The 72,089-nt window shown below is 37.4% G+C and overlaps 3 protein-coding genes and 1 long non-coding RNA gene across 9 annotated transcripts in view; 2 read left to right on the top strand and 2 right to left on the bottom strand.

Moving 5' to 3' along the window:
* The window catches only part of septin12 (septin 12), a 66,812-nt gene extending 59,419 nt beyond the window's left edge, over positions 1 to 7,393 (top strand). For all 6 annotated transcript variants that reach the window (XM_058770866.1, XM_058770865.1, XM_058770863.1 and 3 more), the window contains 7 exons: positions 188 to 269; positions 877 to 1,014; positions 2,000 to 2,117; positions 3,115 to 3,210; positions 3,985 to 4,081; positions 4,406 to 4,457; positions 6,149 to 7,393. In XM_058770866.1, coding sequence (XP_058626849.1) covers positions 188 to 269; positions 877 to 1,014; positions 2,000 to 2,117; positions 3,115 to 3,210; positions 3,985 to 4,081; positions 4,406 to 4,457; positions 6,149 to 6,308 — 743 coding nt within the window. In that variant the 3' untranslated portion in view covers positions 6,309 to 7,393. The remainder of the gene's footprint in view (positions 1 to 187; positions 270 to 876; positions 1,015 to 1,999; positions 2,118 to 3,114; positions 3,211 to 3,984; positions 4,082 to 4,405; positions 4,458 to 6,148) is intronic.
* A 146-nt stretch (positions 7,394 to 7,539) lies between these two features.
* On the bottom strand, positions 7,540 to 29,070 carry fbxl16 (F-box and leucine-rich repeat protein 16). The gene is made up of 6 exons (XM_058770870.1): positions 28,716 to 29,070; positions 20,515 to 21,178; positions 15,274 to 15,782; positions 15,033 to 15,117; positions 14,809 to 14,872; positions 7,540 to 13,373 (listed from the first exon to the last, which is right to left on the bottom strand). The coding sequence occupies exons 1-6, from the start codon at positions 28,724 to 28,726 to the stop codon at positions 13,225 to 13,227; spliced, it is 1,482 nt and encodes a 493-aa protein (XP_058626853.1). The 5' UTR covers positions 28,727 to 29,070; the 3' UTR covers positions 7,540 to 13,224.
* A 5,673-nt stretch (positions 29,071 to 34,743) lies between these two features.
* On the top strand, positions 34,744 to 49,595 carry LOC131537868 (uncharacterized). Its single transcript, XR_009270416.1, has 3 exons — positions 34,744 to 34,838; positions 35,699 to 35,797; positions 49,071 to 49,595. It is a non-coding gene; the product is annotated as an uncharacterized LOC131537868 (long non-coding RNA).
* Positions 49,596 to 52,410: 2,815 nt separating this feature from the next.
* Positions 52,411 to 69,498, bottom strand: gsg1l (gsg1-like). Its single transcript, XM_058770454.1, has 5 exons — positions 68,953 to 69,498; positions 64,257 to 64,304; positions 60,867 to 61,019; positions 58,650 to 58,761; positions 52,411 to 53,528 (listed from the first exon to the last, which is right to left on the bottom strand). The coding sequence occupies exons 1-5, from the start codon at positions 69,239 to 69,241 to the stop codon at positions 53,216 to 53,218; spliced, it is 915 nt and encodes a 304-aa protein (XP_058626437.1). The 5' UTR covers positions 69,242 to 69,498; the 3' UTR covers positions 52,411 to 53,215.
* Positions 69,499 to 72,089: the final 2,591 nt, after the last annotated feature.

Below are 72,089 nucleotides of genomic sequence, written 5' to 3'. Positions count from 1 at the left end.
TGGAGAATAAATGAAAAGTGTAGGGTCTTCAGTGTGCGATTTTAACTGATAGTCCTTAAGAATTGATGTTTCTGGAAAATGAAAGTTAAATCCTTGTCAACTTAATCTTCATTCAGTCTGCTGTGGATCCATCTTGATTTCCATCCACTCTTTCACTCTCTAACTCTTTTGTCTTGTTATTTTCTAGTCATTGAGGAGAAAGGGGTGAAGATGAAGCTTACGGTAATTGACACCCCTGGATTTGGAGACCAAATCAACAATGAGAACTGGTGAGAGCAACATTATCAGATTAATTCATACTATTTAAAAATACAATAGAGTCTGAAAGTTTAAGAGCAGATTTAAAATATGGTATTCAAAATCTAATTTAAGCTTGAAAATAAACAGTTTTAGAATTATCAATCATTTTAAAATAAAATTTAAAAATTAAGATACTGTACTATTTCTAGGTCACTGTTCAAAACCTAAAAGTATATTTGTGGCTGACATTTGTGACCTTTGTACAGAAGGTCAGATGTTCTGCTGAAGCACAAGATGCTCTTTGGGTCATTATGAAATCATGCTGGAGAACATGATTATCAGGTTTTACACAGAGCCAAATCCAAAAGACATCCTCATGTTAATTCAACTGTATATTGAATTTATTTTGATTAATATAATTTTAACTAGATCAGGCTCAGGCTTTTGGATTCCACTGTAGCTGTTAAGATAGCTCTACAACTGTGTGAGATAAATTCTTTAGTAATTAGAGAGCATTTTGGCATAGGCTTTACACTAAAATCATGCTTCAACTTTGCCTGACTGCTACATTAACTTTAAGTATAAGCATATGTTGTTTATTGTGATGATAATCCTTCCCTGTGTCTTTTTTCTCAGCTGGGAGCCCATTGTAAAGTATGTCAATGAACAGTATGAAAAATACCTGAAGGAGGAGCTGAATGTCAACAGGAAGAGAAGAATCCCTGACACCCGGGTTCATTGCTGTGTCTACTTCCTGCCAGCCACTGGACACTGGTGTGTGTCAACTTCCTGCATGCATCATGTGGTTCACACCTAGCCATATGTGTTAAAATGCTTTTGCGCATCTGTCACATTTAATATGACATGGCTTCATTTCACAATCTTAGTTTGGAGATTTTAACCCACTAACCTAAAGTAGTGAGAGTTTGTGAAAAATCATTCTTTTGGCAGCAAAACATATGCATCTTACTGAAAACAGTCTGACAGCTGTGCGGTAATTGCTGTCTTTTGAATGCAGTGGACCTTAACATACAGACATAATTTGTAAATCATTTAAAAATTTTGATATTTAATGTTTGCAATGCATCTTATCTTGGAAAATATGCACTACTGTTCAAAAGTTTGGGTCGGTAAGATTTTTTGTCAAGTCATCATTATTTGAAGAAGTCTCTGAAGAAGTCTCCGAGGTTGCATTTATTTGATCAAAAAAGTAAAAACAATAATATTATTACAATTTAAAATAACTGTGTTATATTTCAGTGTTTTAAAATGTAATTGATTCCTGTGATGGCAAAGCTGAATTTTCAGCTGTCAGTACATCAGTCTTCAGTGTCACATGATCTTTCAGAAATCATTTTGATATGCTGATTTGCTGGTCAAGAAACATTTATTATTATCAATGTGAAAAAAAAAGTTGTGCTGCTTAATATTTTTAGAGAATGATACATTTTTTCAGGATTATTTGATGGATAGAAAGTTCAAAAGAAATTTTTAGTAACATTCTAAATGTGTTTACAGTAACTTTGTTTTTTTTTAATCAATTTAATGTATCCTCGCTAAAAAAATGTTTTTTTAAATCACTGACTCCATATGATATTTTAGCTTCACTTGATCTAGATTTATTTATTTTCATTTATTCATTTAGAAGATGCTTTTATCAAAATGGTTTGAGCCCCATTGTATTTAGAGAATACATAAGTCAAAAAGGTGTTAAATGTGTAAACTGGCCTTAGCAATGATCCATCCTGCTCTTCTACAGGTTACGCCCTATAGATGTGGAGTTCATGAGAAGACTGGGGAAGATAGTGAGCATCGTCCCTGTGATCGCCAAAGCAGACACGCTTACTCTAGAGGAGCGGCTAGAGTTCAAACAGAGGGTGAGCTGTCCGTCATCAACACCTGCTCGCAGAACTTCACTCACATTTTATGATATGCAGGCACAATCGTATTCACCCCTCTATATTTCCCACCCACACGTAAATATTCAGCCCTTCGCATAATTGAGGTCATGAATATGGATGACCTGCTGCTGTAAATGCTAGAATTTTCAAAATTCACAGTTCAGCTGTGTGGATTAAAAAAAAAAGTGAGATGGATTGAAAAACCTGGGCTGAATGGAGCGAGAGAGAATCATCGCATTCGAATAACCAAAGGTCTATTGGCATGCGGTCGCTCGCTCTGGGTTGGAAAAATGAATAGGCCACGCTAAGGTTATGAGCAGTGTCTGCGACGTCTCCGTCGGGAGACGGTCTCTCCTCTGACTGATGTATAGCTACTACTTGGGCCCGGGCCACTTGCCATCAGTTCTCCCCACGGAGCGCTTTTGGACAGCTCCGACGGCATGGACCGCAGGGCCAGGACGGCCCCCGCACGCAGTGTGTCTCCTATCAATATACACCAAACAACACTCCTAATGATGTACTCTGTCATTTCAGCCCATTATCCAGAGCTGTCTCTCACTGCTCAATAGCCCGAGCAGAGCGCCGTGCGGGGGCGGACGTCACACTGTGCTCAAGATATCAATCGCTGATATCATATCCATGTACAACAGCCACACTCCAAAATCCTCCCCCACACGAACACATGGCAGCAAAGGCATTAATGTCTAATGCTTTGCACCTCGGGCCCGAAATTCTGTCTGTTAAGGGGGGAAAAAACTGAGTTTCCTGGTGAACTTTACTGTGGCCTCTGAGTGCAAGAATGCATGAGGGTTGAGATAGAGACTAGTAAAATACAGTGGGAAGAGCTGGAGGCAGAGAAGCTGCTGTCATATTTCACCCCCGGGGCGAGCGTGTGGTTTTTGTGTATATGTGTGTGTGCGGTAGGTTGTAAAAATCAGTGTAAATCCATCTAACTGGAAGCTTCTCTCTGCAGATAAGACAGGACCTCCAGGACAACGGGATCAGAGTGTATCCACAGAAAGAATTTGATGAGGACGCTGAAGACCGGATACTCAATGATAAGATTAGGGTATGAGGACACTACTTTAAGAATTTATTGCTGTGCTGTGTTGAGGCCTTCCAAGTTTGTCTCTTCATCTGAACAGATTTGGAGAAATTTAGCATTACATCATTTGCTCACCAATGGATCCTCTGCAGCGAATGGGTGCCGCCTTAATGAGAGTCCAAACTGCTGATAAAAACATTACAATAATCCACACAACTCCAGTCCATCAATTAATGTCTTCTGAAGTGAAAAGCTGTTTGGAAGAAACAAATCTATCATTAAGCCTTGAAAAAGTCTATCCTCTGTTGTCCTCTCACATCAAAACTTACATATTTGTTTAAAAAATTTTTTTTTTTTTTTTTTTATCTGTTGTTGCTTGTAAACAGAGATTGATCTATGCGTATTTCACTCCTGATTCAGAAAGAAATATTATTGATAAGAGGACTCTGGAAGCAGTGGTTTTAAGTTAAATATGTCTTGATGGATTTGTTTCTTACAAAAACTAATGTACTAGAGTCATGTGGATTGCTTTTGACGAGTTTATCAGCTGTCTAGACTCTCATTCTGATGGCACCCATTCACTGCAGAGGATCCATTGGTGAGCAAATATTGTAATGCTCAGTATCTCAAAATATGTTTTGATGAAGACACAAAGTAATTCACATCTTGGATGGCCTGAGGGGTGAGTACATTATTAGCAAATTTTCATTTTTATGTGAACAATTTCTTTAGTTGCTTTAAGTGGATTTATACTTTGTACTTAATTAAATTTTGAGGTATGGCGAATGTTTCTTTCAGGAAAACATCCCCTTTGCTGTGGTGGGAACAGATAAGGAACACCAGGTGAATGGGAACAAAGTCTTGGGAAGAAAAACAAAGTGGGGGATCATCGAAGGTGAGAGTCTGAAGACACGGTCTGCTATGAATTGCTGGTCACCAGTAATATTTTGTGTTTTGGATGCTGGTGTCTCCGCCAGGCTTCTTAACTAGAAAGATTGTTGGTTGACCTACATGGAAACCCATGCTGGTCTTTTCAGCAGGGTAACTGTAACAATTGTCAAATTTAAATGTGTAAGGATGGCTGACAGGCTTCAGGAGGCAAAATTGTCTGTGATTTAGGTTATTCAACACTGCCATCAAGTGGTGTGTGTCGAAAGTACAGTAAAGCAAAATCCCTGGATGAATTCTTGAACATGCCTTTGTATTTTGTTTATTTCAGTTGAAAATGTTGCGCATTGCGAGTTTGCACACTTGAGAGATCTTCTTATCAGGTAAGTCACATTTTTTTCCCTTGCAAGTCTTCAAATATCATGACAGAATGACATTAGTTTACGTGATCTTGCTATTTTGATAAATGGGAGCAGCCATTTATAACCCTTACATTATGGTTGATAGGATTAGATCATATACAGTAGAACATACCCCTCTCAAATTTGCTGTTTTTAAATATGGTCCAAACCGCAAGATCAATGGCATCCCACACTAGTTTAGGTGGACACAAACAAGGACATCAAGGACATCAACATCAGAGGTAAAGAAGGCTGACTTCCTCAAGAGTACAAAACTGGTGATATTGCCCAACATGTTAATTTCTGCCCCAACTAATGTTTTTAGACATTCTCATCCCATTAAAAATAAATAAATAAAAAATACCAAAGGAATGCTAACTGAATTTATATCATAATCATATAATATCATCATAACCATATAATGATTTCAAATCATAATTTAGAACCAATCCTACCTGGGGAAAAAAACCCTAATCTTCTATTAAGAGCATACTGGAAAAACTAATTTTATTTAATCATTGTTTTATTTATGGGGTTTTTTTTTTCATTGCATTTTCATTCTAAAATATCCTTTTTATTCATTTATTTTGAATTTATTGCATTTTATTGTATACTGTACAATTTTAGTTGATTTTTACGTTTTTTTTTCAAATTTTATTTGATTATTTTTTGGGTTGGTTCCAAGTTATGAAAGAAATTCCATTAGCATTCCTTTAGAATTTTTCATGCAATTTCATGCAGTTAAAACTAACAGTCCCACTATTAAGTGGCCTCAACTATTATGTACTTACTTAAAAAATAAGTACAATGTACATATTGTGTTCATATTGTATTGCAAAACACTTTTGCTGCTTTGAGGTGAGATATGGGTAAGGTTAGGGACAGGTTTGGTGGTATGGTAGGTTTAAGGGTGGGTTAACGTGTAAGGGATGGTTCAACAGTGTAATTATAAATGTAATTACAGAAATTAATTACAGATGTAATTACATGCAGGTATTTAAAAAAAAAAATATATATATATATATATATATATATAAGTACAATGTAAAAACATGTATGTACACAATACGTGCATTGTACCAAATGATTAATTTAAATGTAAGTACATAATAGTTATCATTTGGGACCAAACTAACTGTTCTGGTGACGCGATATCACTTTTACAAACCTTTGCTTTTTAGATTTAACCAGCTGAAATGGTTATCAGCTTTCTAAAGTGGATATTTGAGTAGTGGGGCCGAACAGCTCTGGAAAGGCAAGAGTACATGCTTTCCTTGAGCTCAGTAAAGGACAGGTTAATTACAGAGTCCGATCGGGTGAGGCCAGGTCACAAAGCCCTCTCGCCGTAACTCTTGGATGGTGGCCCGTTGACAGATGGTATGAGAGTGATTCCCTGCTGAAATGGGAAACAAAGGATGACCGTTATAACTCTCCACACTTTTGAATCGCCTTTCACACTTTTTGATCGGCCTCCTGCTGAAGCCGAGATCAAATTACACCAGGAAAACACCAACCGAATCACACAAAGGGATCATAAAAAGCCGATGTAGTCAGAAAACAATTCAATTCCACATAAGAGAATGACTTTTATTTTACACTGTGCATATTTCCCTCAGGGGATGTTATTGTGGGATCAAAATTGATATTATGCTCTACTGCGCTCTACTTTCAAGGTCCCACCTGCAAGATTTGAAGGACGTCACTCACAACATCCACTATGAGACCTACAGGGTGAAAAGACTTAACGAGAGCAATGCCAATGGACTGGCGCTTTCACCTTTGACCCTGGAGAATGGTACCCTAGAGAAGAGCGAAGCAGAGAGTCACCTTTGAAAGGGATGGAGCGTGTGCCCGTCCTTCACCTCCAGTCAGAATGGGAGAGATGAACATTTCACTTCTAGATTGCCATTGATGGAAAATCGACACGTTTGACTAAAGACATTTCCGCTTAGGCATGTAAACTTCATATATGAGTCTATTTTTGAAATGAATCTATATTGTGGGTAGGGATCTGGGATGAATTATGGGTAGAATTTAACCAGGTTTGGGCTAAGAGAAAGTGTCCCTCTATTTTTTCTCTCTCTTGATGTCTTTGATCCGTTTTTTGCCGAATGAATGGCACAGAGGGTTGGCGTGTTGGAAAATGTGTGTGTGTTCCTACACACCTGACACCTCGCCAGATGAGAAAATCCCATAATCCCTATCCGTGTTACTGCACCTATACATTTACACTGAACCAGCAATGTGACATGCTCCTTTTGATCTTTTATTTTCATAAGTAATTATTTTAGTTTTTTTTTACCACAAAATATGATCTTTCCCTGTACTTTTGTAAAAGAAGAGATTAAAAAAAAAAATTTTAGACAAATATTTTTGTTACCATAGCTGCTTCGAAGCTGAAGGTATTTTCTTAACAGATCCTTAAAGCGTCTCTTACTGCTATCCATAAATGACTGCTGTGATGATAGCCAGTGTGTTGAAATAATGGGAAATATTTCAAATATAACCTTTGACCTTAAAGGTCTGGTGTGAAATTTAATACTATTGATCATTTCTAATGCAGAGATGGATAAAGGAACAAGAGAAAGTCGATTCTTACTTATGTTTGCCGTTCAGTAACAGGTCAAGCTCACGGTTGTATGTAGGGATGTTTTTCTTTCGCTAACCTAGTTAACTTGCTGTTTAAAGGTACACATTGTGCTGTTTACTTCTCTCCACTGGACGTCAGGAGTCCATCTTACCCTATTGCTTATCAAAGCTATTGTACATATCCATAATGTGTTCTTATTTTCTATCACAGCATCACATTTTTTACTCGACATGTGTTAGCGGCATCATTATCATTTCCTTGTTACTAATATTACTATACATGTAAACACCATTGATTTATAATTAAAAAATTGCCACCGTTCAGTATTTATGTGGAGCCACTGATCAATGCTATTAGTTTCATTGGAGATTGCCGTAATATTATACACCGCTGTTCTAAATTTTGGGGTCAGTTATTTTATTTTTTATGAATGATAAGAAGTGTCTTAGGCTCACCAAGGATGCATTCATTTGTACATAAGTAGCCAAAAACTAATTAAAATTTCAAATATCGTTTTAATATATTGTAATTTGTTTCTGTAATGGCAATGCTGAATTTTCAGAAGCCATTACACCGGTCTTTAGTGTCATATTATCCTTCAGAAATCTTTCCAGTATGCTGATTTGGCACTTATGAAACATTTTTATATTATTATTATCATTGTTATTATTTTATTATTAGTTGGAAATGGTTGTGCTGCTTGGTGAAGTCCAGAAGTATCTTTTTACACTTTAGTCTAAAAAAAAAAGTCAAGAAAAATACACCTTTTGACACTGGGTCAATTTAATGAATCCTTACTGAATAAAATTAATTTCTTAAAAAACAAAAACTTACCGACTCCAAACTTCTGAACAGTAGTGTATGTTCATAATATGTTTATGTGATAGTTGTATGTACAATGACTTCAACAGTCGCTTTACCTTTGATCCGGTTTCTTCTTCTGATGTCCTTGTTTGTGTTTTTATTATTTGTGAAAGCTACTGGGTGCCAAGTGAAGACGTTTTCTTTGTGACTTGCTTCGGGAGTGTTAACATCAGGCTAAATTTGCCAAAATAGCTTACTTAACACTCTTATATAACACATGCTTATAAAGCAGAGCCCCAACCGCCTGATTGAAACATCTTTTATCAAGCTCTGTGGGATAGGTTTTTGTTAACCTGCAAAGCTCAAATAAGCTTTTCTTCATTTTTAGAGCCTTCTTCATTAAAAAAAAAAAAAAAAAAGGTCTCTGGGGTCAAAACACTTAATATAAACGGTGTGTCTCAGAATAGGTAGATGTGTTTGTGTGTGTGTTTGTGTGTGCATGCACATTCAGGAAGCAACATACAGTATCAGCTAACAACATGTCTTAAAAGAATAGTTCACCCAAAAATGAAAAATCATTAATTTATTCACCTTATCACCCTTATATGTTGTTCCAAAGAAGCAAGCCGTACAGTTTGATCATTAAATACATTTTGGGGTGAACTACACCTTTAATAATTTAACGTCAGAGAAAATTAATGACGCAAATATGGTGCTTATTTTGTACAACTTTTACTAAAACGGTGCAGACTGGAACCAACCAACTGAAAACAACAACGCTTGTCTGACAAGGCACTGCAGCCATGAGATGGAGTTCATAAAACTTAGTCTTTTTTCTCTTTCATTTTAAATTAACCACTACAACAGTATTTACAGAAAGAAATGTACCCTAAAGAACTGAGAACTGATAAATAAAATACCAAATAAATGAGTGAAACATTTTAGATAATCAGTGTGAGGCAGATATTTAACATTGCTCATTAGGCTGTTGAACCACAGTCACCCAAACCAAGTGTTTGCACCAGAATAAAAGTCGTTGTTACGGACCCTGTATGAATGTCAAAAACATTACTAATATTGGTTTAGTATTACATGTACAAGTACATACAAAGAGCCAACAAAAGAGCTGTTTTCTGTTGTTGCATCATGTCGTTCTCAAATTTTATAAAAGAAACAATCCTGACATATGTTAGTTGGGAAGAGTTAGAGGAACAGATGATTTATTCTATTCGCTTAACAATTAGAAGCGCCAAACATTTAGAGTTAAAAGCAAGCTGGAGGGTGAACAGAAACTGCCAACACACTCTGGATGTGGTAAGCTAGTAAAACCCCTTCAGAGAGCAAGAACAGAGGAGCACTCTTTGTGGAAACCGGCCTTGAAAATGGTTTAAATTTACAGTGTAAATCAGACAGAACCACTCCATATCTGCCAGCCAGATTTGTCTGGTAAGAAAGAGAAATTCACACAGTAGTACCAGTATTTCATTGACTCGGAAAAGTAACCCTGCCTCGATCGTATGAGGAAGGCAGCAGGCGTAATGTCAGTGTAGACACACAATAAACATTTGTTAATGTTCTTGTATGTAGCCCGTATTAACATGTCTTTGATATTAGCTCAATGTACAATGTGAAACAAGCTGAAGTCTTTTATACTATCCATTGCTGATGTTACTTATCGCTAAAAGACATCAACCTTTTTGCATATCTTGCCTCTTTCTCGACCGGGTTTCTCCGTTGGCTCGTTTAAAGCGGTATGGACGTGTGCGCTTAGAGCCAGGCAGCCTCAAAAACAGCTGAAACCTTCTGACAGATGACCTCGAAATATTGATAGATATTTACAGATTACAGTGGGGTTAGTGCATGAGTTATTATATTTATATTTAGGGTTCTATTAGGTGAAAAAGTTCCCACACACATAAACTCTCATTCTATACAAAGAGGGAATAGGCTTGGTTTGGAAGTGAAAACGATAGTATTTATACAAGATTAATACAATATCTCCGACAGTTTCATACAGTTGTCCTCAAATACTATGCAATGCCTTAGCGATATATTAATAATCTCTCTTTATTTCATTCATCTCAAATGGTTGTTTCTATTATGGAGACATACAAAATGAAAAGCGCTTTGATTGGATTTCCTTCAGATCTTTGCTAGTGAATAAAACCTGTTGCATTCTTTGTAAGACTATCAAATGAGTGTAAATACTGCAACATGTCTTCTAATAGTTATCAGGATACCTCAAAGCAACCAAACAGAGCTACAATTTGAGCGCAGGCATATGAACTGGTGCAGAATATTTAACATCCAATCCCGGACACAATGCCGATTCACTATTAGGCTACTAGACTTTATGACAGCGTCTCTCAACTTACATCCATTTTACAACCAAAACCAAAAGAGGTGAACTAAATTAGTCATTAAACAAGAGAAAATGGGCAGCGGTAGGGTTAGAAAAGGTAGGTCAACTCACTGTCAGCCAGGCCTCTGTCAACAAGTTATTGCCCTTCCATTCTTCTGTAAGCTATGTGTCAACAGTCTGCCCGCCAAAAAAAAAACACGTGCCTCGGAGACCGCGGTTATTCTAACCGTCGAAACCATGGTTTTAAAAAAAGGTTCAATTCATCTGAATAAAGCTCAACTCCAATTTCCATAGCAGACCCCATCAAAAAAACACGTTCTACTTCTAAATAAACCTCGTACAATCCTCGGAAATGTAATAAATAAATAAATATGTGCATCGTGTCAATAAATTAACCCACTACCAATGATAAGTAAAAGCAAATAAATATGCAACAACTTCAATGATTCAAAAGATAAAGTCACACAAGGTAGTGAGATTAAAAGTGTCAGGGGATCTCGCCTGGATAAGCAGCAGCCGCTAACCCTGATTAGCTGTGACCCCCCCATTAAACAGGTCACTATATACAAGAAGAGAGATCGACTGTCTGAGGTGAGTGCTAATGTTTATGCTAATGTGTCTTTTAGAAGATATAATCTGTTATCTGTAAAGCCTAGTGAATTTAGAGTGGGATAGTGAAGTGTTAAACTTAAACTTAAAGACTGTGATGTTGGAATTTTTCCATCTGTTTTGTTCTACACTTTTTGGAGTAAGATTAGCTTAATGTTTGAATATAAGAGGTTTGTAATAGCTGGAGAAAGCTAGCAATCAATTAGAATTGTCATTAATCTCAACCGTACACAAAATAAAGGTTCCTTACTGGCATAATCGTTGTTAAAAGAAATGTTCACTGCAAGATTCTTTGGAAAACTGAATATGGTTCTTCAGTGCCATCACTTTAGGAAGCTTTGTTTTTAAAAGATAGTTATTAAGTCAAAATATGTTGCTAATTTTGGATGGCTGCTTTTTGCATCCAGATGATGTAGTTCGGGCATGTACCAGCAGGGGCGCTAACCAGCCGTGCTTTGAATGGGACAGCATGCCTAAAATCTCAGAGATGACTAGTACATTTCTGCACACTTTCCTGAAGAAAAAAGTACCATATTGCATGCACTACTACCATATATGTCCACAGATGATTAGAATATTCAGAGGTAAACATTTCACTAGTTAGAACTTTGGGGTCGCTTTTATATCAATTATTCGCCAATCTAAGATTGTTTACCACGCCATTTTTTCTGCCACTTTGCATCTGTTAGGTTTGAGTAGGTGAACGTTAAGGTCATCAACATCACAGCAAACCCATCTGAGATGATCTGAGCAGCACGTTAATCTCCTGAGAGGACAAATGCAGGGTTCGGGGTGGGGTATGGAGTGGTTTGGGGAAAAAAAACAAATGCATGGCTGGTTTCTGCAAATTCCCATGCGGACCTGTATTCTACATACCCCATGATAAAATGAGGTAGGCACCACAGATGAGCACAATTGTGAGGGCGAAGAACCGGCACCTCTGAAAATCAAAAGAGGCGCTGCTAATCTAAAAGCAGACATGTGGGTATTGCTTAATGGGGAAGCAAAACTGCTAGATGAAGAGAGACTACTGTAATAAGCTTGTGTGGGATGTTTGTGATCACTTTAATTACACTGGCCTGCCTCTGCATTTGATGCAAATCACTGTAAACCGTATTCATCAGATGTATTTAAAAGCACTCGGGCTGAAAGAGACACTGCGCCCGTACTGTAAGAAACTATGGTAGAACTGCCATGCTGTCCGCTGCTGTAATGGTTTGGCCTGGTGACAAGTAAGCAATGACGTGCAGTTTCAGTCTATGAAAGGCTGTCACATGGTCCAGGTGCATTATGGGATCACTCAAAGATCTCATCTCAATTGAATCAGGATTAATATGGAAACCTGCACATAAGCCACTAATATCAATTGACATCAAAATGGAATTAAAATAAACCAGGCAGATGAAAAAGCCAAGCTATCTTTTGTACAAACCACAGTCCCTTTGAACTATATTAAAATGCATGAGCAGTTCTGATCCGCCCCGCTCTCCCCGACTCAAAATATCTGGAAATGTCTTTAAAAGAGCAATCTGCTGGGAAAAATAACCTCCTGACTTCTGATTATGCTGGTTCCTTTCAAAGGACAGTACCTCTTAATACTGTACCTTCACCGTACCTGGATTTCCATCTTATTCAAAGTGTCCGAAACCTCGAACTCATACCATAAATGTTTCACAGTAATCCTTATCATCAAAAATAATACTTAAAAAAATAATATTTAAAAAAAAAAGACAAAAAGAGAACTGCATGACAAAAAGCAAGTAGCGTTGATGTGAAAATCTACGTAGCTGTTCATCTCTAAAGTTCTCGATTTTTTCCCTTGATAAGACACAGAGATGGAGCGGCAGCACCACTGAGGGGAGCGAGAGACCCGGATGGCGCTGGACAAAAGCGAAGAGACCCTGTTGCAGTGGCTCCTTAACCTCGTTCTTTCCCTTAAACGTTTCGGTTCCTCTCTACCTTTCCCTGGATATGAGAGACAGCTCAAACAGGCAGCGCACACCTTTGTCACTTCAAGATAAACAGTTTTGGATGAGACATGGAAGCTAGTCTCACAGTTCAGTGAAGGAACATGTTTCATGTATGTGTGGGGGCTGATTCCTATGTGTCATGTTATTTAATGAAAGATCTAGCCTCTGACCCACTGCGCTTTGTACATTTTCCCTCTCGCTCGTCAGTCCAGGCCCGTTCCGACCTTTTCTTTCAGATTTCCCTTTTTGTCTTCCATGTCAATGATCCTTTATCACCCCTCCAGAAAAAAACTTCCATTCAATTTCTCTCGTTGATTCTTCCTGTGGGTCCAGGATGAAGTTGGGTTTATCATCAGTCTGTAGGAGGAGGTTTTGGTGATGTGGTGGGTGCTGGTGCCCATGAAACTCTTTGCTCTACTCGATGACCATGCAGCGCGGCAGATGCTGGGAGTAGTATTTGAAGAGTTCGGCTGTGGCGCCCGGGCAGTTGGTCAGTTCCAGCTCCTCTAGCTCCTGCAGTTGGATCAGGCCTGATAGGCCAGTAGTGGTCAGCAGAGGGCACCCTGAGACAGAGTAAATGAGAGCTGGTTAAATACAAACGCTAACAGCCACCTCCACTCGGCAGCTCACTTCCTGTTTATAATGCTGTGTGACAACAATGCTGCATCCCAATGTGCCTACTTCTACTACGGACTTAAAGTACGTACTCTTTAGGTGAAGAAAAAGTCCACCTTTTGAGTGTGTAGTAGAAGACTAGGCAAGCTTTGGGATATACTATCACGTCATTGCATCTTTAACGGACCGCTCTGACGCATAGTTACACACACCCTGTCACTGTAAATCTTGTCAAGGTTAACGTCCTCCATATTTCATTTCATTTAACTTCCTACCATATTGGAGAGAAAAGAAGTAGCACATTGATCTGCCAGCTGTGGGTCTTTATGCAGAGAACTCTGTTCATGCATTTAAAAGATAATATCCAAACAGATGTTTATAAAAGTTCACATTGTTGTTGCAGATGAAATAATAATATATTAATTATTTTTTTAACCAGGTTAAATGTTAATAGTTCAAACCCTTTATCTAAACCTCAATCTACTTAACTGTATGTCGCACACATCTGCCATGTTTGTAGTTTTTAATACTTTTTATTAGTGTTTGTAGTTCTGAACCAAATCCTTTACCAAAGCCAATGGATTATAGATTATAAAAGATTATAAGGATACATTTTTCTTAATATTAAGATTTTATATTAAGTAATTAAGAATTATTTATAATTGTTTTTTTAATGAATGGCTTAAAACATTTAGTTACTTTTTAAGGAAATAATTACATGTTTAGTGTACTCTATATACTGTATATATATATATATATAGCTTTTTACAAGAAAGCACTTTACTTGCACACACTTACCCACGTCTCAATGACAACAAACCGCTCTTTCCTGTTTTAATTCCATCAAATGCCTCTAATCAAGCTAAATGCAGTTCAACTAACAGATATGTTTCAGTTTGAGAGGAAGTGTTTTCAACCACAGAAACTTAAAGTTTGTAGTTTAAAAGTGAAGTTTATCATGTTATATGACATTGACTATAATTATGTAAAAGGAACTTGCTTGGTCTGGATGAAGGGGTACTTGAGCCCTTTGTATGAAGCTATGTGGGGGAAACAAAAATCCTTATGCACAGCTACTGTTAGAACAGGCAGATATTTCTAATCTGCAAATGTCATTTTGAATTAGACTTGTATATCACACCATGATTATGTGTTCATTAACTAAAAGGAAAGTTTATCTTTCTGTTCCAAAGCAATATATTTTTACTCTGACAGCATTATCTGTTTTTGAGGGATTAACTGAGCTTTCTTCCATAACATGATTAAGCTCAGGTATTCACAGAAACAATCTACTTCCAAACATACAGTGTCGTTCCATTATTGAACTTTATCAGGGCTTTATCATTGCATGCTGCAGTATCAGCACATCCAGAGTGTTTTTACCTGCCAGAGAGAGAAGACGAAGGCTCCTCATGCCATATAGATGCTGTAACCCAAAGTCTTGCACCTAAAAGTACAGGGAAATGTTTCGGTCATGTGACATGCTATAAATGATTTAATATATAAATTTGAACCTAATTGTGATAATAAAAAAGTTAATGGATAACTTTAATTTCATAATAAGACTATCCCATTAAGCTGACCCAAACAGTTGCACAAACACTTACCTGACAGCACCAGCGCAGGTAGAGACTTCTCAAAGTTGACATGGTAGATAAGTAACCCAGGCCTGTATCTGTGATCCGCACACACCTGAATACAGCCATATAAAGAGAGTCATAAGCACACAATATGATTATAGTAATCATTCTTTCCATGTACCAAATTTACTCCCAATGAGGCTCTGTAAGATGAAATACAAGCAAGATTTATTTTGCACTCCATATACTGCAAACTCAGCACACTCACCGGTCCAGAACCAGCTCCTCCAGCTTGTGTAGGTCACAGGCGATATACTCAAGGGCCATGTCAGTAATACGGGGACACCAGGACAGATCCAGACTCCGGAGCTTCCTCAGATTCTCTGCAACCAATTCCACACCATCGTCAGTGATCTTCGAGCAGCCTGACAGGCTGAGGGAGGTGAGGTTTGGCAGGCTGTGCACCATGTTAACTACGCCATGGTTGGTGATCTCCCAGCAGGAGTTCAGGCGCAGCGTGTGGGTGGTGTAGCCTTGCTTGGCGGTGAAGTAGGCCATGGCCGTGTCGGTCACGTGATAGGCCTGCAGGCTGAGCTCCGATAGGTTGGGAAGGAGCTGAGAAATGGCGGCGATGGCGTCGTCTGCCACGTTGATGCAGTCGCTGACGCTGAGAGAGGTAAGCCGTGCATTCAGGCTGGACCACAGGCCAGCTTCTGTGAAATCATTGCAGCCGGAGAGTTCAAGGTGCATCAGACCCTGCATCTGTTCCAGCATCACCTGAAGAGTTCAGGATGGAGAAGCAATGTTATGTCAAGCATACACACAACTGCAAATGTGCTTCTACTGCAGTGCAAGTTGTCCAAAGCTTAATAAACATTCAGAGCATTATCCTGGAACAGGGGTTTTCAAACAGTCTCCCTTATTAAACAGACCTAGCTCAGATAATATAGTACTATACTAAACAGCTGATGAGTTAATTCAACTGTGTTAAATAAGGGAAACATCTAAAATGCGCAGTGCTCGAGAGGCTTCGGGAAAAGTTTGAAAACCCAGAACGTTCCCATAATGTTGCAGGGATGCCTTTGAACTTATTCACTAATGGCTCTAATGGCTAAACGTTTTCTACTCTAAACATTCTCTAATTGCTTTGTTTTCTCCATAAATTAACTTTCCCAAAAACAATGCAGGACAACCTAATAAAACAAATACAAAACATTTCTCATTGGTTAAATCTGTTCATAGAACATCAAATGAGTAGTTCTGAGTAGTTGCTGTCTTCAGTTAAATCTAGAAAATGTCAACGTGTGTTATAGTTATCAGATGTATGTCATAAATCCAAATTTATCACTGAAAATAATAAACCGTGGTTATGCGTAAAGGGAGAAGAATGGAAATCATAAATCTGAAGGCTTGCTTTTACGTTCTACTATTCTGCACAGAAAGCCGCGCGCTCGCACACATTAAAAATGAACGGTCATTTCACTTTTCCTGCTCACCGACTCACTCATTTATCGATGTCTTTATTAAATAGTTACTTATATGCATATGAGATTAAATATTTATGTTTGTGATTTCAGCAATCATTTCTGCTTAATGCACAGAACATACTGTAGCAGAACGGAACTGTTCTTCTGCATCACGATTCTTTCTTTAACTATTCGGAGTCGAACCAAAGTTCAGAATCGATTCCGAGTGTAATTTTGAAATCGCAGCTGTGCATTGCAGACATCTGACACCTGCTTGTTGCCAGTTGCAGACAAAAAAAAAAAGCAAGTAAACAAACTTTCGCAAAGTTTGGAATAGACAAGGAACATTATGGGATTCAATTTGTGAGATGTGCACCCCAACGCCGTCGTGGGAAATAACCTGATGTGTATGGACACCCAATATTAGGCCTACTGTACAATATCATCAGTGAGTGATCAACAGCACACTTGTTACTGTTAGATGAGCCAAGTCCTTATGTTATGTCACAGAACGAATTTAATTCAAGAGACCCCATATGTTTGGTTAGATGTGTAGTTACTATATTTTGCTTCTTTTTAAATTAATAAGGTACATAATTAAATGTCAAACTTATTTCCTGTGGTAATCAACATTATGCTACAAATGCTGTCAATAGAGCCTTTAACATTCCTTCAGTGCCTCTTTCTTTAATTTTTAAAACAAGACAAAATGGAAATAATAATAATAAAAAAAATAACAATGGTCATGCAGATTGGTATATCTTAAGCACTTCCAATCATTTGTCTTATAGAAACGAAGGATTATTTTACCTATTCTAATACTGGGCTAATTCCTAACCTGGGGTGCGTTTCCCAAAAGCAACTATGGTCGCAAGTTCTGTTGTTACCAGTAGAGTTTAAATGAACTTGCGACCATAGTTGGCTAAAAATGCTTTTGGGAAATGCACCCCTGATTGATGTACATTGAGAAATTAAAGATGGTCCAAAATATATATATCCAGTGTATGGCCCAAATAACGAACACATGAATATTTAAACTAATTCCTGGGATTAACAGCAAATGTCTGCGTTTAGGTGGTCCACAACAGTGGGGATTTCTTTAATAAGACTGCAAGGGAAACTCAGCTTCCCCTATAATGTCAAAAAATTAATGGTCAAATATGTACTCTTGTGTTAAAATTTTATTGACTAAAAATGCGTTAGAACACGTTCATCTCGAAGACGAGTTCGTTCAGAATCAGCTACATATAGCAGGTCGGACTCGATTTCCTTCTCATACATCCCCGTAGCTTCAGTGTATTTCTCTGTTGAAGCCGAGCGTCCATTGACTTCAATGGGGCTGCTTTGAACAGTTTTTTTCAGTGCTTCGAAACTAGACGGTCATTGGATAAATGCTGCGATTATGTCCCGCCCACAGACGCTCAGCGTCTCTGGGGTGAATGGAGGAGTGGGCGTGCCTGGACTCCGGGCTTCTGCGTGTTGATTGGAGGGTCTGTCGAAAGACTGCATCTCAGTTTGATTGACAGCGATTTTGTACTATAAAAAGTCGCTGCCACTGAAGCTATTCGAGCTCAGTCCCATCGCGGCTTTGCACTTGGTTCTTATCAATCATTATATATTTTTTTTTTTTTTCATTTATAATGTTATGTTTTAATATACATGCTGCTAACTCGGAAATTTCAAGATATGCGAGCAAAAATGCTCCTGACACTTTGGCAATACGACACCAGCAAGAGTGCTGTTTTTGTTTAGTTTGTGTTCGAATCCAAATCCGGGTTGTCTTGGGCGAATCACTGATTCACTGAGTCATTCATAAAACAGTCATTTGATTCTCTCCTGAAGGATTCAGCCGTTTTGAAAGAATCATTTGAATGACTCAGTGATTCAATCACGAACTTCTGCCACCTGCTGGCCGTTTTTAAGTTTCCCGTCTAAAAGTAGGCATATTACATTATTTTCCAACATATTTCTATATTCAGAATTTAGTATTTAAAACATTAATCTCATAACATTATTTATGCAATTATAAATACAGTCTAAATGAATAAATGCCACATCTAAATGTCACTTCATGCAGCTTCTGTGCAGTGCTAAGATGTTTAGATCATTTCATGGATAACAATAGCCAGTCATTCATTCACGTTAATTAAGTATTCATAGAATAATATTGTCTATTTTCACTTACATCTATTTATTTATTAAATTTTGATTCATTTTGTAGAACTGAATTATAAATTAAGCTGGTATAGTATCGTAAGACATTTTTATGGTATCGTGACAACCCTATTATACACCACATTCCTTGTTTCAGTTTAACCTAATTCCCACATTTCCTCCGTCGAGTTTAATATCTTTTTTTTTAGATTGTTTGTTCATTCATTCATTCATTCATACAGTAGGCTAGGCTAGCGTCACTGGAAAAGACGCCTAGTTGGTACGACAGGGTCACAGAGCATTTTCTTGAAAAGGAACGTAGGGCAGAATTTACGTATAAATAAATGGACAATTTTTATGATGTAGGCCGAAAATTAGCTTCCCCTCTTTGAAAGACCAGCAGCCGCCACTAGTCCACAACTAATGGATTGTGTGACCCCGCTGACCTAGTTACTGAGCCAAAGAAAAAAGGGAACAATGTGCACATTTCTGTTTTTAATCACTTAAATGTTTCAGGGGCATCTGATTTATAGTGAAGGGACCAATGGCTAAGAAAAATGCAAATGAAAGAGCTAATTTCAGGCAAGAAAAACAACTCTTGAAGGCAGGACTCTGCTCTCTTATTGAGTACTTGGTCATGATCCAAGCCTTGTGCTGTGATATCTGCCCTTCCCTGCCCTATATAATTCACAAACAAGCCTGAGGTTCACAGTCCTCTCTCAGACAGAAGAAGCTCCACAGCCTATATCATTGCACATGCTGGTTTGCATATCTGAGGGGAAAAAAGCTTGGATGCCGTCACGAACAATTTGAGAGTTCACCATGGCAACAAAAGCTCAGTCCTAGAATAGCAACAGCATAGAGACAAGTGTGATGAGTGTGATCATTGCTGCATGTTCTTGCAAAACACAGTTGTTTCTAACCATGTATGTTGGATATTCCGACCGCATTCCGATCCAGCTAATTGTTTAATCATACTTAATAGGGGTGGGCGGTAAATGATGGAGATCTTAAATTTTAAGGATTTATTTTTAGGAGTAATCATGGTTCAACTCATGTTTAAAAGACTGCATGAACTTTTCATAATTACTCAGTAATTTTGAATTAAATACTTAACAAATTGTCCCCTTGCACAGACTGTGTTGACATGACCAGCATAATCAATCTCTTTTTTTTCTTTCTTTTTTTGTAAAACCTTTTAAAAATACTATTGTTGATGTTTTTTTTTTTTTTTTTTTGCTATTGGAGCAAATTGAAACACACAAAAATAAATAAATAATAACAATAATATTTGCTGTAGTTTCCATAAACCACTAGGGCCTATAGACCAATTCAGTGTTTGTTTGTCAACAGTGATGACAGTTTTTGTGGGCGGAGCCTATCTGGTGGCAGAAAATTACAATTTTAAAGAAGCAGTCTATGGAAGCCATGGAATAAAAGAATAAAAAAGGACATCCAAAGGCACAAAAATATATTTTTGTTACCAGTGTTTTTCCGCCACCACAATGTGCACGCAGCTGCAAGTGACGTTAACTGTGACGTCGACTCCATATTGGTCTATAGTATTTTACCAAGTATGAGGACTTCTGAACCCCAGACATGTTAAAAGAGTACATTAAATGTAATTCATTTTATTGAATAAAAAAGCAAAGCAGAATGTTAATTATTCATAAATTAACAAGTTGGCCATTATTTTGTTGGAAGTTGCCGTTTGCAGTGTTCGTGTTTTTTTTGTTTTTTTGCTTTTTTATACTTTTGGTATAAATCTCTACCAGCTGATAGATTTTTACCATTACACATTATACATATAGTTGCTTGCATATGAATGATATCTGAATTTCTTTATAGTCAAATAAAAGACAGCATGGCATCCCGGAATCTATAATTACCTCAAGTCCCGCATCCGTTATAGTCGACCTCTTTAGACTGACAGACTTGACTCCCTTCTTCGACAGCGGATAGTTGTCGATGAACTCACAAATGTCCAAATCCGAGACTCCCACCAGACAGAAGAACTGGAAGCCTCTGAGAGCAAAAGCCTGCAGGCTAACAAACTCTTTCTCCCCATTGGGCAGGATAGTGTAGAGTTCCTTGGCATGTAGAATGGGCGTCACACCTTCCCAGAACTTGGGCTGGTAGAGCACTTTCCGCCACGTCTTGCACACCTGGGCTAGAATGCACTTTTCTGCCGTGGTGAAGTACCATAAGAGCCGGTTCAGCACCTTCTCGTCCAGCACCAGTTGTCTCTCCAGCAGGGGCATGGTAAATTGCCGGAGGGGAGGTTTGATGGCAGTCACGGGGCTCGTGTCCAGGTCGGGGCCCAGCAGTGAGGCCGCTGTGGGCAGAGGCTCCAGGTGATAGGGGAGGCTAGGGGGAGGCAAGATGGTGGGCACGGAGGATGACTGGCACAGGCGATTCTTGGCAGCTGGAGTGCCTTTAGTGATGCTGGCCGAACCGAGGCCGTTGGGCTGGGGGGGCAACTTGACCATGCCGTTTCGGGTCACGCAGGGAGACTTGAGGTCACTGGGAGTGGACATATTCAGCATTGGAACCCTGTGAATAGACCAGAGTTGAATCATTGCTCTTAGATACAATAACATCTTGACAGTGATATTTAAAAATATATTATTATGATTAAAAAATATTTTTTTCACACTATGCATAAATGTGATCACAGCTTTTAAGAAAGTGTTCATTTCTATGGCAGGGCTAAACAATAACAGTTTTTTTTTTTTTTCTCCATGACAGATTTATACTTGCTCTGCCAACCATTTCATAGATAAATATTTTTAGCAATTTTAGTAATATTATTATGTGCTTCTCTCTTTCAGTAGATGTTACATTTTCTTAAGGTTTTTTTATTTATTTTGGGGGCTAAAATTCAAAAGACAACAAAGAAAAGACAAAAACACTGTTAATTTGATAATCTTTTCAGTCCTCAGCTTTTTTACACTTTTGGTAAAAATGAATTTAGCTGCATTTATATGTACATAATTTTTAATGAAAACAACTTTTTTCCACACATTTTGTAAAGGCTTAAGAGGGGTTTTTAGCCCCACTGTAGCCTAATATTTGTAACAGTAGACGTAGATTCAGAGGCTTGGTTAACACTGAACAAATTAGATTTGTGTTTCAAATCCGATCTTTAAGACTGACTGGCTACTCGCTGTTATTTAGCAAGTAATTGGATCTGTTTGTTCAATATCTGATATATCTACATCGATTGCCATAGTAAGAACAATGACATTAGCTGTTTTTATCTGCAGTCACTGATAAATGTCTGGATGGAAAGAATGAACAAAAACCTAGAAATTTGATCTTTTGATGTACCCCTTGATAGTGAACTCAAGAGGTGCATGACATAACATGAGCGTCAGCTGCTTTACTTTATTGCACACATCAATGCAGGTGTTCGCTCACGCACTCTCAGGTTCATTTATTATTCACAATATAGTCAGATAGTTTACCGTATGCATTAAGAGTGAGTGAAAATTTGTAAACTACACTGCAGAATTGCAGAGACATTGCAGCACAAAGAATGAACAAAGAAAAAGATTGAAGATTCAGTGAAATCGAAACAGTGATAAAATAACTAAACAGGACTGAGAATTGTTCTGAGAAAAGAGGTTGACTGAAGAATATACTCTGAAACAGCCGCCTTTTCAACACTCTGGTCCACCTTAAAACCTCCATGCAGGTGTGCGTGCTCTGAGCACTAATGCTTCAAGTGTAAAATGTCAATGAGTGTTGCTTGCTTTCAGACATTTTTCTCAATAAGCCCTGCCGTGACTATCTCCGCAGCTCAAACACTTATACCATAAACACCCTATAGTGATTTTGAATGCAGAATGATTAAAAGCAAATGACATGGATTTACATAAAGAAAAGCAAAAATGTTGATTTTGCATGAGAGTGTTTTGACTGAATGACCACTAAACCTTCACAGGACAAACACAATCTAGGTAAAAACTATGCAAATGCACAACTCATTTCACAGCTTTTGAAAACTAGTGGGGGAAAAGCACATCTAATTTGTTTCCCTAGGAAATCAAACACTAAAGAGCAGACCACAAACCCCATTTCCAGCCACACTCTAGAGGTGGAGCTTTCTAAGATTACATCTGATGAACAGAAAAGAACAGTAGTGCTAGTGCTGGAATCTACAGAAAAAAATCGAAACTATAATTTATTAAAACAGTGATTCCGAACTAGGGGTACTTAGGCAAGATTTTGGCTGGTCCTCACTTTCTGGCACCCCTGTTTGAAGGCTGTTTAGGGACAAGGTTGTAATTAGTTTAAGGTTGGGGTTAGACACTTAGTTGTGATGGTTAAGGTTAGGGTAAGTGGCCAGGGATTGCATTGTGTCAATGAATATCTTCAAAGATAGCTGTACAAATGTTTGTGCGAAAAGAACACAATCAAGCTCAGGTGTCTCATTAAAAAAGAGAGGTGAGATGAGACTTCATGAGTCTGATTTTTAATCATAACATTCATTTGTTTCCATTTTAAAGTGAAATGTTGTAGCCTATTAATAGCCATTTTAGTCAGATTAATAACAATGCTAAAGGTTTTATATTAATGAAGGGGTGTTAGGGCATTATTGATTGGAATGTAGGGGTACACTGTGGAAACACTGTATTAAAACACAAATAAATACATGTTAGAGGAAACAAACTAGCATGAAGACAAAAATAGCACCCAGAATTAAGAGGAACTTTAAGTGTCTCAAATAGCAGATGTCTACGTGACATGTATAAGGAAAAGTGTAGCTAGTGGAAAGGCAGTGAAGGAAACAGAAAGAGAGAGAGAAAAGGACCTGTTAGTGCAACTTCAGCACCAAGGAGAGCAACTGAACTGCCTGATGAAGCACATCAGAATGCCTTCAGCTACACTTCTGCACTGCAGAGGAGCGCTTTGGCCCACCAAGATGTGCCACTTGTGTGGGCAATGCAGTCAAGAGATCTTAATAAAAATCGGAATCATTCAATAAGTTGGCACAGAAAGGGCTAGTGGCCCTCCGCACTGAGGCAAATCAAACTCTCATTGGGCCAGATATGCGATGTCAAACCACGTGCAGCAAACGTTCGAGTGGAGAGGGACAAGTGATATAAAAAAACAGCTAGCTGACATATTTTGGACAGGGCTTGATGGGAACTTTCTGTACCGAGATAGGTGCCAAGAAAGAATCGGTGGCAGCTTGCCAAGGCCCCATCCATATGCTGTCTTTACCCTCCATTTCAGCACAAAATGTATAATTTTAAAGAAAAAGAAGTAACGTACGTTGAGGTTTGGGGTGGGGATCTATGTTATAAAGTATATTTTTTCGTCCCAATACCATAGTGATAAAAATCAATATTTACACTTTGCACAATAATAAGAAAACTGATTCACTTATGCAGGAAGTATATTGTATTAGATCTGTGTTAAAATAACCAGTATGTTGGTCAGCATTTCTCTGACATAGTGACCCCTCGATACGAAGGTCTAACTATAATCTCTGGCTGTGTGTGTGTGTGTGTGGTCTTCTCATATTTCAGTCAATGGGTTTTTATACATCGAAACAATATTACATAAAGGCTGTTAACACCTTATATATCAGCTTATATAGCTGTTTGTCATTTAAAATTCTTAAGAACAATTTAAAATTCAAATAATCATTTAAAATTCAGATGCTGAAGCTATGTGGTTGTTCTCTTCACATCCAGCACTAGAACAAATCAGTTCAGCTGTCGCCCCCATGAAGTATTTGAAAAGGGGAAGTAGCCAGGGAAAACCTCCAGAAACACAGTTAAGCAGCCGTGTATTTGAAAGTGAGACATGGAAAGGGCATGGCTGCTGTCCAGATGGGTTCAAGGGAGTTCATCTGGATATATAGAAGGGAAAAAAAGCACCTCTTAAATAATTAGGTGGGTGTTTTAGAAGCACACGGCTATAAATCGTGTCCGCATGCTGAGCGTCTTTATACTTTTCCAAATAAAAGTGCCACACGTACAGAAGTTCTTTCTGAATCAAGCTGAGAGGATTAGAATAGCTAGAATTAGCTTATAGAAGATAAATTAACTACTTGGTTACAAATAGACCAACTAAATAACTGATTAAACTTGTTTGTTAACTTATTGTCATGCTTTTAGCTCTGGATATTTCATTTGATTTCATCTGAGCCTTTAACTGTTCTTAAATACATTTGCAAAAAAATAATAAAATCTATAATGACGTCAAAATAAAGACTCATATTGGGTCAATCCCAAATTCGGAGAAACGTCTAAGTACTTCCTTCTTTTCTAGGGATAATTATTGTCTGTTCATGGCCAAAACTGGGAAAAAAATAACTTTATTCAAAATAACTTTTACAACTTGTACAACTGGTTGGGTCCACATGCTTCTTTCTACCATTTATTTGTAATTATTTGTGAAATTTACAAGCAATTTATGAGTGAAAATTTTTCACCACCAATTTTTCCAGTTTATATTGTCTTACTTCCAAAGTATAAAGCTGGGACGTCCTTTTTGGAAAATATTGGGTCCCATCAACTTTCATTACAGACAAAAACAGCTGAAGCGTTTCATCTTATTATGAAATTATCTTATTTTATGTTTCACAGATGAAAGAAAGTCATGCAAATTTCTACACTCATGGCGATGTTTGGCCTGAAAGTTTTTTTTCCTTTACAAAGATGCCATTATAAAACATGTCGATTTGCAAATTCGAATACAAGGCAAATTGGTCTGCATCACTCGAGGGGCAAATCACTCAAAACTTTCCAGAGTATTTCCCCAACAGTTGGCAGCGTGTTTGCGTGGAGTAAATCTGTTCTCCCCTCTGCCACTTTGCAAGCCTTTTCAGTTTGCCCACAGGCCCGTCCTCCTTACCCATGTTATTTGGATTTACTGATGAAGCACACAAGCCATATGACAACAAACAAGCAGAGAATGGAGCCCCGGCGCTTCTGCCACGGACAGATGTGCGGTGCTTGGCACACAATGAGAGTGGGGGATGGGACGAGAGGGAACAGGGGAGATGGGATAGTGGAAGCTCCTTGGAGTGGACAGGATTGGCAGTGGTCTCTTTGAGAGGGATTTGCATGTTCAAAGCAACCCCGCAATCTAGTCGTGTTCTCAGCGAGAGGTGGCTTAAGAGCACTTCTGAGACTTCCTCGGTGGAATTCAAATTAAGTTTCGAAAGTTAGATGAAGTTAAACCGAGTCTTTGGAAGTTTGTAAGTGGGACAACAGTATGAAATCTGCACTCTCTGAGGAATGGTTCCACTCTACCATTACAGAGTTTACAAATTATATTAATGTAAAAAGAAAATCGGCACCTGTGTCTGTTTTGTTCCTGGAAGAGCTACTGCTAGCTAATGTAATGGTTCTCGGAGCATGTGTCCGACTGCAGACGAACAAAAATAAATAATGAATGAAGTACAGTCTCTAAAACAGAGAAGGAACCAAAACATCATTATAATTCGGTTAATATGGTGCAAGCAGAAGACTTCATGCAAGCAGGTGTTCCATGTGAGAAGCCAAAACTGTATAGTTTGGAAGACAGTAGACTTTGTAAGAAACTGATGAACTAGCCACCTGCTAAAGGCACATTCACACCAAAGAGCGTTCTGCTTAAGCACTCGATGCATTTATGTAATCTGCCACTTTAAATACTCAAGCTCTTTAAATCTGATGGAGCTTTCAGTGTTTTATCATTCATCAGCTGGAAATTTAAAAAAAATGTCAACAATATTGTTCCTCTGTGTCGTTATCGTTATAGCTGTGCTACTCTAATTCTATTCTCATAGAATTAGAACGATTATCAAAACTTTATAGTTATCGTCCTTGGAGTGAACTGCCTTTACAACTGACCTGAAGAGAGGGGGATGCTCGGTATGAAAGTGAAGATGTGTAATCTACACTCTCTCGGTGAGGATAGTGTACACTACGTTGTCAACATTGAGTGGGCCTCCTCCACACATGCTCAATTTCACCCATGATATTAGTTACAGCTGTAGCTGCTATCGCTGATCTTATTCCTGACAAACCAATAGAAAGACATCTGTCACTGTTAATGTTTCATCCGGACCTTCATTTTAATGCTGCCAGAGCCAATAGCTTGGTGAACAGAGGTTCGACACATGGCGTGGTTTTGCTTTAGGCAACCTGAGTCCTGACTTCTGATACTTTTTGATCCCGCCCCCCTCATGTTGCTTCCTGTTAAGTCTCTACTGTCCTATATGTTAAAAATTTTTAATGTAAGAATACTGAGCAAAGGCCAGATTTAAGTGCCCATATCGGATCTCTCTTTTGCTCTCAAATACAACAGCTATCATATAGAAATTTTCAATATGGAATAACAGCTTACTGCATCCAAAATCACGTGCAGCATAAACTGTATAAAGCCTGCTATTTTCAATGAATGTAATAGAAGTATGATCACATTTAACCTCGTTTATTTTTGTGCAAAATATCTTAACATTAGCAGTACAATTAAGTAAGTCAAGGAAGAAACGCTGATATAGTATTACTGTTATCATGCAATTAACATGGAAAGCCAAGTAAAGCATATTGCATTGTGGGATACAGTATTCTGTGTAGTAAGCTCTGTTATATTCTGCTCATTACTGGCAAATGCAGTAGGTCATCAAGGTATGCATAGAGGAAATATGTACTTAGCGCGCACAATGCTATGTTCAGCGGTAATGGTTAGAGTATTATTATCCTGTGCCTTTCTAAACATAGCCTAACTCTCATTAACTCACTGATGTTTTTAAATTAGAATAGTAGGCCTAATCACTAAGGGTCTTCTAAGCTTCTAAACAGCTTAGGAGAATCAATCCCTGACTAGACTTTTTAAGAAATCCTATAGGCCTAACAGTTGAGCTTGTGTAGTGAGAGGTGTGTCTTCATTTGCGGCCATGAGCATGTGCTTTTGGTAAAGCTTTATCTCTCAGCATCATCTCTGGATGATACACATTAACAGGACGGCTCGCCTGAAAATAAAAATTCTGCCATCATTTAATCACCATTTTGTTGCTCTAAAGTTTAAAGCTTCAATTCACTGAAGAAAAAAAACACACATGATAAGCATATTTTCTGTTTCATGTAATAATAAAGTCATATAGGTTTGGAGAACATCATGACAGAATTTTTCATTTTGGGGTGAACTATCCCTTTAAATTCCCGTCGTCGTAGAACACCGAGCAGAGAGCAACCTTGGCGCCAAGTGTGGAATCATGCAGATGTCTAAATATTAACAAACACTCTACAGGGCCTTGTGGCGTTGTGTAAACGCCGTTGCCGTTCCTCGAACAAAACAATTGCCTGTTACATCACGAAACGGGGAGGATAACGTGTGTATCTCGACCTCAGGAAGACGGACAGGTGACGTCATGTACATGAGGAATATTCAGCATCCCTTCAGCGAGACAAAGACTGTCTCAAATCCTAGCGAGCTGCCTACCTGGGCATCACGAGAAAATGTCTTCAGCAATGAGTAATTTTGTCTCGTTTATAACAATATTAAATGACATTGAAAAGCTTGAATTCAGTTTATTTTCGGACCCCTGCATATTCTAGTTTTGAGCATTATTCAAACAAACTTAAGTGAGGTTTAAGTGAAGCAAACTGCTTGTCGACGGGAAGAAAAATAAATGTAATAGGCCTATTCTTGGGGGTAAAACTCTTATTGGTACATTATCTTGTTTTAAATGCGTTTTAGATGTTTTTATTTAAAAACGAGACAGTGATTCTAAAAATATTTATTGCAGAGTGAAGTCGCGTGCAGCATTTTTAGGCAGCATGCGCCCGATGTACAAAAATGCTGCCTAGGTAGGCAGTACACTATAGGTTTTGAGATACAGCCAAAGACATGCACATTCACCCGAGCGGTAATAATGTTGCATTCTCGTTTCCTTGTCCTTTTTTTCAGATCAGCACTACTGATCCTCTTCCTATCAGTGCTTGTTCCCCGGGCACAATTGTTATTACCAGTCGCTGATATCCTGGTTTTCCTTGAATCCTTTGCGTCAAACGCCATCTAAGCTGGATCAAAACATGCATCACATTAAAGAATAATCGACTGTATTAATAGCCGATTCTCTTACCTTTCTTTCATATGCAGCTCACACGACCATTAATCCATCATAAATCAGATATCGCTGCCTGACTCGATCGCGTTTCCCACAACGTTGCAGGACGCATGAGGGAAAATAAATAAATATACCAGTAGCAGCAGCAGCAGCAGCAGCCCTGCCCGTTATTTCCTTGCGGAGGTGATGATAATTTGATATGTCGATGTTGCCATAGAGATGTAAACCTTTCTCAGTACCAAACCTGTAAAATACCACTTCACATGTGTATGGAAGGAAATATTAAACAAGTGAATTAATGCCCTAGCTTAAAATAACAGCCCGTTCATTCTGTTTCTCCACACAAAGCTTGCCTCCCACTCGCTGTCTCTTTCTCTCTCACATGCACACGCACACAAAACAGGCCAATCCCATTTAAAGAGATAGCAGCAAAAATATCAATAATGCATCGCTTTGGGCTGGTGAGCATTGAATGTTTTGTGAGCGTTGGTTGTAACTCTTCCGTTAGAGAAAGATGAAGGCATTGTTTCATTATGTAACCACATATTTACATGCGTTTTGAAGACGCTGTACATGCATAATACACAACGGAACACAATGTTATTAATCTTCATATGGCAGGTAGTTCTAGTGTTTAAATTAGTTTGGCGTTCCATAAGTGTTGATATTTAGTATAATCATCAGTGTTCAGTGTTGTTGTCCATTTGTCCATGGACAATGAATGTGACAGATGTGCAATAGAACTACAAATTTAGTTTTCATTTGCCCATGGGTATGCATAAAGGTACAATCACATTAGCAATTAGCATGTGCAGCACAGCTCACACAGGAGTTATATTCAAACCAAACAGCTTTCTGTTTGGTCAATATGAAGAATCCATGTGGATATCAACCTCAAAAATTTGCTGAACACTAAATATGACCACACTGTAAAACATCAGAAATTCTCTGAAAATAAAGTTGCATTGAAATCAACACTTATTACATTTCTTTTAATAACATATTTAAGGTCTAACTGCAATGTATGCCTGATCCACAGATTTTTAGTCTGTCCATTGTAACACACCAATGATGATTTGGCTTCTGTTGGAACTATTTTAATGGGCAGGTAAGAAATATATAAACTAATTAGCCGTTTTTGTCTGAAAGGCAAGTTACTTGTTCTTAACTTTGAATTAACTTGGAATTTTGTATGAAAGCAATATCACAATTGCAGTTTTGTTGTTGGCCTGAAATGAGCACGGCCTGTGATGGCCTTGTGCCTAAAGCCGAATCACAGCTGTGCTGATCTTTTAAAATGCATGACCAATTTTGAGGATGATATTACTTGACTAAACAATATGAGTGAATATTTTATGCTCACTGTCTGTACTTTTCTAAAAACAAACAAAAAAGTGATTCTTTTTTTAGGGTGGAGTCAGCAGTCATCTGAATCTACTTTAACTTTTGAACTGATTACAAATGTAATACTTAGTAACTTAATATTTAAACTTTAATATGTTTTGGATCATTTAAGGACACTGATGTGCGCTAGCAGATTGTTTGACTCATGCACACTCCAATCAGTCATTTCAGCATTGCCCAGAGGCATAGGATGTATCCGACGCCCATTTTAGCTGCCATTACATAACATCTTCATACTGGCTTCAGTGCTCAGCCAAGAAGTCTGCATCTCCTGCAGCAGTTTTTTGGATAAAATTTCTGCCGAGCACCAGCTCACAGACCGCTTTACACCTTTAATCAGCAGGTCTGTCAAATGGCTGCCGGTGAGTTGCAGCGTGCGGCTATATGCTCGGCCGCAAGAATTCTTCGGTGCTACCTTTACTCGTTATGCATGCTGAGCGCATCCCGTGTCAGCCTCCACACGGAGTCAGAGAGCTAGAGAGCTATCTATTTATAGCCTGCTCACTTGCTCCCACCCACTCCCAGCCTCCCTCATTGGACAGAGCCTGCACAACAAACGAAGAAATCCTATATGCCTATTAGGATCCTACTCAGTCCTTCAGCATAAATAATGGAGGGATTTTGGTATGGGGAGAAGAAGTGCACCTCCTTAATAATGCATGAGCGTAGGGGCAACTGTGCCTCACTCTTCCGATGGACGAAGGTGGGGTGGATGGGCATGTGACTGTATTGTGTTTAATCGTCTATTTAGGGTATAGGGTCTCTCTAGCCATCTGGCATTCTGAATTTGTTTCTTTAGAGGGCTGCCCTGGGGATTTGCTTAGTTCTTTTAAATTGAGACAGAAGCAGTGTTGTCCTAAATCTAGTTTCCTCACTTTTCCTTTCCTGGGTTTGCATGTTTTTGTGGACCTCTAAATGGTAGGGCCCCTCTCAGGCTCTCCGTGGCTGGCACCAATCTCATCAGTCATGACTTCATGCCATACAAAGGATTCCCTCACAATCAGGCCCCATCCTCGCAGACTCGGCTCACCATTGGTGTGCGTGTCTGTGTACTTTAACTGCAGGTCTAGGGAATCTCATAAAGATGTGCTTACTCTGGATTATTGTACAAAGCAGCTCAGAGAGAGGGAGACGGTTATGGTTTTATGGCATGTCAATAAAAACGAGGTATGTGAGGGACCAAGTTATAGCTGCCAAAACTTGATATTTTCCACTTTCTGCTTCCGTTCTCTTAAACCAACACTTGCGAATTTGTCAGGAAAATTCAGTAATGAGGTCCAGGTTTTCTTCACAGTTGATAATGCAAATAAAAGTAATTCACCATGATTTCACCAGTGGAGGACTAGGAGTGCCATTTTAATAGGAGTTAATCATCCATGTATTATTTCAGTTATAAAAATATAAACAAATCACTTTTAAAATAAAAATGAACTAAAGCAAATGTTGTTAAATGTGACAGCAAATAATAAATTGATAAGAGCAGTTTAATTGTGATCTTGTGAAGAGTTATGGGGCCGGTTGCATAGTCTTAACTAATTTTTTTTTTTTTTCTTTAAGACTGGTCATAACTTCTGAAAGTCAGTTATAAAAATGGAGAATTGTCTAATTTGAATCCAAAAAGTGAGTCTGATTACCTCTTGGCTAGCTACTAGTTGGTCAAACTAGTTCTGAAGACACAGTCTTAACAAAGTGGCTATGTTTATGCAACTGGCCTATGATAAAAAGATTTAATTAAGGCTTTTATTCACATATGCATTTCAGTTATAGGTCTCAGTTTTCATATAAAATATCTTAATTTGTATCTTAAAATTAACCAATGTCTTATAAACATGAAAGTGAGTCAATTATGAGAGAATGTTCATTTTTGGGTGACACGTCCTCTAACACAGGGCATGGCTGCGAGTGAAATGTGTCAAGAGAAGTTGCAATTTTTAAACATGCTTCTCTCAGTACAAATTATGCCTTTACACTGTGTTTGTAATCGAGAGAGAACCTTTTATATGGCACTCCCAGTCCTCCATAAAACTTTAATTAAAAATGGAAACAATGCAAAGTATGTGGCCATTTGTACACCATTTGTTTTTTGATGCAGATCTCTTCTTTTTCGTGAGGTGGTGAATGACAACCGCATTGCCTAATTATGCAAAAATCACAGAATACAGAGAGTGGAAGACACCTGAAAATGCTTCTCTCATTTGCACAGTCAAATCAGTCCACCAACGGTAAACTGTGGTCAGGAGAGTTGTGATAACAGCGTAAACCTGAGAGTGAGTTTGACAATCTGTGTGTGTTAAACTAACAAACATCTGCAGGATATTCGAACCATATGAAAATGATTGCAACCGTTTCCAAAAAGTCATTTTTATGAGTCAGAACAAAGAAATGGGAATTTGAATTGAAAAGGGAATCGTAGCTAGGTTTCTGCAGGGTTTATGTTTAGAGTATTATAAAAAGAAAATTACTAAAATAAAAATGTTTAAAGTATATGTTTTTATTTATTTACCAACAGTTGTTGTGCTGTGGGATGTGTTTCACATACATTTATTTATTTGTGGCGACCCACCATGATATCAAAACTGACCGATTTTCCAAAAGGCTTCGTTGAATAAACATGAGCACGTGACACATGTTTAAAAATCAAAACGAGGCGCAGGTGTTTATATATCACTGTATTTCTGAAGGAACACTGTCTTTAGAAAATGTTCGATGTCATTTTCATTTCATCTGGCATGTTATGCTTTGTGTAACGTACAGCCCAACAGCCGTTTCCGGGGAAACCTCTAGTTCTCCCGCTTTAAAGCGCCCCCTGCTGGCAGAGATAGAATTTGCATTTTTAATAAGTCCGTCCAAGTAGTTATTGCTGCATCTCAGTCCGTCTGATTTACGCAGCAAACATATTTTGCTTGTTATCAAAACATAACCTACTCTAGAGGGACTTAGCTGTTGTTACTGATTGTATTTGGATGTCTACCGGAAGTTAAGTTAGGGCCACAAAAGCGCGCATGCGCAGTAACGTTTCTTTATGTTGTTGCCGTTGAAACCGTCTATATATATATATATATATTAGTGCTGGGCAACGATTAATCGCGATTAATCGCATCCAAAATAAACGTTTTTGTTTATATAATATATCTGTGTGTACTGTGTATATTTATTATGTGTATATAAAGACACACACATACAGTATATATTTTGAAAAGATTTACATGTATTTACATGTATATATTTATTAATATAATTTATATGATATATAAATATATTTAATATATAAACATAACACATTTTTCTTAAATATATACATACATGGGTGTGTATTCATATATACATAATAAATACACACAATACACACACATATATTATGTACACAAAAACTTTTATTTTGGATGCGATTAATCGCGATTAATCGTTGCCCAGCACTAATATATATATATATATATATATCAGTGGCGGCTGCTGGTCTTTCAAAGAGGGGAAGCTCATTTTCGGCCTACATCATAAAAATTGTCCATTTATTTTATACGTAAATTCTGCCCTACGTTCCTTTTCAAGAAAATGCTCTGTGACCCTGTCATACCAGGTCTTTTCCAGTGACGCTAGCCTAGCCTACTGTATGAATGAACAAACAATCTAAAACAAAAAAAAGATTAAACTCGACGGAGGAAATGTGGGAATTAGGTTAAACTGAAACAAGGAATGTGGTGTATAGTAGAGTTGTCATGATACCATAAAAATGTCTTACGATACTATACCAGCTTAATTTATAATTCAGTTCTACAAAATGAATCAAAATTTAATAAATAAATAGATGTAAGTGAAAATAGACAATATTATTCTATGAATACTTAATTAACGTGAATGAATGACTGGCTATTGTTATCCATGAAATGATCTAAACATCTTAGCACTGCACAGAAGCTGCATGAAGTGACATTTAGATGTGGCATTTATTCATTTAGACTGTATTTATAATTGCATAAATAATGTTATGAGATTAATGTTTTAAATACTAAATTCTGAATATAGAAATATGTTGGAAAATAATGTAATATGCTTACTTTTAGACGGGAAACTTAAAAACGGCCAGCAGTTGGCAGAAGTTCGTGATTGAATCACTGAGTCATTCAAATGATTCTTTCAAAACGGCTGAATCCTTCAGGAGCGAATCAAATGACTGTTTTTATGAATGGCTCAGTGAATCAGTGATTCGCCCAAGACAACCCGGATTTGGATTCGAACACAAACTAAACAAAAACAGCACTCTTGCTCGTGTCGTATTGCCAAAGTGTCAGGAGCATTTTTGCTCGCATATCTTGAAATTTCCGAGTTAGCAGCATGTATATTAAAACATAACATTATAAATTAATAAAAAATATATATAATGATTGATAAGTGCAAAGCCGCTATGGGACTGAGCTCGAATAGCTTCAGTGTCAGCGACTTTTTATAGTACAAAATCGCTGTCAATCAAACTGAGATGCAGTCTTTCGACAGACCCTCCAATCAACACGCAGAAGCCCGGAGTCCAGGCACGCCCACTCCTCCATTCACCCCAGAGACGCTGAGCGTCCGTGGGCGGGACATAATCGCAGCATTTATCCAATGACCGTCTAGTTTCGAAGCACTGAAAAAAACTGTTCAAAGCAGCCCCATTGAAGTCAATGGACGCTCGGCTTCAGCAGAGAAATACACTGAAGCTACAGGAATGTATGAGAAGGAAATCGAGTCCGACCTGCGGTATGTAGCTGATTCTGAACGAACTCGTCTTCGAGATGAACGTGTTCTAACGCATTTTTAGTCAATAAAATTTTAACACAAGAGTACATATTTGACCATTAATTTTTTGACATTATAGGGGAAGCCGAGCTTCCCTTGCAGTCTTATTAAAGAAATCCCCACTGATATATATATATATATATATATATATATATATATATATTAGTGCTGTCAAACGATTAATCACATCCAAAATAAGTTTTTGTTTACATAATATATGTGTTCATAATGTGTATATTTATTATGTAAATATAAATACAAACACATGCATGTATATATTTAAGAAAAGTATGTTATGTTTATATGTTCTCAAAATATTTACTGTATATGTGTATTTATATATACATAATAAATATACACAGTACACATACTTATATTAATCACAATTAATTGTAATTAATCGCATACAAAATAAAAGTTTTGTTTACATAATATATGTATGTGTACTGTGTATACTAATTATGTATATATAAATACACACACATACAGCAAATATTTTGAAAATATTTACATGTATTTACATGTATATATTTATATTCTTATATTTTATATTTTTATATTTTATATATATTATTTGTTAAATATATACATGCATGTGTTTGTATTGTGTTTGTTTTATGTGTTTGTATATATTTGCATATATACTGTGGACTTTGTATTTTCCCCATTTTGTCATAATTAGTTTAAAAAAGCATTTTTGTTTTATCAGCAGATTAAGGTTTTTCTGAATAGTCTAGTATATCATACTTGAGAGATGTGGCATAATTCATAAAGCAGGATTTCAAGCTGTCTGTGTATTTTATTTTTATTTTTTTATGTAGCAAGGGTCAACAACAACCAATCAGATCACTCTCCACTCAAGCCTCGCTTTCCATCCAGATGTCACCACAGGCCTCAACAGCTGGAATGATGACTATAGGGTGGGTGCGTAACCTGTTCAATTCAGCAATGCTCTGAATTAGAGCAAACCTCATGTAAGAGGTTGCAACTGTCCATTGAATAATAAAGCGAACAAGGGCGCAGAGTATTAGCGTATAGATCTTACTCTAACACACCAGCCCTCCTCCATGTGTCCTGTGTAATTTAATCCCTTAGGAGGCAGATTTGGGGAATAAAAATGTGTTGCATTGCATCACATCACTCTTTGTGACATAACAGCAATTTGATTCGCAGGGCCTTGCACTTTCACCATGACTTAGAGACTGATCAGCTTGCCAGTCCAGCAACATGCTGCACTGCGGATGACTCAGCCACAGCTGTTGCCATAGAAACCAGCCTCCTTTGCAATCAGTCTCTTAGTAACAGTGTTGTTGCCAAGTAACCGTATGTGAGAGTGTGTGTGTGTTTGTGTTTATCGAGTTACATTCAGATTTCTATGTGAGGACTTGTGAATCACTGCGTCGCCATTATTGCCCGCTCCAATCGCTCTGAAGACCACTTCTTGACGTAACAAATGCATAATCAAAGTGCTGGTGCACAAACAAACAAACAAAAAAATCATCATATGACTATACTAAACAGAGAGCATGGACTGCTTCTGGGATAAAAAAAGAGTATTAATTTAATTAGAAATAATATTTAGAGTTGGCTATAATATATACACCTTTGAATATAAACTGTTGAAAACAAATACAGATTTCGAAGTCTGCTGTTTGGGAACGCAGTTCTGGGAGTTAATTATAACAAAGCATTTTGACGAGTCTTTGCTCAAGCATTTTAGAATGACAAAACTAGCATTTCAGATGCAATGAGATCGGTCCCTTGGTTGGTCCAGTTTTATGCTGTCCTATATCACAAAATCACATTTATTTTTTGATGCTCATTAAGGAATTTATTTGATAAAAGTGTTTCCATCGTACTTTATGCACGTGTTTTCTTCTCGGCTAAGAAATTTATCCAACTTAGTTGAGCACATAATTTTTTTATGCACATTTATATGCATCTTGGCATTTCCATTGAGTATTTTTAATGCGATATCCTAAAATGCGCATAAAAATAGGTGGATGGAACACATAGCTATTGAAACTCAAGTGTGTGACGTTCTGTTTTCAATATTTCATGCACCATTACCATATTTGGTGCCATATTTAAATCAGTCTAAACTTTTATTTTGGGAGACAATACATGTTGTCCCTATCCGCAATACACATTGTTGTATTTTTGTATTGTGATATATTGCAATATGATATGTAGTTACACGCCTAGTTGTCTGCACTTTCAGATTTTTCTTATCCATAGTTTGGAGCCGTCAAGACAATTTGTTGTCTGTTGAACCAAGGAATTGGATTCAAACAGATGCTCTTAATGTCAAGCAGCGCCTCTAAACGATTTTAACAACGTAAATAAACACGTTTTGTGTAGGGATTGAGAGGGTGGCAATTAACGGCCGATGTACAGCGTGAGGGGTTGAATAAGGATGGGATCCGGGGCCCCTGCTCAACAGACAATGCAGATCTCTCAGCACTCGGTTGTTCATTCATACCGGCTGCAACAGCCCACCCACAAGCTGCTCCACCTACAACAGGAGCCCCTCTCCAGCTTGATTGACGTCATTGCTGACGCACAGGGCCCGGAGTGGCCCGTAGATCAAAGGCAGCCACGCGCAAGCCTGAAAAGGAAGTATTTTTAGCTGGCACTGAGAGGGGGGATGGAGGGGGTAGCGACTGGTCTTTGTCTAGCCCCCTCAAACAGCATATGCAGCATTGTGCTCCTCTTTTCTCCCCTCAATCTGTCATTCGTCTCCATTCCCTTCTGTTTTGCTGAAGGATGTCAAACCACAATCTGTACGTCTACCAGTTCGGCTTCATTCTGTACTCGGTAACAAGTTTGGTTACAGGGAAACCGTAATCCTAATGCTCTCTCACAATTTACTTCCACAGCTGCCATGTAAGGGAATTAATGTGTTTTCTGTCCGGTGTCCAAAATCGTTCTGTATGGTCACTGACATCACATAGGGTGGTTGTGTGCAAATGCCCCCGATGGTTTATCAAAAGCCTTTAGTGTGTGTTGTATGGCTGATACACAGGGTGTTGTTTATCATCGCTGAACCGAACAGACTGGGGACGTGCTGACGTGCATTGGTGTGTCTGAATTAGTATTTGTCTACTAAATGACTACATTTTTCTGGTGTGTTCCGTATTGCTGCTCTGTCAGCATTTGCACAAGCGTGTGCGTCCATGGGGGGAAGTGAACACAACTAGAGTGCTGAACAAACTGTGGCTTTACATTAGGGGTGGGAATCGTGAAGAGTTTAATGGTTGTAAGCAATAAAGGTTTGCTAAATGACAATATAATTTCAATAATAAAATTAGAGCAATTGTTACAAAAGGTGTGTTTACACAGACTGTGAAGCTGCTTTGACACAATCTGCATTGTAAAAAGCACTATATAAATAACAGTGACTTGGCTTGACTTTTCAGAGTCTTTATAGAGGTGGCAAAAATCATTGGCAAAAATTGACCTGAAAGCATACCTCACACAAAAATGAAAATTCTCTCAAAGTTGACGCTTCCAAAAAAACATGCAAAATGAACACCATGAGACCACAGTGGATGAATTGGTGTCTTTTTTTAAAGGGATATTTCACCCAAAAATGAAAATTCTGTCATTAATTACTCACCCTCATGTCGTTCCAAACCCATAAGACCTTCATTCATCTTCAGAACACAAATGATTATATTTTTGATGAAGTCCAAAAGCTTTCTGACCCTGCATAGACAGCAACGCAACTACCACGTTCAAGTCCCAGAAAGGTTTTAAGGACATCTGTAAAATAGTCCATGTGACATCAGTGGTTCAGCCGTAATTTTATGAAGCTACGAGAATACTATTTGTGCGCAAAGAAAACAAAAAGAGTACCACGACGCATGCGTGACGCAGGAGCCACTGTTTTGACGCAGAACCCAGATGCGCTGCACCTTGTTTACAAGCAGAGGAAGGTTGCCTCCAGAAGTCTGAGATCTGCTAGTGAGCAACGCCTTGTGATACCATCACAGAGAGGCTCAAAATCACTCTCCAGAACATTTTCTTTCACCGTTCCTGGCTGGTGGAATGATCTTCCCACCCCTATCCGGAATGCTGGATCCCTGTCAATCTTCAAGCAACAACTGAAAACTCATCTCTTTCGACACTACTTGACTTCATCCTAAACTTCAAAAAAAAAAAATTTTTTTTTATCTTTCTCTTTATTTATTCCTTGCCTTGCTAGCTTGTACTTATTTGAACAATGCCTGAGACTTGGTGTTACGATCACTTCCTCTGTCTGTTTGCCTCTTCAAGATGAATTGCTTTATGTATTCCCCAATTGTAAGTCGCTTTGGATAAAAGTGTCTGCAAAATGAATAAATGTAAATGTAAGGCGCATGCTGTAAACATGTCTTAAGATTTCAACAGAGATGACGCATAAGTCATTTTACTCTCATGAACACACATCAAGACTGATATGGAAGAGAAGAAATTGTTGAATACATTTGTTATTTTTGTTTTCTTAGGACTCAAAATGTATTCTTGTAGCTTCATAAAATTACAGTTAAACCACTGATGTCACATGACAATTTTAACAATGTCCTTACTACCTTTCTGGGCCTTGAACGTGCCTAGCTGTGTTGCTGTCTATGGAGGGTCGTAAAGATATTGGATTTGATCAAAAAATATTGTAATTTGTGTTCTTAAGATGAACAAAGGTCTTATGGGTTTGGAACAACATGAGAGTGAGTAAGTAATGACAGAATTTTCAATTTTGAGGGAACTATACCTTTAAGTAAAATGGTTGATGTGTCAGAGAAAAATATTGCTAGGCCTGTTTTAAAGTTTTTAGTATTATCCACTATAAACCATCGCTGATTGTCAAATGCAGGTTCAAGTGTGTTGTTTAACTCTTGCAAGAAATGATGGTTCTCTGTGCTTCCACACCTAACCGTAACTCATACAAATTTGACAGTTGACTGGAAGCAATGGTCTCTATGGATGGATTAATGTAGTGTTGCATGGTTTTTGAAGCATCAACTTTTTGTGTTCATCTGAAGAAAGTCAGTCAGTCTTATATGGGACAGCATGAGGGTGAGAATTTTTCATCTTTGGCTTGAGCATCCCTTTAATTATATACAGTAATTGATACTGAACAAACAAAAATGTGTTAATTAATTTATGAAATACTTCTGACATAATATGGATCTTTAACTACACAATGTCATATGAATAACAAAGGTCAACAGCTGCTGAACTGTAATTTATGTCTTACAGCTCATTGAAAGTTGTAGGCCTATTAGTTTCACTAATAAAAAAGAAAAGAAAAGAACTCATTAGTGACTCATTAGAGTCTTTCGGTCAGCAGTGGCACTATGCCTTTGCACTATATTTTGCTGATATGCTAAAAACAGCTGGATCATAGGAATAATTTGTACTGGAATCAGACTACACTGGTTGAGCTGTATGCTTTTAATTCACTAAAAAGTATGTGCTCAAAAGAGCCATTCATTCGGGTGTCCGACCTCACTGGTTGCCTTATATGTGTTTAATTCGTTAAAATGAATCAGTTCATAAGATTTATACATTTAGGTGTCCAACTACACTCATTGTTATTGTTATACACTCATACATATGTTATTGATTCTCTAAAAAGAACCAAAAGAATAACTCGTTCTGTAATGGGACAACACTGGTTGAGTTCCATGCCTTTGATTCACTAAAAAGAACAGGCTCATAAGTTTGTGAATTTTATCATTAACTCACGTTTGCTCTCTTACTTTGTGACATAAAGCAATTCACAATACAAACAGAATCCCATCAAGCTTGATATGAATTAATTTATGATTATTTTAAAAGCATCCTGAAAAGAAAAAAGTATCAGTGCCAAATAATTGTTTGACAAAGAAAGAAACGCTTTATGTACTGCTGAGATGGCTGAGGTAAAATGTGTATTGCTGGAGTTGGAGAAACTACATTAATAATTTCCCTCACACCTCCAGACTTTAGATTTATATTTTGCAACCCACTCATGTTGAGGAAAAACAGACAAATGTTCATGCCTATCCGAGTCCTCCTTGTGGTTGTTATAGTGGTACTACATCAAGGTCTCCTAGAATAGATTTACACTCATGTGTTATATCTATAACATTGATCTAATTTTCTGTTGTGTCAGTGGTATACTCAAACACCACATTAATTCGGAGTAATTCAGTAATTAATTTTCTTTTTATTTAATGGATGTAAAATAGATATAAATACGTTATTCAAAAGCACTGTTTACACTGTAGAGTGTTGTGATTTTATTCTACTACTACTATCCTCCTCTAAAAATACTATGGCTACATCTGTGCTTCAGATGGTAATGCCATATTACCTTTGAATACATATATCATAGAACCATATTCATGTACCATTTTATTTACATGCTACTTATTCATTACTCAGTGACCCACTGTAAGAAATAGCATAATACTGGTTGTTATAGTTCCATATTATTTTATTTTATCTACATGGTACACAGTATTTATTTATTTATTTGGTACTCATTCATCACTCAGTGGTTTAATTCAGTTTAATTTAATTTACATGCTACTAAAATGTATGCGTATTTTAAGAATTTATTTATTTAAAAAAATAAAACAAAAAAATTGTATGTCCTAGCAAAAACTACCCAAACTATTATACAGACCTAATATAGCCCTGCTCTCCTTTATAAAAATTGACGTAATTGATTAATATGGACTGTTTTTTTTATTATTATTATTAGTATTAGTATTACTCTGAACAGTAGATGGCAGCAGAGGTAAAGCTTTTTCTCTGAATATACGATGAACATATTTATTTGCAGTTGTTACATCAGGTTGTTCATAGTAATTCGTTTTATTTGAATTTGTTTTATTATAATTTTTTTTTTTTTTTATAATTTCAGATTGTATTTATACAATATAATATAATATTTTAGATTTATATACACTATTCACCATAGTTTTCCCTGCTGTCTCAATCAAAACAAGTCTGTGATCTTTTTTGAGTTGCGGACCACCTGTTGACAACTTCTGTAACATCTCATGCAAGTGTTTTTGCTTAATGATGAAAGTTGATGAGGATCGTTACCACTCTAGCAAGACTCTTCCCAAATGCAAAAGAGTATGTCAAGTACCTCATTCCTGTCAAGTACCTACTCCCAACAGGATGCTATAGTTCCTCCAGAGGGCAGAATAGTGCAGATGAAGAAAATCGTGATTCATTGTTTATATAATCTGCCTTAAAGAATATACAGCTCTGAGCCTGGAAGCCTTTTGAGAGTCGGCTTGGGAATGTGATGGCTTGTGTGGAATATGGATCAATGGATGTTTTGGTGTCAGCTTGTGACAAAATCCCTTGTGAGAGTTCAGCATCAAACAGGAGGTTCTTCAAAGAGATGTTTGTAGCCATCTCCCAATACTCTGCTCAGTAAACCAAGACCCATCGTGCCAAGCAAACAGAGGAATTAAGGTGACAGGAAATGGTATGTGGTTTACAACAAAAGTGGTAAACCTTTATCTTACTGTGTGGTCTAAACAATGAGTGTCCACACTAATATAACTTTGCGAATGTATAAATATCTAATGAAAGGAAAAAGAATACACCACAGAGGCATATGGTTAATGACAGTAAAAGGAAAAACATGAACCCACAGGAGTGCTCTTCCTGCTGGATACTGAGCACATTCATTACACTGCCCAGCTGTTGCTGAAGCGTCTAGATCATCATCATCGTGACATTAGATCCCTCTCTGAGGGAATATGGAAATCTGAGATCGCTGAAAAAAACAGGTGAAACAAAATTAGTTTAATTGTTACTGTTCTTATCCATCATAAACAAATATATGTGCTCGTTAGTTCTTAAGTTGTTATACTGTTCGGTTTGTAGAGACTTAATGTTTTTTTTAAACCCATGGGGTTCCTCTTGAGTTTCAAGAGTTTTCAATTTATGAATATTGCTAATGCTTTTTGAAGAGAGGTTTCTTTTTAAATAAAAGTTAGTTGTACAATGAGTTTGATTTTACATGCTTGATCACCAAGACAACCATTATAGCAACTTGTTAGCGACTTAAGTTTTTAAAATGCTTTAAAATTTCTCAAAATTTGAAGTCTCTTTAAATAATATCACATGCCTTGTTTTATCCGTAAATCAAAACTGATAAAAAAAAAAAAATGATAATAAAAAAAAAAAAAACATGTAAATTTCCACAGGAAGTTTTCATTGTGAATATAATCTCAGTAGGGGTTCAAATAAAAAAATCGGCACCGGTCACTAACTGACGTCATCATTGAATTAATTATTTGTTTATGTTTTGCAAACTTACACTGACACCTAGTGGCATCAGACAGCATTGACTAGTCATGTGATCTCAACATGGTGTCACCCATGGGTTGACCTACCTGCCCATGTCAATTTTATATGACTGACGTCTTCATCTTGTGTGAGTTTACATGATTTGAAACTTTCATTTATTTTATTTTATTTTATTTATTTATTTTATGTATGAAAGTTTAGGTTGATTGCATTACGGTTTGCGTTTTCAGCTGCAGACCATTGGATGCTGCATTTACAGAAGCAGTGTCCCAGCATGTGGTGCCAAAACTATCAAAATGTTATGACATTGTAAGTTACTCACCAATAACTATACTCATTATACCGATTTCTTTTAAGTAAATGATGTTGAATTAGTACATAAATACACTGCTGTTCAAAAGTTTAGGGTCTGTAAGATTTTTATTTATTTTTTTTCCCCTAAAGAAGTCTCTTATGTTCACCAAGGCTGCATTTATTTGATTAAAATGTGAGATATCATTACAATTTGAAAATAAGTGATTTATATTTTGAAATATCGTAAAATGTAATTTATTCCTGTGATGCCAAAGCTGAGTTTTCAGCAGCCGCTACTCCAGTCTGCAGTGTCACATGATCCTTCAGAAATCCTTCTAATATGCTGATTTGATGGCTGATGTATTTCTTATTATAATCAACATTGAACAACTTTTGAACGGTAGTGTATCAATAATGTATCAATAATGTGATATGCACTCTAAAAAAAACACATCTCATTCGCCATGTGATTGTAAGGAGAATATTAAGATCTGCACTGTTCATCATACATTCAAATATCACGTCTTGGCTATCACTTTAAGTGTGCTTGGTCTCTAGATCAAGCCAGTGGTTCAGTTAAAAGCTCCTCTGATGGATCTGATGTCCCAGCCAAGGTAATTGAACGGTAATTAAGGTGGACGTGTTTTGCGGTGGGCCTGGCCTCACCTGGCAAACTAGGTCATTAGAGAGGACAATATGGCATGGCAGCTGTTTCACCTGTCACAGGGGTTCAGTCTATGCCAGACTCCCAAACAGCCCCGTAAAAGGTGAGAGAAATATCTCAGACTGGCAGTGAGTAAAATCCATTATGTTTGTCTGCCCTCCATAGCTCAGAGCAACAAAGCCTAATGAGAATTGACCAATGTGAATTGATTGATATAGTTGTGGAGACCCCACGTTATTTATTAAGCTGTAATCAACCTCCCCATATGCACAATTTGATTATTGCTAATCACATAAGTGAGTGTGTCTTTTTTTATATATGGAGACCAGTGGACTGCATTTATCAGTTACTTGGAAAATCACTACAGTGCTTTACAAAAAGGAAGGATTGTTTAAAAAAAAAAACGTAACTCTTTATTAGGCAGCTTGCTTGCAAAAATGTTTACACAATGCCTTATGAAAAGACAATTAGGAATAGGAGAGAACAAGAAAAATGAATGGAGATAGTCAAGCATCATTCAAGAAGAATTAAAAGTTTTAATATGTAAACGCACATTATGCATGAATGTGTCACAGAATGACATACATCATGTGTTTTGCATTGGTAGCATGGTAAGAAAATGATCACTCAAATGATTAAAATGTTCCGGAAATATTCAGTCCTGACAAATGACTTCTACCATTTGCATCGGTACAACACATTGCAGATGTGGAAGCTGTGCAAATGAACTGTGTAAAAATGCTTTCTATTGAGTGCATTACATTAGCTGCATACATTAGTGCATTATAGCTGGTGCTATGAAAGCCATAGTTATATGGCAGGGTACGTTCTGTGTATCAATTATATAAATGAGAATGTGTCAGAAGATAATGCTCAGAGAATGTAAACACCATGTGATATGAGCTACAATCTGATGTACATTTGCAGTTGCAGCCAAAGGAGTACAAATCAGTTAAAGAAATGGTGTGAAATGGATTTTCTTTGTAAACATGCGTGCTAGATGGATGATCTTGATCCTTTTCAGGATCTCGCACGAGACACAACGTTCTAAAAACGTGATGCTGTAGTTAAATGCTTAAACTTAAACATATAAAATGATAAAAACTAACAGAATATCAGAATTCCCCGCTTGGAGATGCGTACACTGTAAAAAAAAAAAAATTGAGCCAACTTAAAATTTTAAGGCAACCAGCTTCAGCAGATTTTCTCAACTTGTCGTTTTAAGTTTATACAACAAAAATTTGAGAATCTCCCACAAAAATGAGTTGAGCAAACTCAAAAATCTGCTGAAGCTGGTAAAACAAATTTTTTTAAGTTCGCTCAACTTTTTTTTTTTTACAGTGTAGTTTAATTCTGCTGTAGCTTCGTATGGAGCTTTTTTCATTGGCGGAGTAAAAATACACAAATTAATTGGCAGCATTGTCTCCAAAATATAAGGTACTCAATATAAACTTCTTATTTATGGAACTGTTTTCTAAAAGAAATGGCAATGAAAAACAGTGGCAAGGAATGGCAAGAAACACCATCAGGGCTTGTCCAGTCTAGTTAGGCAGATTTTGGACACAAACACCTGAACCATCTGTAGCTCTTCAGGATTAATCAATCCATTGATCTAATTGATGGAGAATTCCAGTGAGTGTGTCACTGAGACCGCCGTTAACGAATGACAAATGAACTGGGGTGCCATCAGTTCCAATTTAGAAGACAGAGTCAAAATTAATCTCACAATGTGACTCCACAACACATTGCTTATGAGGAGGGTTTAATTCATGTGAATAAAGCTATCGATTGCAGGCTAAAGATAGAAATTAGCTTGTATGATCCTGCACTCTCATTTTTACAAAGCACCCATTTTCTTCTCCAAATGGAGGTTTTTATAGCATTAGTTTTATTTATGTTACCCATGACATGAATTTACATAGAATTTCAAAGTACAAAAGCTTTTGGTACAAGATGTCTCCTTTGCCATATGAAGACTAATTAGATTTCTTTACATTTGCTGTGTCCTTGAACAAGCTGCTGAATGTAAATCAATCTTGCAGTATTTGTGTCTTTAAGAGAACATGTAGCCCAGCTGCGTTTGGTCTTCCTCAGATCAGGCATGCAATTCACTAGAATAAAGAAAGATCTCTTCGAGGTTTTTTTTAAATCAGCCACACTAAAGCTAGAATTTTTTTTTTCTGCTTTCAGCAAATCAGCTACTGAGCTTATTGAATATGAATATTAATCATGTGGTGACAAGTCATTCATGTTTCAGAAACAAAGCTTTTATGTTACACAAGAATGTTTTTTTTTTTTTTTTTAGAAACCATTATCAATTTATTTTTAAAATGAATTGCATAATTGATAGCTATGTTGTGAATGTGGATTCTAAATCTCATGTTCTCATATAAAGTAGAGTAATTTAACCTTATCTCACAGAACTAAAGTAGCTTATATATTATATATTACAATAATGGATGGTTTCTGGTTAGTTTGAATAACCGAAAAATAAAGTGGGAGTCAGTTGTGATCTCAGTAATGGCTCTGAACCATTCACTGACTGAGAGAGTCTGATTCAAACTGATTGTACCGTGTGACTTTTTTGACAGATGCATTTAAAAAAAGAATGCGTTCGTTATGTTTGTTAGTGAATCAGATGTTGCAGACAGGAGGCTGATGATATCTGATGAAACCAGCCCAATTTAATGGCAATTTGTATTTTACATTTTAGAGAATTACTGGATAATTTGTACGATGCAATTTGTGCATTTTCATACAATCTGCTTACACCCCAGTGAATATTATGTTTAGTGGTGGACCTTCATGCTTAGCTTTTAAAAAAAAAAAAAAAAAGTTTTTTCTATGAACATACAAAATCTGCACCTAAAAATGGTTTTCCTGTGAGTTTGGGTTGGATGAAATGGCATATCCATGTACAATTTTTTTTTGGACCAACTAGATTTTTTTTAAGTCAGCATTCGTAATTTTGAAAGCTCGATTATTTCTTTTTTTAATTTTCTTTAAATGAGCTAAAACGTTTAGTATGTATGCAGCCCTGCTACACCAAACCACACAGTTTATTAACTATGCCTAATAGGGTATGCATGAATGAACAATCCCTTGAATTGGCATTTTCCCACTGAATAAAAGTAATTAAATTTGAAGAGTGGTAGATGATGTCATAATGCCCTCATAAATGATTCAGCATTGTAGATGAGTATAATAAACGAAAGAATGTTTCTGAAAATGGCACAAGATTCAGAGGCAGCTCTATTGTGTTTCAGAAAGCGTCTGCAGTTCAGTTAATATGCTCCAGACTTGCACAACTATAAAACTGGCACAGATAAAATATATGCAGGTTTTCAGACGGGCCACTCTGAAGCTGAGCTATGTGAGAGGGATACAGCCCCATTCTTTGTGACTGCTTGCATAAATCTCCTGTATCCATTAAGAAGTGGTCAGTGATGCAGTGCGAACACGCGTCCCCCCCCATGTCCGCTCACACGGTACCTCACCAGCCGTCACCCCATTCAACCAAATACATCACATGTGTAAGTGACACTGCGGAACAAATCCCACCCACTTAAAGGACATTAAAAACTCAGACGGGCCAGTGCAAGGTGAACTGCAGCTGCATATTTTTTAATGTATTTTTTTTCTAAGTCAATCATTTAAATTAATATTGACATAGAAGAGCGGTGGCCTTGTTGTAATTCTGTAGCAGTTAAATTTTCAGCTGTCAATTATTGAAAAATTGAAAATAAAAGAAAATACAGTGTGTGTGTGTGTGTGTGTGTGAGAGAGAGAGAGAGAGAGAGAGCAAGTTTCCATTCCAGGACCTATTCCTGTCCTACAGATGGAGTTGTTTGATTTGACCATCCATCAAGCTCTGATAAGACCTTTGATTATTCTCTGTCTGGAGCATATGTCAGGATCTGAGAGACCAAGTGAAATCCCATGATGACGGAGAGAACAGTCTATCTGACATCAAATTACATAGCATCTTGTGTAGATAAAACGTACATGGGTGTGAGTGCTTTTAGCCCGGTGGACATTTTTAAAAGTATATTTAATTTTTCTGCTAACAGCATCCAACATTTCATCTTTTTTATATTTCACTGGCACTGTTGTCTCCATGGTAAAAAAAACAAACAAAAAAAAGATTTGATAAAACTAATTTATATTGTATATATAATATTTTATAATTACCCTAGTTAAAAAAAAAAGATGCCATAATTTATTTCAATAATGTATTCATTTATTTCATACTAAGTATGTTTCAAATCCATTAGTATTTTAGTATATTAGTACATTGGGGTATTTCTTTTTGCACAGTGCATATTATGCCTAAAATGTATTTTAATGTCACTATTGATGAAGATTGTATGATCTTTAAATAATTTTGGTCTTTAAATACAAGATATTTAAAGTGTACCTAAAGTATACTTGCAATAGTTCCACTTCAGCACTACTTCCACACAATTAAAGTGCATTAAGCACAAAATTAGTTGTTCCAATTTAGCAGACTTTAAGTATATAACTGCAGAGTACAATTGCAGGGTATTTGTATGAAGCACATAAATATGTTAATGTATTTGTAGTGTACTTAGCATGAAATAAATGTATTTCAGATACATTTTGACTAGGGTAGCTTTACAGTTATTTATTGTAAAAATGTCTTGCCGTTATTTTTGAAAAACAGCAAAAGTGTTGAAAACCACAAAGAAACACCCACATATTTGAGTCCTAAGAATTGGTGTTAATCTGAAAACAGCACATCCTTTCATATGATGTTTAAGACTTTAATAATCGTAATGTAAGAATATAGCACATGAGTTTTATGGACAACTTGTTGCTAGTTTAGACTTTAGAAAACCTGTCATTATGAACTTTCGTTTTAAAAGAATTCACAACATTTCTTAAATATGTCTCTTTTTGTTTTTCTACAGAAACAACTGATGGGTCAGGAACAACAAGAAGGTAGCTTAAATAAGGACAAAATGTATATATATATTGTGGTTGCATTACCATCCTGCAATTAGAAATTGTTTGATTTATTCAATCTGGTAATGATTTATGCCATGTCATTGGAAAAGAATGTCATTACACCACAGCCAGTATCTCTGGTTTCATGTGCAGCACGCTGTTTATTTTACGCTTATTTTCAACCTCCATTTCACCCACGGCGAGGAACATAATTTATTATAATTTACATGTCTTAATTACTGTTATTTGAGCAACATCGGGGGGGGTTAGGAAGCGCGAGAGATTCCTCTCATCTGCAAAGGAGAATAAAGCTGGATCTCAGGCCGGTAATACCTTCAGACGTAGTCGTATCATGGCAACGGGGATGCCAATCGCTTCTGTCCACCTAATGAAAATTACACAAATGACCCATCCAGCGGCCGTCTCGAAACGGCCCAGCAGGTGCACCTCATAAACTCTTTCAGCTGCATTTCATTACCTACCATGACTAAACATTATGTAAATGGTGAATATATGCTATGAAAACAATTGCTGTCTGTCGTCTTGTATGTGGATAAAAGGAAGCCAATTTTAGACCATTTGGTTTCATCCTTGCTGTACAAATGGGTTTCTTTGTTTTGCGCATAATTTGCAGAACTGAAAGTTATAATACTGTAAGCGATGCCACGAGGCGAGAGACACACTGCTGGTGCACTTTAATAGTGATGGCTTCTCCTTGATTTATCACCAAACCGTGATGAATTTCTCCTCTCCCTCTGCGCTATCTCTTGCCCCAAATGCCAGCTCATTGTGTTTCATCTCCAGGGCTGAAATTGAGCCTGTGCCGCATGACCCTTCCTGTAAAACATAATGAAAGCAGCTTTGTATTGTTTGCTTTGTAAAACCAAATGTGAAAGGAGGCTCTTTTCCATCACTGAACCATCCCCTGTCAATGGCAGAGCAGTGTAGTGTTAATTCAGATCTCACTGTGGTCTACTGTGAATTCCTCGTGCCATATGGAGATAGATGTAATTGCTTTTCACTTAAGGTGCTGATAATCTATGTCCAGCAGTACGAGGGTCACCCACAGGTCAGCGGTCTAGTTAAAGAGCAATATTATGTAAAACAATCAGAAAAGACGGATCTGAGGCATCACACTGTACTTGGGGCAGATGGCAAGAAAAACCCAGCCGAAACAAAAAATGATGGATGAGGGATGAACAAGAGGATGGATGGATGGATGGATGTCAGCCGATTTCTCCAGATGTGCGGCACGTCTTCAGTGGCCCAGCATTGAAAAGCACGCTAGATTCTTCCCTGTAGATTTCACCGACTAGAGGGAGCACTTCACTAATGTATGTGCTTATATAGGCATTATGGACCAGCAAGATGTTATTTGTTAATATGAATATGCATTGATTATAGAAAGCATTCATTAAGTGTCCTCAGTAAACATACAGGGCTTTTTTTTTAGTAGGGAATTCTAGAAGAGACTGTAATAGAAATCGCAGCAGAAGCTTGACTCTGTACTCTTACTAATTCAGACTCACAGTTTGACCACACAATTTCACAATATGTTGTACCATCTGTAAAGTCTTTAGAAATTTCAGAGTCGAATGTTAGTGAAGCACATTCTGTAGGTGTATGTGTGTAATTTCCACTACCAAACAGAACTGCAAAAATAATTACTGTTTTCATACATTCTTCCCGTTTAGTTCTGTTAATGGCTTTTACACGTGCATTCTTCTGTCAATGCGAACGGACTACCGTAATTAAATACTCAACAAGGAGCTTCCTGAAATACTGAATCTGCTAACACTGATACTGAATCTACAGTCCTGAACAAAAGGCTGGAATGAGCCAGTTCTTCTTAATAAATTATAAACACACAGGACAGCCAGTGCAGTCCATTTTCTGAATGAATGGCTCTTTTGAGCTGGTTCTAGTTTGTCAGTTTTTGATGAATTTAGTTACCACGTGTTTTTAGTATTATTTTTTAATAAATAGTACAGGTTAACTATTGAATGACGCAAAAGTTATTACAAACATTATGTTTGATCAATTGGCAATTTCAGTGCACTGTTTTGTATTTTTCCAAACATTAGTTTCTTGGACGTTTTAAAGCAAGTCATTCAGATGTTGTTTGGTGACTGTATCGATGCTGTTTATTCTAATGTCCCACTTATATGACATACTGCTTTTTGCATGTGTAGCAGGGATGTATGGTACTGTATATTTGGACACAGTGACTGTCTGTAGTTACAGGTTTTTAAAAAAATCCTTTATAAGGAATTGCATTAATGTGCAATGGAAAAAAAAAATAGGCTTGCAGATGTTTTGATAATGTATGAAGATGGGAAAATAGACATCCAGTCACACAAATGAATGGAAGTGTGCTCATTGTCCGTACAATTTCACACAATTACATGAGTGTTAAAGAGCGTTGCATTAGCATAAACTTCATCTGCTATCTTTCACACTGCAAGATCAATCCCCTTTAATTTGGCTGGCTGGCTGGGTTTCTGCTGAAGGCAGGTTCTAAACCATGCAAGCACTTGCTACAAGCAGTTTTATGGCTTCTAGTAAATACTGTGTAATTCAATAGCTTGAATAGCATAAATCCTGAACTCGCAGAAAATGATTCACTGAGAAGGACTGTGATCACAGACATGCTGTTGAGCTCCAGATGTGAAAAAAATAACATTCCCTATAATAGCAAACGCAGGATGTCTTCTTTTAGTCGGGGGTGTGTGTTCTTCTTCATTACATTTTACAATAACTTTTTAAGGTCTTTAAATAACCTCTGAGTGTATGCAAGCCTGTGTCTGCCTCAGAGTTCAAAAATAGATAAAATGAATAGTATATACTTAAAATATTTTAAAGTTTTTTTTTTTTTTTTTACTTTTCATTTTTTATAGATATGTCTATCTATCTATCTATCTATCTATCTATCTATCTATCTATCTATCTATCTATCTATCTATCTATCTATCTATCTATCTAGTGAGATATACAAAGTTGCGATTACCTTTGTTGAAAATGTATAAGGCTTTCAATATTTATATTGAATGAAACATTGTTCATGTCCTTTTTACAAAACTTCATTTAATTTTGTCCTTTTTACAAAACTACATTTAATTTTGTGTGACGGTATAAAATGGTTAAATTTGGCACACTTATATACTTAAAAATGAAATGATTCACAAAAATTAAATTATATGACCAAGGTGGAATATATACATATATGTTTCTAAAAATAAAGGACCATTGTGCTTAATTTCCTATATCTTCTAGTCTTAAAAACAAACTTGAAAAAATTCAAGATGACAATTTTGTACCTCTTTTATCAAATGAAAAAGACAGGATTATAGTGCATACATAGATAAATATACAATTTAGTACATTCATTAATAGATAGATTTCCATTCATTGTATGTACATTAATAAGATGTTCAAAATATTACAAAAGAAAAAATGATTTGGGGTCAGGGTTTACAATCTTGTCACTGACTGCTGCTAATCAAGTCAGTAAATGCACGACAAAAGACAGAAACAGGCAAAATCCAAGTGGCAGTAACCTTGTATACCTAGTGGATGTTGCAACAGAAATGGGCTGTGCTTCTCCGGTGTTCAGCTGCAGCAGTATTGAAGGCAGGATTTAAACGGTACTCTACTCTGCTGTTTGTAACATGAAGGCATATTCAAGCAGATCTCACCAAGGGAGGAGGGCATTTCACGTACTGTGTAAGACCGATAAATACTCAGGAGCATGTCTAGCTGTCAGGGCGAGGGACCGACAGATGCTTTGATGTGGTTTTAGAAGCGTGCACCGCTCAGTATTCACGGCAGTGTAAGTCGTGTGGTTTTCCCACCTGCGCGTGCAGACCTCAGCTATCTGTCGGTGGGAAAAAACGCTCCCTTTCCACGATTTTATTTACAATCACTGATTTCTCTACGCTAAGGCTCAGCTTGTTACCTACCTGCACACCTCGTTCAATACTGTTACTCATGTCCATTTTTTACCCTCAAAAAGGGAATTCAACATTTCAACCCCTCGCATCCCAGTTCGTCAGTATTCCGAGTTGTCCGGTCCGAGCAAGGCCACCTGTGCAGTACCGAGTTCACGTCCTCAGCACTGCTCTTCTCCCAGAGACTCTGTGTTGTCGCTCTGGTCCACCGGAGCTGGAGGGGAGCGCATTTTCCCGCGACTGCTCCCATGGCTGCTTCCGTGGCTTGGGTAAACATCTATAGAGCTGGAGATGGACTGGACAGACCTGTCACGGAAGTAATGGAAGGTCTCTGGATCCAGGAAGGTTTGCTCTTCACGCAGGCCTTGCTCAAAGAGCTTCCGTTTGTGCCGGAACTCAATCACCGTTTTTGTGTAGGAGTTGAGGGTGGTGACGGAGGCAGCCATGCAACAGGTAAATGAGCCCCATGCCATGCTGTAAAACACACACACATGAAAAAAATATGAGATTTTACATGCTATTGATTTGCATTTATTTTTACCATATGATAGCACATTGTGCAAATAGAACATTTTACTTAACTTTGTTACATAATTAAATAATATTACATTAGTTAAATTATTACACTTTTTGTGTTGATAGGCCTAATTGTAAATCTGTACAGTATATTCATTTGGTAGGTCCAACCAATGATGTCCAACCACAAGCCACACTCAAAAGCTTTGTTTAAAGCAGAAACCCAGTTACACACTTCAAAAAGAAAATGAAAAGTATTCATTCTCTTAGTAAAATTGTTAAAAAACATCATTTCACCACAGAAAGAGACACTACTAATAAGGACGATTAATGGGTTAGTTCACCCAAAAAGGAAAATTCTGTCATTAATTACTTACCCTCATGTCGTTCCAAAGCCGTAAGACCTTCGTTCATCTTCAGAAAACAAATTAAGATATTTTTGATGAAATCCAAGAGCTTTCTAATCCTCCATAGACAGCAACACAACTACCACATTCAAGATCCAGAAAGGTACATCATTAAAATAGTCCATGTGACATCAGTGGTGCAACCGTAATGTTATGAAGCTATAAGAATGTGCGCTATGAAAACAAAAATAATGACTTTATTCAACAATTTCTTCCAGGTCAGTCTTCGCCGCATGTTCAGGAGAGTACCACGACACAAGCGTGTGGTGCTGCTGATACAGAAGCTGCGCCTTGTTTGCAAGCAGAGGAAGATGCACGCTGCACATAAAACAGTCTTCGTAAAATGTCTGAAGATTTTGACAGAGATGACTTGCAATTTTGATAATGCTATTTTAATGATATCCTTACTACCTTTCTAGATCTTGAATGTGGTAGTTGTGTTGCTGTCTATGGAGGGTCAGAAAGCTCTCAGATTTAATTTAAAAATATCTTAATTTGTGTTCTGAAGATGAACAAAGTTCTTACAGGTTTTGAATGAAATGAGGGCGAGTAATTAATGACAGAATTTTCATCCCTTTAATACTTTATATGCATATATTAATGCTAGGAGTGGCACGGTTCATGTATTCATACCGAACCGTCACGGTATGTACATCTCGGTTCGGTGCATGAAGCCTTACGACGAATACAGGCAATTCAACGCAATGAAAACACAGCAATGCTACGCAAAGCTGTTTGATAACCTCCAGCGCCAGCAGAAGAACATCGAATGCCATGAGTTGCACGCTTGAAAACAAAGCCCCTTAGACAGTGACCATGTACTGATTCTGAACGCGTCTCTCACTGACAAGGGAGTATACTTTAAAGGCTTGCGCACTCAACTGTTTGCGAAACGGAGCTTTGTGCTCGTGTATCCTATCTCTCTCATTCGGCACCAGAGGTGTCATGCCCATTCAAAGTGAGGCGGCACGTGCCCCCTCAGATTTTTGAGCCAAGTGGATTTTGAATGCAGCTTCCAAAAGACAAAAAATAGCCGATTAATATTTTCTATATTTAATACAATCACACCGGCGTGATAAGAACGTGTCATATCATCAGCTGCTAAATTCAATTCCGAGTTCGCTGGCTGGCTATGAGCCAGATACAGATGCATTGTACAGCACTGCGCATTATAACCAATCACACACGATTCTGTTGAGCTTATGAATGCAAGGACCAATCAGAGGCGTTCAGATGAGTCATCGCTAAAATGCCAGTGTTTTCTTCACTCGCTCGCTGACTGAATACCTCTTTCTGGCGAATTCTCTCATCAGAAACGACAAAGTGCAAATGTGTGTACTAATCTGTAAGTAAGATATTAATTTCACAGTGTAAACAGCTTCAGTGGTTTTAATGGGAGTTTTTGAGAGTGCTTGAACTCTAGACTGTCAGTGAAAATGTTCTTTGATAATGTAAATGTTCTTTGCTCTCTTTCTGTACAATGAAAGTGTTATGATTAGTAGCCTAACTTACAATATTTTTATTCACATTAACTTTCAATGTTAAATTCACATTAAATATAATATAATAGTCGTATTAAAAATATGTAAGGGCATGACACCATATCTGTTAAAGTAAACAGACAGGTTTTTATGCATAGTTAATAGAGTAGGCTACATTATTACTTTTTGACCATCACTCACTATAGATCAACATAATCTATAAAGGTGATAATCAAGATATTTCATGATATAGTTAATGCGTTTGGTAATGTTTCAAATAAAAAGGAAAAAAAAAAAAAAATGAAACATAAGTGCTGCTGTGGCTGCTGTGTGTCACATGACGAGCACCCCCCCCCCCCCCAACTCGTGCCCCCTCAAAAATAATGAGTGCATGACGCCCCTGTTTGGCACAAATCCAAATATTCCGTAATATTTCCATATTTGCGATGTAACGTATCTGAATGCAAATTTATTATGTAAATTATAGGCTTTGTACTTCAGTCACATTCCAACGGTGATACAGAGGCAGACGCATTGATGTTTGGCTCACTGTATTTTATTTTGATAAAGTGCCAACTGCGCTGTCAAGTTAGCAATGCTGGAACTGATGTGTTTTGTGTGTGTGTGTGTGTGTGTGTGGCGTGATCACTTCAACTGTTTTCTTATACCAGCAGAATCAACTTTAAACACTTATTGTTGTATTAATAATGCATCACAAAGGTCTGTGTACACTCACAATGAAAACAAAAAAAGAAAGGAAATAGGATGTCGCTTTCTGCCATTTGCGTTTCCTTTCTGTGAACAAATTAAGCGTGTCACAAAAATGAACTGAAGCTATAGGCTGTTACGTGTCGGACTGTTTTTTTCCCCCTTGTTTATCTGTAAACTAAATCAAATATATTTCAAGAATTTATTCCTTGTTTGTATATATATGTACTGCAGATTTTATATATATAACATAATGTAATGATATTTAGTATTTTCACATCTAGGTGGAAAAAATATTAATTTGTACTACTGTCTATTCAAAATAAATGAAAAGAATCCAAGCATTGTTCCCCCCCCCCCACCAGTTGTACTGAAATCGTATCGAACCGTGACCCCTGAACCGAGGTAGGCCTACGTACCGAACCGAACCGAACCGAACCGTTTTTTTCTGAAATAACTGCTTTTTTGTTGTGAACTTTTTTGCCAGTTCAAATCTTTATTTATGTTCTGAAACAGTTTTTTTCCCCCTTTATTTTCATTTATAAGGAGTATTAAAGTTGCATTCCCCGAAAAGTGTCTATGATTTATAGACTGCAAATTACCTTCAGTTTCCAATCAAAAACCATGAGAGTTCAGTATTTGTACTTGTGTGCTGGGGAAATTAAACCTTGAAGCTAAAACTTCAATTACTCTTTCGTTTTCAGGTTCTAACCATTCAGTAAGGTAGTAAAGGGAAAAAAAAGAAGAAATAGTAGTACAGAAATAGAAGGGGGAAAAAAAAACAAGAAATTGCCCAGATGGCAGAGGACAAATGAAGCAATTTTAGCCTAGACTAATGGATGCCAGGCAAGCATCTGTGGTAATTCAGCCAATGTAAATACCACTTTCATGCCTGTCAGAACCCCAATGCATGTCTCTTATATCCAAGTGCCAAAATAACACAAATCATTTGCTGGGAGATCCAGTACAGCCATTCCCTCTCTGCTCTAACAGACAGGCATGGTCCCAAAAAATTAAATGACAGAGACTCACTCCAAAAATTCACTGTAGAGCTGACACACACCATAAAACACCAATGGAAAAGTTTCTATTTAAGACTTTTTACATTTTTATAAAGGCAGTAAAAGCACTTAAAACTTTATATTGATAGTAACTGGATTTTCACCAAAAAAGTGAAAGAAAGAGAAGTGACCCATACTCAGAATTAGTGCTCTGCATTTACCCATCCAAAGTGCACACACACAGCAGTGAACAGCCATTTATGCTGCAGCGCCCAGGGAGCAGTTGGGGGTTCAGTGCCTTGCTCAAGGACAGCTCAATCGTGGTATTGCGGGTGGAGAGAGCACTGTACATTCACTGCCCCCACCTACAATTCCTGCTGGACCTGAGACTCAAACTTGTAACCTTCAGGTTACGAGTCCAACTCGCTAACCATTAGGCCACAACTTCACCCTGCCCCCAAAAAGACACTCTAGGTCACTGTACTGATACTACTAAATGATTGGTATCCAATTTAGCAATCCAACTATTTGGAATCCAATCCAAGTATTTGACCTACAATATCTTTCTTCTCAATTCTATAAAAATGGCAGCATTTCAGAAAATATAAGCATTTCGGAAATCACAGATAAATTATTTTGATATCACATAGTAAAATTCAGCTTTGCCATCACAGGAATAAATTACATTTTAAAATATATTCAAATAGAAAACGTAATAATATATCACATTATTACTGTTTTTACTATATTTCGAACAAATAAATGCAGCCTTGGGGAGCAGAGACAAAAATGTTAAAAATCTTCTATCCAAAAACCTCAAATTCATAATATGCTATGATACAGTGTTTTATTTTTTTTTATTTTCACAGATACATGGGTCAACGTGGTGAGGAAAACGTTTTGAAGTTTAATTAGATTTTTTTTTTTCTCTAGGTTGTCAGTTCTGTTGGAAGAGAGCACTTATATTGGAGAAAGTGAACCTGAAATGAGAAGGGTCTGCAAGAGCCAGATTCAATTGTCGTAGAATGAGGACCAGACACCCGCACATCTGTGACTTCTGAGATCGCCTCGCTTTCTTTGCTTTGGTGAATTATATAACACAGGATGGATGTAAAAGCACCAAGTACTGGGAAGGGACTTGACGCTACTGCTCCAGAGAATTCCATTCAATTACTGATCAGGAACTACTGAGGGTGAAAATATTTCGAGTTTGAAAATATATAAAGTTTAGTCACAAATCAGATGTTGCTACTTCTCACTACCTGAGCAAGAGCTAATGTAAAGTGGATTTTCAACATCCAAACTGAAAGCTATCAAATGACTCGCAATACAGCAGTCATGGGTTACTTTTATAGTGCTCTTTTGTCTCAATTTAATGTCCTTCCTGAATATAAACATTATTTTTTTTCTGTCTTTCACTGCATATCCATCAAATTTAGGCTGATGATGCAAATGTGATTGGAAATATCAGAGAAAGCTTACCAGAAAGACCAGCCATAGTCCCATGTGTGAGGCCTCCAGTCCTCTGGCCCCAAACTGACTGTGATCTGGAAAACTTGTGTGTACATCATGTGAGCCACCATTCCCAGAAGACCTGTTGAGGAATCCACACATGCAATTGGTAATTTATCATACCGATAGAAATGGTTTTGTCATTATTTACTTCTGGGGAACACAGTACAGATGTTATCTTCTGAACTTCTGAGACAGAATGATTGAGTCATGAATCTCTTCCCATTCTTTGACTCAGTGATCCAGCATGGAAAAGAACTACGTGAACATTAAACAAAATCCCCTTTTGTGTTCCACAGAAAAACAGCACAGATTTGAGGGTGAGTAAATTAGGTCTGGTTTATGGATGTGTTTCTATATTTATGGAACTGTGTACACTATTTACATCATAGAGATGATATAAGCACACTTACAATACAGATTTACAGATTTTCTCTATGACAAACACTGTTATTAACCTTTGATCATTTGGATTACAAGACAAAATCCCTGCATTATGTGCAGGTTGAACCTGTTCACAATACAGTAGGATCAGTGTGTCCGGTGTATCTAGTGTCAAGGGCTCAAAAACACCACTGTTGAGGGATAAATAAGGTACAGTTGTTATGAAACATGAAACTGTAAATCCTCACTTGCATAACATTTGCTTTTTCACCCTATGTTACTTTAAATACAACTTGTTACTCTACTGACAAATATATCACTCTGTTATATAATTGTTATTTTTCTCTTTTAACACAATTTCCTCTATTATTTTTTGTTCCTGTTTTTTTGCCTGACAACCCAGATTTTACATCAGATTATTTGTTGACAGCATCAAAAATGCTTTTCAGATCAACTGAAATTATTTTATATAACTTCGTTTTTAGTTTTTATTGTAACATCAGCCATAATTTCTGGTAGCTTAAATAGTTTTGTTCGTGGTGTTTGAGGATTTAGGGTATGTCATGCCTAATCTGGCTAATTTTTACAAAGTGATGGATAAATTTGTGCAAGAATATCAAAATATAGTTTGATTAGACTGACAACCTGTGATGTCTACAACTAAATATATGGGAATAATTTTTCTTCCTTTGAAAAGTTTAAAGCCTATTTAGTTTATCCTAACTTGTGTTTAACCGCTGTCAGCTAACCACATGAAGGCTCATCTCTGGATGGGTGATTTCACTCTCTCTCTCCGCTGCACTTGGAATTAAAAAGCATTAGGGCCCCAAATGAACAAGACTATTGGGTATTCAGGAAATCAAATAATCAGAAATTCAAAAAGCAGCAGCTGTTCTGGCTTTCTAACTGCTGAGGTTTACCCACGATGCACTAGACTGTAGAGGGAGAGAGATTTAGTCCAGGGGGACCTCTGTTTTCTCCACATCATCTCATTCTGAAGTCAATGTGTCTCAAGTGTGAAATTACTAGTTAACAGATTTCACAGAATCTTTAAACATTAACAACAAAAATTAACATTTGTATATCAATAACTTGTTTTAGATTAATCTGGTCATAAAGTATTATTCTAGTAATAAAAATGAAGTGTCAAATATTCACACATACACACACACAAATAGATAGATAGATAGATAGATAGAGCCATTACTCCAGTCTTTAGTGTCACATAATCCTTTAGAAATCATTTTAGTATGGTGCCCTTGGTGCTATTTCTCATTATTATCATTGCTGAAAACAGTTGTGTGCTGCTAAATAGTAATATAAAGAATAGCATTTATTTGGGAAAAAAACTAACATTTTTTGTAACAATGAAAAGACTTTACTTTCACTTTTGATCAATTAAATGTATCCTTGCTGAATACAAGTATTTCTTTCTTTCTTTCAAAACCATTCCTACTGACCAAAACATTTTAACAGTACTGGATAACTGGAAATGTTGCAAACGACTCCGGTAAAATTGTAGGATATGTCTAAAGAAACAGTATTTTGTTTCTTTGGTATCATTTAAAAGATCTCTCAGCACTATTACCGAATCAATAACCAATTCTGAATGACTGTTGAGGTTCTGCAGAGATTACAAATAATACTTTATGAATTATACAAGCCCAAAACTTTTTGTCACCATCATCTGTGACTGTGGTGAGACCGAACAGGCTGTGTGTCTTTGTATGGGTGATAAATGTAATGAAGTAATGCACAATTAGTTTCTCTAAGTGTGAGGTGGGGACAAGGGTGGAGGCTTACCTGACAGCACAGTGAAGACTGCGGCGAAGGCATTCAGTTTGAGTCCATCGATCACGTTACTGGAGTGAAAAAGCTCCAGGCACATCAGACTGAAGCCAACGACCAGCAGCATGATGTATAGCACCTCAGACACAACTGACAGCCAAAGGACACCTGCAATACACACACACACACACTGATGAGGAATAGCGCTCTGCTGTTGCCCCATAATTCTCTCTGTCGCTTTTATTCACACGGTCAAATTCGAGCGGGAATTTAACAACTCGCCCCCTGCATATAAATGGACATGCATTGGACACATTTTTGTATAGTTCTTCTTTATGTTGAGTTCAGTTGGTAAAGAGCAGATAGGTGTTATGAGTTCATTAAGGTCACTAAGAGATATGAGCATCAATCTCTAATAACCCCTCCATGAAGGAGCACATTACAAATAATTAATTTAAACCTAAAAATAAACAAAGTTTAAGGATTTTGAAAAATATGACTCAAAATGAATAAATATTTCTAGGTAACTAATCAAACAAGCAAATCTGTAAAACTGATCATGCGACTCTTAATACAGATGGCCAGATGCTCTTTGGATCAGCTCAAATCACGCTGGTGATCATCAGGTTTTACACAAACCTGTGGAGTTCATGCAGCTTGAGTTCAATGCCGTTTAAACGTTTGAGGTTAGTAAGATTTTTAAACGTTTTTGAAAGAAGTCTCTTATACTCACCAAGACTGCATTTATTTGATCAAAAACACAGTAAAAAAAACAAAAAAAACCCAGTAATATTGTGAAATATTATTCCAATTTAAAATTGTTATTTCCTACTTTAGAATTTTTTAAAATGTATGTTAAAGCTGAATTTTCAGCAGTCAGTACTCCAGTCTTCAGTGACCTTTCGAAATCATTAATATGCTGATTTGATGCGCAATAAATATATATATATATATATATATATTTTTTTTTTTTTTATTACAAATGTTGAAAACAGTTGTGCTGCTTAATATTTCTGAGACTTTATTGATCAGGATTAAAAAACATTGTTAAATTCTTTTGTATTAATTTGTAACATGTAAAAGTTTTTACTGTAACTTTTGATAAATTAAAATCATCCTTGCTGAATATAAGTGTGAATTTCTTTAAACAAACAAACAAAACAAAAACATACTGACCCTAAATTTTTGAACTGTTGTGTATATTACAATAATAATAATAAAACGAAGAAAGAAAAATGCAAAATAGAACCATTTGGACTTTGTATGTTGAATACAATAAAAAGGAGAAAAGAACTGCATAAACATTCCTGAGTACTTATTAGAAGTCTACTTTCTCTTTAGCCGCAATTTGAAAACAATGCTACCCTTGTGTTTTAAAAGAATGTTTAATCTCTATTTTATTTTATTTATAAAGGTATTTTTGAGAGATTAGGGAAACATAACTGTATCCATCAGACTGACTCCAGGGTGTTTCCATAACAGCAATCAGCTCCTCCTAATTAGCAGAAATCCCAATCGCCTCAGAGCTTCCTCTGAGGAGAACTCTGCAGAGATAGCAGAGGTTGTTTTGGTCTGAGAATATAACGCTTTCTTACTTTCAACATTCAGAGTTCACCTTACAGTCTAGTCTGCTGCTACACCTGTGCTACCCATTATCCAATGTGAAATTTGCCTTCATTTGGGGCTTCTCAATGCATTCCCTCACACACGTTGAATAAAAGATGACAGACTTTGAAAAAAAACGCAGGTGGTGAGTGATTAAAGCATTTTAACCTGAAATATGAAGGCATTATGCAATATTAATGTCTGGAGTGTTTGTTTTTAAGAGTTCAAACACAACGGGGCACCTTTGAAAGTCCGCCCTACATTTTTCAGAGGCAACTATAAACAATGTGTCGATTTTCTCAGGGGCTCCTTGAGGCGGTCCCAGAGAAAAGCACTGTTTGAGGGCTTGATATTGTCTGAGCTATGGTGTCATTGAGAGAGGATAGAGATAGAAGCACTATATCTTCTTCCGGCCTGACCTGAGCATATTCGGTAGTCATAAATCAAATTTCTCACTCTAATTTTTGCACAAACAATTTTCGACAAGCTTTTGTACAAGGCAACACTTAGATAGAGGGGTGAATCTGAAAACACTTCAATCAAAATGCACTACCATCACTCTTCGGCTGATTCCACAAATATCAGCAGCTTTGTATCAAATGTGATTATCACTGGAGACCTTGAGAGTCAGTCATGACTTAAAAGATAAAACCGGGGTCTAAAGAGAACAGAGGATAGTGTAGTTTGCCTTGCAAATGTTCTCCCCTGAAACTGTGGCAGATGTAATTTGCAAGCAAAATTCATTTTCCTTTTTGATTGCGGAGTATTATCTCCAGATTTGTTCAAGGCGAGATGTATTATGCAGCAGTCCCCTGAACTGAAAAAAATCCATATTCAAAATTATATTTCCCCTGTGAAGGCTTTGCCACCGCGAAGAAAACATCAACAATAAAGCATGCCATTAAAATGATTTTTAGTAAAGGAACGCATTACGTTATCAAATGTAAGAAAAGTCAAATTTGCAGTCAATATTGGATCACACTTTTGTTTGTGGGTGTTCCTTCAACTACAGGTCCGGTGGACATTTAGAAAATAAACTCAATGCTCACACTTTTTTTTTGACATTTTTGGAAAAATAACCTTATGTAGCCTAAATATTTCCACACTTCTTTATTACTAGGCTGATTGGAAATTATGCACTGAAAATAATTGATTCACAAGTGATATTTCCTTTGACTTTTCTTTGTTTTAGATCAAGTTTAAACCTCATTTATAATGGATTTTCAGACTTTAAGATGAAAGGTCTTGGCCTGGGACAAGAATAATAGTATAAATTATACATAAAAGGTATTTGAAAAGCATGAAAAAAGTTTCCCCAGGTTAAATGTGACCTTCATAGAGAACGATGTTGAAATCTGTTAGATTATACAAATGAACCCCTGCCACATAAAAGTTTCTGCTAAAGAAACACCCTCAACCTCTACTAAAGAGTGATACTGCGGCAGAGTCTTATTATTATTATTACACACTTTTTATTCATAGAACAGTGGAAAGAAGAAAATAAATGATGGAGAAGGGGACAGTATAAGGAAATGTTCTAAGCAGGTTCATATGTCCTAAAACAGGCCACAACTCTAATACATTTTTTACATCATACAAAGCACATAACCCGTACTGGCCTGGAGAATGTGAACATTCACTCCAACATGCATACATCAGTTAACGTACCACATATGTAGCATGCATCAAATAATAAAGCAGGGATGCTCCAAGGCGGACATAAGAGATCCGTCATTTGTAAGTTTCGGTGTGTGCTGTCGGACAAGCCTGAACGGCACTCTAATGACAGCCATTACTCACCTCTTTCAGATGCCGGGGCCAGATCAATAAAACTCCTGCATTTCTCACCTGGAAAGACACAAGACAACCGAAGAGTTAACATCTGTGCTCTACAAGCTCTTTTTGTGTACTGAGAGTCAGAGGGCTCAGCTTCATCTTTACAGTGCTGTTTTCCAATGATAAGACAGCTTTAGCAGTCAGCTTCCCCTTGGATCAATCCATCACTTCAGTTTTTGTCTAAAGACATTGTGATAACCTCTGATAACCTCTATGGTTTTTTTTTGCACACTCGTTGCTTGATAAATTGATAGCATACAGCATGCTTTTCTTGAAACTTATCACTAGCAATCATAAAAATGTGTAGAGTCTGTACTTGCCTCGATAAAACAAGTAAACCAATTGTCTGTGGTCTAACCAAAATAACTTGTAATTAAGATCGTCCTATGTGTCTCTGGGCTAGAACATAAAGAGTTTTTGATGCCTTCTCTCAAATTGGACTTTTAATTAAACTGGTGAGGATAATTTGAGACTCTAGGCCATTTCTTCATAAAACTTTAGTCTGCAACTGCAAGTTTTAATAATAATCTTGCCAGTGGAGGGGTGAAAGAAGATGCTAAGCTTTGCTTAAAGGACAGAGTTCCGATAGAATTGAGAGATGATCCAAAGTTGCATGATAATGTGAAGACAGCAACATACTGTATGTGCAGAAAACATTTCAAACCATTTCCTTTGTGTCTATATGTGGCTCAAATTTCTCTTACAGAGTGGCCCAGTTCAAAGAATGTAATACATATATTAGCACACTGCGTAAGTCTGCAGACACAACTCATAATTCCAGGCGTGTCAGACTCAACAAAACTTTATGTACTGCATCGTCTACATTACAGATCCCACAAGCTTTTCAATGTTTTATTACCTTAGGAAATCAAGATTTAAAGTAGCATTTAAAAACTTGGCTAAAGTTCAAAAGCAGTTCAAATGAATACCGATAAATTGCACCGCCAAACAGCCGGGAAGCATGAGACTTTTGAAGGTTCAATCAGTGAAATCAAAACAAAGGATATAGCACTTGTGGTTCTTACAGAGACCTTCCCTGTAATGACAGCAGAAGTAAAGAAAGAATCAAACAGAAAGTAGTTTAGAGTGTGACTGATCACACATCAGGTTGCCATTGAACATGACAGGGAGTCATATTCTGGATTTCATATTCTGGACCTTCTAAGTGCACTTCTTTTCTCATTACATCTCCCTTGAGCTTTTTTTCTTCAGTAAATAAGGTCCCTGGAGGGAGTATAATCCTTCTGCCAGGCAGATAAGTGGCCCATGGTAACCTCTCCTCAATTTAAATAAGGAATCTCACTGCACCGGGAGAAATACATTAACCGATTCCAAAAACGACCGGTGATGCAAGAACATGAGTAATTGAATTTCTAGTGAACTTTATTTCACCAGTTAGGTGAGGAGGCACTTGTGGTAATCATTTCATTTATATCAATAACATGGAATGTCTACAATGATACATTTTAGTCCCTTTACAGACATATCTGTAAACTCACTCACTTATTTGAATAGAACTATTTGAAATCTTAAAAAGAAAAGCTATAATTTCAAAGTTTCCAGAGACGACTTACTCAAGAAATCTATGTGCAATTTACATGAATCTATATGCTTTTAGCGTTTAAATACTTAATCTTAGGCACAACGTGATGCAATTGTATCACATGCATATTGAGAAGAATTTGCAATTCATCTTCCAGTGCCTACCCTGTGGGAATCAGAATGGCATGGGCTGGCTCACTCATTATGGATCTAAAAGCTATAATCATCTTCATTCAATCCATTCCTGTTCTTCCAATATTCCATACGAATAAAGACCCCTGGTTTTGATCGACCTCGAATGTGTTTAATCTGCTATCTGAGGCTGGTGGAGGGTAATTGCATTGGTAATGAGAGTGGATGATTTGATGGCCATTAGCATTATTATGTGGTACTGTATGATCAGGCAATGGGCAAAGAGAAGAGATCTTTAAGTATGATTTATTAATTAGCACTCTACATTCTATGAATTTGGCTTTGCCACTCTACCATCGGAACTATCAGTCAAATTCTTGGACGTTTTAGTCACTTTATAAACCTTTTATTAATGGCTCTGCAGTTAAACTGCTTCTGTATTTACATGAAATGGATTCAAAACATCACCAAGATGTTAAGCAAATTGATAAAAACAACTGACAACCGACCAGTTCTCGACTTTTGTTTTACTTTTTATGCTTTCTTCTAAGGTGATACTGCAAGCACAAATGTTATAGGTTTGGAATATTATGTTAATGATGACGATAAATCATTAGGCATAGATTGAGCTGAGCTGAGCTACTTGTGTGGATGTCTGATGAATTTTCAGCACAAAGCTTGTCTGACACTGTTGTCAGATTAATCATAAATCCCATTGATCACTAGATAGAAGAGGGTGTCAACAGCAATGCTGACAAAAATAGAAGAAGAAAAAATCATCGAGCCACATAACTTAACCTTCTCTCGCTCCCTTGACAAAGTCTGTTGGATTAAGTTGAATACAATACTAAACTTTCTGTTTATGTCTGTGTATTAAAGACATTATGTCAGTATGTCTGTGAGACCAGTGATCTAATCACATACGAATCTGAACCTGGCAACCTCTGTTCCTGGATTTATCTGTTGACCTTGTAGTACACTGTCATAATGAAATGATCTACAGAATTGCCCTTTGACTTCTTTTTTCTTCATGTCAAGCTCTGCATTGACCGAAAACCCAAAGATTAAAATAGCATGTTTTTGTGAGCATTAAAATCATTTTAAAATAAACTACTTCTTCAGCATGTTCTTGAGACTGAATAAATACATTTTTTCTCTTGGAAAACAGACTTGTTGTTTTTTTTTTTCACATGATTGATGGTACCAATACATAATATGTTGTGTAAGTACTAGGTAAAGATTTCTTCACTTCTTTTTTCACTGTAGTTTATTTGGACATTAAAGTACTGGTTTTCTCTCTGGACATAAAATTCTGAAATCTGATTTAATTAAACATGTGAAGAAGCAAAAGTCGCATTTTCCTTTCATATTCTATTCCTTGTGCAGGATAATCGTGATGTACGTTTACTAACCAATAACTCCAGATGATCTAACGTAGAATTACTGAAAAATGAACCTGTCTGATTAAAAAAACATTTTAGAGAGGGCATCCTTTAAAAATTTGAGGCTATGCAAGAGCTGCTTATTTCTCTGTGTTCCATGGGGAACGTGGTTATCTAATGGTGCCTTTACCAGGTTCCTCAAAACTCATTGAGAGTACGTAAATCCTAACAGATGTTTCCAAAGCTGCTGGCACACAATCATTCCCCTCCAATCCATTGCGCAACACATTCACACTGTTTTACACACGACCTGTTGAAGTTTAATAACTTATAATTTCATTATATATAAATTGATTTGTGACGATATTAATGAATGCTAGTGGACGTTAATTGACAGATATCAGGTTCTTTTGTTTAACTTGTTTAATAAAGCACAAGCTTTGCACCTACATGTCTAAAACACTAGAAATTAACTGACGTTTTTACTATACTGTACATGTTATAAATTAAAACGTTTCGGTAACACTTTATTTCAGGGACCAATTCTACCAACTTGCTATTAGCATGCATATTACTAGCATATTGGCTGTTTATTAGTAGTTACAGGTATAAATCACATATGTGACCCTGGATGACAAAACCAGTCTTAAGTGTAAATTTTTCGAAATTGAGATTTATACATCATATGAAAGCTGAATAAATAAGCTTTCCATTGATGTATGATTTGTTAGGATCGGACAATATTTGGCTGAGATACAACTATTTGAAAATCTGGAATTTGAGGGTACAAAAAAATCTAAATATTGAGAAAATCGCCTTTAATATTGTCCAAATGAAGTTCTTACCAATGCATATTAGTAATCAAAAATTAAGTTTTGATACATTTACGGTAAGACATTTACAAAATATCTTCATGGAACATGATCTTTACTTAATATCCTAATGATTTTTGGCATAAAATAAATGGTGATGGTGATGCCTTATTCTGCATGAACTCTAGATCCACTATACCCAATACTTAACAACTACTTTACTAACTATTAATAATCAGCAAATTAGGAGTCTGAATTGTGAGAGCTGGTTCCCAAAACTAAAGTATGACCAACGTTTCACATGTTTTCCAAATGAACATTAAAGGAAAAAAAAAAAAAAAAAAAAGCCCCGGTGAGGTAGATAGCATGTAATAACAGCACTCTTTCACAATGATTTACACACACGATTAAAAATAAAGGTGCTTCACGACGCCTTAGAGGATCCTTTTTTGTCTAAATGATTCCATAAAGAACCGTTAACATCTGAAGAACGTTTCTGTTTCACAAAAGGTTCTTTGTGGCGAATAAAAGTTCTTCAGATTTTAAAAAGGTAAGAAAGAGATGGTTCTTTAAAGAACCTTTGACTGTATGGTTCTTTGTGGAACCAAAAATGGTTCTTTTATGGCACTGAACCTTTATTTTTAAGAGTGCAGTTTAGGGATACATTCAAAGTATTTAACGCCTAGAAGACAAATATGGGAATAATATTATATATTTGATCAAAGTTTGAGACATAAGCAGTTTCAGACATTTTGGGAAATCTGAAATGTAACGGACTTAACGAACTCTCACCTCCTCCATGGATATTCTCCTCACACGAGTACCAGATCCCCGTATGAAAATGCCTAAAGAGAAATCGGTCGTCACCCGTTTCCCAGCTATAGTGAACTTTACTCGGGTCTGTCTCGTTCACCCCATAGTCAATACAATTATGCCGTCTTTCCTTACTGCAGTTGGGTTTGGGGACCCTCTGAGTCCCTTCGCACCAGTAGGTCGTGATGAACGCCGTCGTCGAGAATAAGAGTGCCAGAAGATTTAACCCCACAGACAGCAGAGCACGGCATTTTCGAGTGGTCTTCATAGTCCTGTAAGAAGTGGCTCACACACTTGAACGAGTTCATTCAAACCCTGCTGAAAAATCTTGATTGGCGTGAGGAAAGCGCAGCGGTTGCGCTCACCTCACCTCTGCTCACCGGCCCGAAATGACAGCGACAGGTTCGATCCTCACACATATGAAATGAGCGTCACTCCTCTGTCGCTCGCAGGTGGATCCATTCGCGTGGAGACAGACGAGACTCAAGTAAGAAAGATCTCTGAGGCATCTTTGAGACTGGCACTCACGCTGCCAACTGTTGTGACTCTCTCTCTCTCTCTCTCTCTCTCTCTGCGCGCGCGTGTCTCCCTTCCTATTATTTATTTCATTCTTGCTCTGCTGTCTAGTAGGCTACAAATATCTTGATTTATGTGAAACTGTTTTTGGCACCTATTGGTATCATCAATCTGTTAAAGTAATTAAGGGTCAGCGTACGAATTATACAAAGACTTGCAGACTTGCAGTCGACTTTTTTATGGGACTTAGTTTAGTAATTTTTGGTGTACACATAAAGTTGTTCTTTTGCGGCTTAAGCACAGTTAGCCAACCCTTAAATGTCTTATAGACAGTGTTGGGGGTCAAGTAACGCGAGTTACGTAATCAGATTACTTTTTAAAGAAACTTGTTTTTTTTAAAACAAGTAACTCCAGAAAGTTACTTTGTTTCCCATGTCTTGACTGATGCTCTTGTGTTGCCATGTTGAGAGAAATCGGGAGTAAGTGCAGAGGCATTGTGTGTATGCATATATATATATTAAAAACAAACAAGCAAGCCCTGCCAAGATTTAAAAAGTAACTCAGAAGTAATGTAACGCATTACTTTCTATAAAAAATAACTAAGTAAAGCCGGGAACACACGGGAGCAATTTTTTAATAGTCCTTTACGATTGTTGCTTGTCAGACTGTACGAATATGATGATCATGTCACACTGTGGGATCTCACTTGTCATTAAAGGGGTCAACGGATGCCCATTTTCCACAAGTTGATATGATTCTTTAGGGTCTTAATGAAAAGTCTATAACATACTTTGGTTAAAATTTCTCAATGGTAGTGTAAAAAAACACCCTTTTTACCCTGTCAAAATCAGCTCTGTTTTCAGCATGCTGTTTTAGTCCATGTTGTTGCTTTAAATGCTAATGAGCTCCGCTCACCCCGCCCCTCTCTTCCGAGGGGTTGACGAGCAGACTGTAAACTTCAGCCGCGAAACTTGCTAACTAGCACATATTAGGAAAGGCGATTTGCAAAGATTCATAAAAACCCCTTATACTCACTCTTTCTGTAGATGAAGCTGGATCACAAATGATTTGCGCAAACATAAACGTATTTAGGAAGATTGGGGATCGGCGCATTCCCTTCAAAAATGAAAGTAACATTAATCCTCTGCGTCCTCAGCAGCTCTGATGTCGGGAGTAAATGACAACTGCTATGCTCATTATTACATCCAACAACAAAACACCTCAATTGCATAATTGGAGACATTCTTGTCTTTCCCTGCATCAGAGTCGACACAATGGCGGACAGCTCTCAACTCACTCAGGGCAGGCCTAAGGCCCCATTTACACTAGTGTGTTTTCGTTTTAAAATGGCGTTTTAGAATGAAAACTATCTTCGTTTACACTGGCGTTTCCGCTGCGTTTCAGAAACGATCTCCGTCTACACTACACAACCGAAAACGCATGCCATGTGACCATTCATGCATGTACAACCACAGATATTTATACGTAGATTCCCTATTATTTAGATGTCGGACGCATCTATCACAGGTTGCTGGAGCAGGGAGCTCAAAGGAGTACGAAGGAAGCAGATGATCAAATGAACAGAGTCTTTAATAAATCCATAAGGAAAAACAAGGAAAACACAACCACTTCAAATAACTTTCAGACAGGACAAAGAAACTGTGGAAAGGCAGGGCTATAAATATTCAACCAAACGAGGGACTAACGAGTAAATTAACAAGGAACAGGTGACTAACTGATAATGAGGACAGGAACAAAACCAAATAAGGGCAAACAGGAACTCAAACACGTGACAGATGCAGGACTGGAACAGGGTGAAGACAAGCAGAGCCTCCAGGGCGGATCAGGAAGCCATGGCGGAGCTGACCTTTCCGGAGGACATGGTGGATCAGGGGACTCGGGAGATACCATTCATGGGCATATGGCCTCCCCCCAAAAAAATTTTCTTGGGGATTTTTAGGTCCTTAAAAGCCTGGACAGAGTCTGGGGGAGCTTAGGAGGAGCGGGCTCAGGGGGGCACTCAGAAGGAGTGGGCACTGGAGGGCGTGCAGGAGAAGCAGGTGCTGGAGGGTGCTCTGGAGGAGCGGGCGCTGGAAAGGGCCCTGGAGGCGCGGGCTCTGGAAGAACGGACTATGGCGTGAGGATAGGCACTGAGAACTCCGGGCGTAGCACCGCATCCAGGAGCTCTGGGGCAGGAGCCAACACTAGAGCGAGCTCTGGGGCTGGAGCCGGCGGGCTTGACAGCGGAGAGGCTGACTGGCGGGCTTGACTTCGCTGCGAACAGTCTTTCTGTGCTGAAGTCGGGGAGCATGGGAGGAACGGAGTGAGCGGGCTAATTGAAACCAAATGTGGAGGGAACTGGCTTGTAGTGAGGTGGAGCGTCCATGTGTTTCTGGATGGAAGGAGGATGATCCTCCACATCGACAAGGAACTTGGAGCAATTTAAATCTAGAACATAATTAATAAAATCCGCTAGGGGTCTGCGGCAATCGTCAGGAGTCAGGAATCTAAACAAATTTATCATCTTTTAGTCCCATCCGGAAGCACGCATTAATCGCGGAATCGCTCCAACTCACCAGCTGTATCACGCTCAGAAATTC

Source organism: Onychostoma macrolepis, chromosome 03 (assembly GCF_012432095.1).
Source record: "Onychostoma macrolepis isolate SWU-2019 chromosome 03, ASM1243209v1, whole genome shotgun sequence".
Lineage (NCBI taxonomy): Eukaryota > Metazoa > Chordata > Actinopteri > Cypriniformes > Cyprinidae > Onychostoma > Onychostoma macrolepis.
Note: the sequence above shows the minus strand (reverse complement) of the source record. Positions and strands in the feature narration are given on the sequence as shown.

Coding starts and splice junctions, on each gene's coding strand:
- fbxl16 (XM_058770870.1), bottom strand. Junction 14,873..15,032: donor ACCTGCGCTGGTGCTGTCAG/GTAAGTGTTTGT, acceptor CTGTACTTTTAG/GTGCAAGACTTTGGGTTACA. Junction 13,374..14,808: donor TCGTCTTCTCTCTCTGGCAG/GTAAAAACACTC, acceptor ACTCTGTCTCAG/GGTGCCCTCTGCTGACCACT.
- gsg1l (XM_058770454.1), bottom strand. CDS start 69,241: ATGAAGACCACTCGAAAATGCCGTGCTCTGCTGTCTGTGGGGTTAAAT. Junction 64,305..68,952: donor GGAGAATATCCATGGAGGAG/GTGAGAGTTCGT, acceptor GTGTCTTTCCAG/GTGAGAAATGCAGGAGTTTT. Junction 58,762..60,866: donor AGTCTTCACTGTGCTGTCAG/GTAAGCCTCCAC, acceptor ATTCCTCAACAG/GTCTTCTGGGAATGGTGGCT.